Source organism: Indicator indicator, chromosome 7 (assembly GCF_027791375.1).
Source record: "Indicator indicator isolate 239-I01 chromosome 7, UM_Iind_1.1, whole genome shotgun sequence".
In the NCBI taxonomy this organism is placed as follows: Eukaryota; Metazoa; Chordata; class Aves; order Piciformes; family Indicatoridae; genus Indicator; species Indicator indicator.
The window spans coordinates 32,022,573-32,090,491 of record NC_072016.1 but is presented as its reverse complement, the minus strand read 5'-3'; the positions used below and the strand labels follow the sequence as shown (position 1 = coordinate 32,090,491).

General features: G+C 41.2%; 3 protein-coding genes across 5 annotated transcripts in view; 2 read left to right on the top strand and 1 right to left on the bottom strand.

Moving 5' to 3' along the window:
- UROS (uroporphyrinogen III synthase) overlaps positions 1-5,077 on the top strand; it is an 8,245-nt gene extending 3,168 nt beyond the window's left edge. Inside the window, exons 4-9 of one of the 3 annotated variants that reach the window (XM_054382296.1) lie at positions 419-493; positions 1,332-1,406; positions 2,620-2,700; positions 3,169-3,254; positions 4,112-4,210; positions 4,911-5,077. In XM_054382296.1, coding sequence (XP_054238271.1) covers positions 419-493; positions 1,332-1,406; positions 2,620-2,700; positions 3,169-3,254; positions 4,112-4,210; positions 4,911-5,057 — 563 coding nt within the window. In that variant the 3' untranslated portion in view covers positions 5,058-5,077. Of the gene's footprint in view, positions 1-418; positions 494-1,331; positions 1,407-2,616; positions 2,701-3,168; positions 3,255-4,111; positions 4,211-4,910 lie in introns of all 3 variants that reach the window. The other 2 variants (XM_054382295.1, XM_054382297.1) reach the window with 2 other exon arrangements.
- Positions 5,078-7,228: 2,151 nt separating this feature from the next.
- Positions 7,229-33,982, bottom strand: EDRF1 (erythroid differentiation regulatory factor 1). Its single transcript, XM_054382781.1, has 25 exons — positions 33,917-33,982; positions 32,580-32,788; positions 30,820-30,886; positions 30,063-30,188; positions 29,468-29,592; positions 28,865-29,024; positions 27,364-27,465; positions 26,947-27,068; positions 25,175-25,286; positions 23,923-24,070; positions 23,740-23,848; positions 23,311-23,422; positions 22,489-22,749; positions 20,832-20,903; positions 19,815-19,965; positions 17,283-17,471; positions 15,741-15,941; positions 14,920-15,138; positions 13,755-13,978; positions 13,176-13,334; positions 12,739-12,888; positions 11,901-12,054; positions 11,532-11,647; positions 10,317-10,480; positions 7,229-8,000 (listed from the first exon to the last, which is right to left on the bottom strand). Exons 1-25 carry the CDS (start codon positions 33,980-33,982, stop codon positions 7,829-7,831), a joined length of 3,690 nt encoding a protein of 1,229 aa, XP_054238756.1. The 3' UTR covers positions 7,229-7,828.
- A 198-nt stretch (positions 33,983-34,180) lies between these two features.
- Positions 34,181-45,186, top strand: TEX36 (testis expressed 36). Its single transcript, XM_054382718.1, has 4 exons — positions 34,181-34,372; positions 39,292-39,423; positions 43,927-44,007; positions 44,938-45,186. Exons 1-4 carry the CDS (start codon positions 34,181-34,183, stop codon positions 45,184-45,186), a joined length of 654 nt encoding a protein of 217 aa, XP_054238693.1.
- The last annotated feature ends 22,733 nt before the right edge of the window (positions 45,187-67,919 follow it).

The window sequence follows — 67,919 nt, the reverse complement described above, 5'->3', positions numbered from 1 at the left end:
AAGATTATAATTTTTTTGGCCTAAGCCTTCACTTTTAAACTACCAGTTTGTATGCCTGACTCTCCCTTTGTACCATGTGCTGTTTTTCCTGTGATTTTAGGTACAGAGTATAAATGAACATTGCAAGTTGCCTGTGATCTGGCATAGGGCAAGTGTGCATTAAAAATGCTACTTAACAGAAGCAACTAAAAGCTGTTTACTCAAATTAGGCTTTTAAAACTATGTCAGAGACTACTATTTACACAACAACAAAAAATACATTAAAAATTCATTGTGTACATCCAGATTTGCTAAAATATGTAGTGGAGTATTAGTTACTCTTATTTTGCTGTATTTGTAGATTAAACAGCAGTCCAAATACTTGTTTAACATTCATATTTTTTTGCCATGTGCTTAAATTTAATCTTGTGTTTTTCAGCCTGGTCAAAATGTCTTAAACAAATGTGGAATACCAAACCAGCATATGTGGTAGGAAAAGCTACAGCTTCCCTAGGTAAGATATAGGGATTAAAGAAAGAAATTTTAGATTAATCTGTTTTGGAAGTACAATTTTGGGAATATTAGGTGCTTTTCAAGGATGCTTAGAAAAAAAAGGTACATTTTATAAATGGGTGGTTTGGAAAATAAGTAATTGTATACACATCAGAATTACATGTGCTTACCTCAGCTATGGATCTAGCTTCTGGTTTTCCATTACTTTATTGTCATGAGAATTACACAGGAAATACTTACAAGAAGACTAGCATTTGAGAATTTTAAGTCTTGATGTTTCCCTGCTTCTAGTGCAAAATCCTTTGAAGAGCTGGCTACCTCTATAAAACCATATTAAGGCAGGCTGGTAGTAACACCTGCTGCTGTGACACCTAGCAAGCGTCTTCAATCAGTTAAGTCCCAGATTAGTTAACTTCTCAGGAGCTCATTCCTGCGTACTTGCTTAAGATGAGAGGATTTCAAACCTTCACTGCAGAGAACAGCAGTACCTAACTGGGAAGCTGCTGCAACCAAACCATGCCAGGAACTGCAGCCCCTTCAGCACAGTCAGTGCTTTCTGTTTCCCTGCTTCAGGTATGAGAGTTTAAAAACTCCACAGCAGCTCAGCTATCCCCAGAATTCTCCTCTTGTACTTTGTTTCATCTATGCGTTTCTAGAGCCAAAATCAAATATTTCATAGCATGTTACTACTTCAAATGCTCTGATTTTGTGCTTTTCAAAGAAGTATTTGTGTGCCTGGAGAAAGTTGTGTCTTTCTTTTCAACACATCTTTCTGTGATAGCACATCTGAGTTGTTCTCATTGACTTCAGTGTTTTTACTTTGCTGCTTTTGATTCTAGTGGAAGAAATTGGTCTTATTCCACAAGGAGAAAAGTCTGGAAATGCTGAAAAATTAGCAGAATATATTTGCTCAAGTGAGTAAATCTACTTGAAATTAAGCTAATGTGCCTTCCATTGTTGCAGGGTTGCCTGTAAGTAGAATCAAGTGTACACTGAAGCAGAGAAGTCCACGCTGCCTATATCTCTTACACATAGAACTCGGGAATTCAGCTAATTGATTTTAAAATACTCTATGACCCAGTAGACAAATTACTTTTCTTTTTACTGAAAGATCAGACATGCAGAGGTGCATGCTGCCTTCAAATGCCTGTCTGAGTATTGGCTGGGAGGAGAGGTAGGAATAACCCCCTGTACCATTATGGCTTAGAGACTGGAACCATTCTGGGTCAGGTTGTCTGGGGCTCTGAGCAGTGTCCTCTAGTGGAAGATGTCCTGCTGACTGCCTGGGGGTTGGACTAGGTGATTTTTAAAGGTCCCTTCCAACCCAAACCTTGCTGTGATTCTGTGGTTCTATGATTCTGTTACCTAGTGGCGTTTTTAAAGCAGGATTTGTTTACCCCTCTGATACTGCATTAGAACCACACAAAACCTATGGAATCTGCATCCCAGGCATATGCTGTGTTACAAACTCTTAAGTTAGACACAGCCGTGTATCAGAAAGGTCCTTTCAAGATCACTTTCCATGTGTTGTCTGTGTAACAGTAATTAAAGTTGGAGGTCACTTCCATTTTAAAGGACAAGAGCAGGTGAGGATATCCACTTCCACCCTAGCAGTGTAAGCAGAATCCTTTTTCCTCAGAGAAGGAAGAAAATAGAGTTTGAGATAGGGTGCAACTTTTCAGTACAGTGTTTCTGTCCTCTTCTTTGCCTGACCATTCTTTTCTATAGAGAGAGCTGTCACGTATTGAGGACTAAGATTTTAAATACAACACTGAGGAAAATTGTGTTTCTTGGGAAGGGGAGGAGATAACTTGCACAGTACTTGTTTTGCTTTGTGGAATGACAAGGGGAATAAAAATGCAGAATATCTCTGGTGAGATCTTTTTAGCCAATGTATTCATATTACAGTTACAGAATATTTTTTAATTTACATGCTAAGTAGCCTCTGTCCTCTGAATTGTGGATGCAGTTGCACTACAAATGTTTTCAGTTATCTTAGGGAAGTGTCTGGTGAAGCATTTACTGCAGTATTCAATGTCTGGTCCTTTTGAAACATATTAAATGTATAGTGTTTACTCTTTATTAAAGACATAAATTAATTAAAACTCGTTTCTGTGTTTACAGGAGAGAAACCTAATTCCTCAGCCCTTCTTTTTCCTTGTGGAGCCCTGAAAAGAGAAGTACTTCCTACAGTACTTCGGGAAAAAGGTTGAACTTCCCTTGGAGCCTTGTTTTAATTAGTCAGTTGTGAGGAAAATTGTATTTAAAGCTGGTGAACCAATTCAAATAAGTAAAAAATTGAATTTGCTGTTATGTTTGCTAGAAGTTAGAGGGTGGGAGTGGAAACTGTGAGATTGGATTGGTGCCCACAGCTCTCGGACTGAGCTGCAGCGTGATGTGAGCAAGGTTATTTGCCTTGTTCTTCACCTGAGATGGAAAATAACTTCTTCACAGAAACCTTGCACGATTTGTTGGGTTTCCACTGTGCTTCAAGGTCCTCTGATTACAGATGTTTTTAGTATATCTGATAAATCTACTTACAAATCCTTCACAGATTTTTTTTTCCTGTATCTTTTTAACCTAAATAATACAAAAGTGCTGTATGTTGAGTGTTTTATGGAAATAATAGATATTAATGAAACCCTGGTTAATAATGAATATATGTCCTGGTTCCAGGTATAGCTCTGGAAAACCTCACTGTTTATCAAACAACCCAACACTCTGACCTGCAGGAATCTTTGAACAGTTATTTCTCACAACAGGTACTGCATGCTGATGTCAGTTGAGAATTTTTGAGGTCCATGGTAACATCCATCAGAGTACCCATCTCTGGAAACTTTCAAAACCCACCTGGATGGGTTCTTGAGTAACCTTCTCTAGGTGATCCTGCCTTGGCAGAGAGGTTGGACTTGATGATCTCCAGAAGCCCCTTCCAACCCCTACCATTCTGTGTTTCTGTGATATACTCCATTTTTTTCCAGATGCTTATAAATGATAGTTTGTGGTGACAGATGAATATCCTGCATAGGCTTCCTAATTTGTTTCCCTGCTGACTACCAAGAAAATCTTTTAGCAAAAGTTTCAGAGAGTGAGTCCCTCAGCTACTAGTTAAAGCAATTGCAACTGAGCTGAAAAGACACAGAGCCTCCATGTGAAGGAAAAAAAACTTTTGTGTTTTGTCTTTCAGATCTGTTCAAAACTATTGAGTAATAATTGCATGTATAATTACATACTCATTTGTTTATCATAGAATCATTTAGGTTGGAAGAGACCTTTAAGATCATCAAATCCAACTGTTAGCCCAGCACTGCCAGGTCACCACTAAACTGTGTCCCTCAGTACTACATCTACACTTTCAGGTCTTTCAAATCCCTCCAGGGATGGAGGCTCCACCACTGCTGAGCAGCCTGTTCCAGGTCTTCTCCTGGGGGAGAAATTGTTCCTCTTGTCCAACTTAAACCTCCCCTAGTGCAGCTTGAGGCCATTTCCTCTTGTTTTGTCACTTGTTACTAGGGAGAAGAGACAGAGCCCCACCTCATTACAACATTGGAAGGGGTTTATTTGACGGTGCACTGATACTGCTGCCAGAGTCATCTAACCTGTGGTTACTTTTACTCAGGGAATTCCAGCAAGCATCGTGTTCTTCAGCCCATCTGGTGTCAAATTTTGCCTCCAGCACATTCAGAAGCTTTTGGGGGATTTTAGCAACAGTATCAAGGTATCTTCTCTTTAAAAGTGGTGAAATGCAATAGAGTGTAAGCTTCGGGTGGGCGAATGAGAGATGGGAAAGCTGTTACACCCACTGCAAATCTCCATTTTCTCTTTCATTTTTATTTCTCTGAACTTCAAGGGGGTTATAGCAAATGAAAATGTTGTTATGGAGCTGGGACGCTGCTTTTCAAAGAAGAAAAAGTAATTGTTTTCACCTAAAATCTTTAACTTATCCAGTCTCCACTGATTTTAGAATCACAGAATGTTTTAGTTTGGAACGGATCTTTAAAGCTTGTGTAGTCCAAACGCCCTGCAGTGAGCAGGGACATCTGCAACTAGAGCAGGTTGCTCAAAGCCCCAAGCAACCTGACCTGGAATGGTTCCAGGGATGGGCTTTATTTTCTCTGATGTGCAGGTGCCAGTCATTCTTGCCTGAATCAGCAATTCCAGGCTGAGGCAGATTAAAATTGCTCTTGCAATGATGAGATAAATAATAATCTTTCCCAAATAACTTCTAAGTAGCTCCATTGATGGATGGGTTTTAATGCTGAGCACCTTCAACTTGAAATGATTAGGAGCATCCAGTGAGCTCAGCCATGCATGTTGACAGACTGACAATGTCAAAGAAGGATATGTAGCTAAGTAATTATTAAGAGATGATACTGCACCCGATTATACTTCTGTAACTGTAAATGATGTCATTTCAGTTCGCTGCGATTGGTCCAACCACAGCAGAAGCCATGGAAGCAGCAGGAATCCCAGCTAGCTGCACTGCAGAGAGTCCGACTCCACAAGACTTGGCTGCTGGGATCCAAAAGGCACTTCACTTACAGAACTGCTCAATATCTAAGTGAGAGCACAGCACACCATTGAAGCTGAATATGGTGCTATGGAAGATTTTCCACTTTGCGGTCTTGGTGTCCTGCAAGAAGATATTTTTCAGGACTGCACAAGACTGTCCTTAGAATTGTTGTTTAGAAAAGATCTTTAAGATGATTGATTCCAACCCTTTGTTGGTTATCTTTGTTGTAAGAAGCTTGTATGTAAAGATCTAAGAAATCCAAGACATGACCAGAGTATTTTAAAGCATATAGCAACTCCCCTTTTTCTGTAAGTACTTTATGTGGGCTTCCCTTAAAACTCTTTGTGAGAAGCTGATCAGTATATTGAAGTCAATATATCACCTCAGGTATCTCCTACCACACCAGGTAAGGATTTCATTTTTCTGCACAGTTTTACACACACATCTTTTTCTTTTACAAAAGAAAAGCATCTGTAAATGAAGTATTTTCTGCTGTAAAGCTTCATTTGTTTGTTGTTCTGCTTTTCAAATATTTATATTACACCAATGATTGTAGATTCTCAGCGGAATAGGACAGTCCTTGCAGTGAAGGTGCGCTGCGTGAAGCTAACAGCAGCTCATCTGTTGACACTAAATATGATAGAATTAGAGATTAATTTTGGTTGGAAGAGACCTTTAAGATCATTAAGTCCAACCATTAACCCAGTACAGCCAGGTCACCACTAAACCATAGCCCTCACCACATCTACACAGCTTTTCTGTCCCTCTAGAGATGGGGACTCTAAACCTTCCCTGGGGAGCCTGTTTCAGACCTTGAAAACCCTCTTAGTGAAGAAGTTTGTTGTAATATCCAACCTAACTTCCCTGTGGTACAACTTGAGACCATTTCCTCTTGTGCTTTCACTTGCTTCTAGGGATAAGAGCCAAACCCTCACCTTGCTGCAATTGCCTCACAGTATAGAGTCTCCAAAAAAAAAAAAAAAAGGCAGCTATTGGTTTCTATTCCTGCAATGAAGGTTTATTAACAGAAATAAACTGGCTTATCATTGTTAATAATGGTGTTAGAGTTGTCTGGCTTGGACGTGGTTTCTGCTTTGTTTATCTGTGAAAAGAGGCAAAGTAATCCTGTTTCAACACTAATGCTGGGAAATTCATGAAAGATTTAAATCATACTCAATTGTAATACTCATGAAAGTCATTTGTGTTGTCAGTGCAGCACTGGGCTGCAGCAAGGAATAGAGAAATCCTCATTTGCTCTAAGGTTGTTAGCTTCACTCTGAGCAAATGACCTGGATTCCCAATTAAGTGATGTGCTTTCTAGCTAGGGGAAAGGTTAAGCTGAACCCAATTATGGTAATAGAACCTGAAGTCATTTCAGACTGGGTATGCAGCTTCATCAGTCAGACTGGGCAGGGACAGACAACCCTTTCGCTTTAGAAAGCAGTTCAATGCCTGGACATGAAATAGTATCTTCCAACAATTAGTACACTTCCAAGATGAGTTCAACAGTGGGAGGAATGCTTCAAGGGTGAAGAACATCATCCTGCAGGGCATTAGAATGGGTGTGGGAACTGGATAGAGCTGCAGGAGCCCTGGGGCTCAGCAGTAGTGAAGCCATACCTCAAAGAGGTTCAGTTTTGGGCCCCTCACTACACTTAAGAGATGAAGCATGTCCAGAGAAGGGCAACAAAGCTGGTGAAGGGTCTGGAGAACAGGTCTGGTGAGGAGCAACTGAGAGAACTTGGTTTTTTTAGGCTGAAGGAGGCTAAGAGGAGACCTCATTGCTCTCTACAGCTTCCTGAAAGGAGACTGGAGGGAGGTGGGTGTCTTCTCTGCTCCTGAGTAAGAAACAAAAGGGCAAGAGAAGATAGTCACAAGTTGAACCAGAGTAGGTTTAGGTTGGACATTAGGAAGAATTTCTTCCTCAAGAGGGTTGTCAAGCCCTGGAACAGGCTGCCTGGGGAAGTGGTAGGATTGAAAAACCATGAAGAGGTGGTGCTGAGGAATAGAGTTAGATAATGTCTGGACTTGATCTTAAAGGCCTCTTCCAATGAAAACAATTCTATGATTTTGCAGATATTTTTCTAGCCCCCACTGCTTCCAAAATAGTTTGAACCCTGTCGATCTGCTGAGGATCCTGACAGCCCTAACCACTGAAAGAAGCAGAGTGATTTGTGAGCCTTTATGTAATAAATAGAACTTTTATTTAAAAATACACTCTCATTTATTCACAGTTTCAAGTCTGAAAAAGATAATACTAGTTTCCATCAATTCAAACACAGCTAAACCCATTCACTCTCAGGTAACTGAAGCCCCAGGGATGGCCAGTCTCAGCAAGAGCCTCACAGCAGAGCTCAGAAGGCACAGAGTTGTGTGCAGGGTGGTGACTGTGCTAAGAGCAGGGTGTCTGTGCTCAACCTACCCAGCAGCCACTTCCTGTTACCTGTTCAAGTGGTCCAACAGGGCCCTGCTTACAACATGTATTTCAGAAAATATCAAACCACAGCAATGGGGAGATAGCATTTTTATGCAAAACATCTCTATCACTGCAAACCCCATTTCCTGTAGGAGAAAAAGCATTAATTTCTCCAATAAATAAGTGTTACATTCACATCCAGAACCCCAAGCTGGCACCAAAGAAATACTGGTAACCAACCCCCTGTGGAGTTCTCATAGGATAAAACACAATTCCTGCTCTTTCCCCAGAAGGCAACAACATGAGTGATGTTAATCACCTTCAACAAACACACATTCCAGATGAGGAAGAAGCCCACTGATCCCATGAGCACAAGGCACTTCTTCAGCTGTTCTGCAGCTTCTCAGTCACTGAACCCCTCCGTTACTGGCCTCAGCATTTGGAGTCAGCTGCTCCAGCAAGCTCAAGATCACCTCTGTCCGTTCCAGCAGAGTCATACCCTTGTTAGCAGTCGCACGCAACAGCAGAGAGTAGACTTGCTTGTTTGTTTTAAGCACAACTTCTTCTTCAGTAACGCCCCTAAAAGGAAAACAAATCATAAAACTTAACCTTACAACAATATATCCCTCCTCTCAAGCAAGGTTCTCCTGCCCCTCTACTCTGCCCTGGTAAGGTCACATCTGGAGTACTGGTCTCCAGTTCTGGGCCCCTCAGTTCAAGGACAGGGAACTGCTTGAAAGAATCTAGCACAGAGCCACAAAGATGCTGAAAAGCATGGAACATCTCCCTTATGACGAAAGGCTGAGGGGGCTGGGTCTTGTTAGCTTGGAAAGAGGAGACTGAGGAGTGACCTCACTAATGCTTATACATACATGAAGGGCAAGTGTCAGAAAGACAGAACCAGGCTCTTCTCAGTGATGTCCTAGGATAGGACAAGTGGCAACAGGTGCCAACTGGAGCACAGGAGGTCCCACATGGACATAAAAACTTTTTTCACTGTAAGGGTGAACACACACTGGAATGGGCTGCCCAGAGTGTCCTCCAAGGACATTCAAAACTCAACTGGATGCAGTCCTGTGTGATCTACTCTAGGTGATCCTGCTCTGGCAGGGAGGCTGGCCCTGATCTTTGAAGGTCCCTTCTGATCCCTAGCATTCTGCAATTCTGCGAAACATTAAGTTTGCCCCATCTGTTTTTCTGCCAAAGTGTATCTGAGACCCTGACCTGGCAAGTGAGCTCCAATTTCTTCCCTTTTCAGCCCATTACTAAAGCAAAAGGTAGATATCTTACACAACTGAGGAAACATCCACCAGGTACCAGAAAGGTTAAAGTGAAAAGCAGGCTTAGTCCACTACTGCTTAAAAATGTTCAACACATTACAGCATCAGTCCCATGTCACAGTATTCAAACTGTAGTAACTTCACCTATGGGGAAACTTCAGCACAAAATCTTCAGAGACTTTGATGAGAAAGTAAATGCGGGGGGGAACCCAAAACCCCAAAGTAAACCCAGGAAGGTTTCTGTTTACATCACTTATTATGAGACAACAGAACTAAACCAATTTACTGTTTGGGATAGCTACATACTAAACCATACCTTAATCCTCTGCCTCTCACATATTCAGATTGCCACCTTGTGGAAGCTCTTTAAAGTAAGAGCACCAGCACTGCACCTGAACAACTGCTAAGGGAGTACACAGGCTGCCTTCTCGTCTCCTGTTTACCAGTCTCCTACTATCGACAGAGCAGTTACTGTGCAAAATTAATTCATTTCATAATTTACTTTTATCAAAACAATCCTTGCAGCAGCAGTCCTATCTTTCAAACTTCCAGCAACAAAAGAATTCTCTAGAACTGATGCTACATTTTCATAACTGAACTTTGTATAGAATCACAGATTGGTTTGGGTGTGAAATTAAAGCCATGAAGAGCACAGGATTTATATCCTCTATAAGATAAGCCACATATCAAAATGCACAATTGTGTCAGTGTGAGCTGAAATTCCCCCCCCCCCCACCGACAATAACCAGGCTAGCCCAGTCTGGAAGCAAATGAAGGCTGTATTTACAAGCAGATGAAATGCAATGAATATGTACAAATATACAAAATTCACAACACTTACAAATATATACAATCAACAGAAAAGCACAACCAAGCTCCCTTTGCTTCCCCCCCAAGGGGACCCTCCCAAAGGGGCCTCCCTCTCCCAGGAGCTTCCCCCCCAGACCCCCCTGGACAGAGAAGCAGAGTTAGTTAAGCAGAAAGTTGTTAACTTAGCTGCCAAGGTCAGTAGTGTTATCTTCAGCCAGAAGAGAAGAAGAAAACAGCAGCCAGACAGCCCAGCAACTGCCCCCACTGCCGAACGCAGAATGTGCCGAATGCCTACTTTGTTTTGGGTAATAGTTCTTAAACATTTCTATCTATCCAATGGAAGTGTTTAGAACAATCGTTATTTTGCTTTCTTACACCCAATAGTGACTTATTTACATTCTTTCTCTGTTCTGAACTTTGCAAGGAAAAATTAAAAAGACAGTTTCAAACCATCACAACAATAAAGCATCAAAGATTCACAACCACTCTATATGGTTCAGATGGTTACAAACTTATCTTCCTACTTGAATCCAGCCATTCCAGCCTGACTTAGTCCTCACTCACTCCTGGACTGTTATCAGGAAAGATGAGTGAAAAATAGCTGCCTAGAGACAGTGAAGAGGTTTCTTGTGAATTTCTCAGTTACATAAAAATTTAGATAACTGAGGTGTATCGCAGCTCTTCCTCCACAGAGAGGAGTCACCTCTGTGACAAAAAGAAGTATCACAATTCCTTTCATGTTCAAGGGCACATAGCTTGTAGATTCATAAATGAGACTCCTCACACATACGAAGGTTCATCTTACCCAATTTTTTTTTTGCTTGAAGTTAACAATTTAATTGATTGGAGAAGAAGGAATGACATTCTTGATTCAAAAATACTGAGCAGCTTCAATACTTCTTCTTTGTTCAGGCCAGGAGAGGAATCATGAGGTGACATGTTCTCAGCACTGCTTTCACCCTTGCTTATCTACAAGGAGATTAAAAACAAAATCCGTATCACTTGACTCCACCACTAAAATGCATTTCAGTCACAAAATCCCAGTATGGTGGGGGTTGGAAGGGACCTCTGGAGGTCATCTAGTCCAACTCCAAGCTAAAACAGGGTCACCTACAGTAGGTTGCCCAGGATGACAATGTCCAGGTGGGTTTGGAATCTCTCCAGGAGCTTCCACAACCTCTCTAGGCAGCCTGCTCCAGGGCTCCAGCACCCTCACAGGAAAGCAGTTTCTCCTGATGAAGGTTTCTCTTGACAATTAAGTCAGACACCACTCTTACAGGTCAACTGACCCTTTACTAGAGTGGTACCAACATCAACTGCTGTAACACCCTGTTTATGATGTTTCAATAATTTGCTCATACTCACACTGCACACAAACTACACCAAATGCCTATGGACTGTAGAACGGTTTGGAAATATCCTTTAAAGATCACCTTGTTCCAAGCCCCTGCCACAGGCAGGGACACCTCCCACTAGACCAGGTTGTTCAAGGTCCCATCCATCCTGCCTTCGAAACACTGCCAGGCTGATCCAGTGTCTCACCATCCTTGTGGCAAAGAACTTCTTTATAACGTTTAACCTAAACCTGGCTTTTTCCAGTTTGAAGCCATCACCCCTCCTCTTCCTGTCACTCCATGCCTTTGTAAAACATCCCCTCTCCAGCTCTCCTGCAGCCACCCTTCAAAACACTAGTAGGGTAAGATCTCCCCAGAGCCTTTTCTTCTCCAGGCTGAACAACCCCAAATCTCTCACCCTTTCTTCATAGCAGAGGGGTTCCAGCCCCCTGATCATCTTCGTGGACAACTCTGGACCTACTATAACAGTTCCATGTCCTTCAAGTTGTAGAGCTAGTTTTTTTTAATCCACTTCCACTTGCTAGACGAGAACTGCAGCAGGTTCAAACCCTCAAACACGCTACTTATGCAACTAGCTCTGAGATAACCAAGCAGTATCCTCAATGACCAGTTACGTGAATGCCAGAGACAGAAGAGAGCAGATAATCACCACTGGACTGGCTTACCTGTTCACTTTCTGCCATCAGTTCCTTTCTGATGAGCTGGATCGCACCCTTGGTTTTTGCCATTATATCTAGGGCCCCAAACAGAGTCTTTAATTTCCCAGCATTGCTGTTCTGACCTGAAAACAAAAGTAAAACTTAAGGACACAAATATTACAGATTGTACTTTGTCTTCCTGAAAGATTTCAAGAAAAAAAAGCATGTATGGTCCTAGTCAGCTGAAAACTAGCAAGAATAAAATGTCTCTTCTCTTGAGGAAGATCCTGCTCTGCAAAGCAGGTTGCTCATGCTCTTGTATACAAGGTTATCTAAAATGAAATTAAGTGTGCAAATGTAGTTTGGAAAGCTGTTTCAGTACAGAGCTGGACTTACTTGCCATCTGGAACTCTGCAAATGCCACTCTCTCCAGCTGCACACGAAGAAACTCACAGGGTGCATCCTTCAGAAGCTGGAAGAGTCGCACCGCTTTGCTGTAATGAAGATCAGCAAGGATTCGGTGTTGTTTCCTCAAGTGTTCATCACCAACCTGCATTCAAAGTAGGCACATAGTAAATCCCAGACACTCTGCATGCTCATGAGGTAACCCTTAGGGCAAAACTCCTTATGATGACACACGAGATGCCAACAATTGCCCTCCAGTTCATTTCAAAATGGCTCAACTACATATTCCTAGAATACACCACCAGCCTGACCCCTCTGAAGTGCCTTATTTCATAGCTCTTGCTAACAAACTCACATCAAGTAAAGTTAGCTCAACTATTGAAGAACAGTAATCTGGGGAAAAAAAAGGTTAATCAGAAAGCAACATGGAAGACTACACTAGGGAATTAAAAACAAAAAACAACCAACCAAACAAAAAAACCACCCAAAAGCTAATGATCTAGCAGAAAGATGCCTGCTTAAGGATCAGAAGACTGGCTGAGAAGTGAAACCAAACCAAATGAAATACTGATCACCAATGGCTTCTGTTATTAAAGCAGGGACTTACTCAGAATAGAATGATAAAGCTCTCCATAAATACATAAAATACCCTCCATGAAGAGCAGACTGCTCTTAAAAGTAATACTGTGCTTCACAATAATTTGCAAATGCTTGTGGATAGCTGGAGAGAGACTTTTTACAAAGGCAGGTAGTAACAGGATGAGGGTCAATGACTTCACATGTCAAGAATAGAAGCCATAGAGAAAAACAAAACCATTGGTACTATTACCTGGTTTCTCAGGCAACTGTGGTACATTGAAGCAAGCCTGTGGTGAATGGTTGCAGCTCGATACTGGCAGAGAGGCTGCCGTGCAGACACTGTATCAACATCACAGTATTTCAAGGACTTCATCATGGCTTCACTAACTTCCTTCTCTATCTACAAGACAAAAATGATACAGCATGATCACCTAAAAACCAGCACACCACTAGATGCAAGTGTATGGATTAAATCTCTGCTTATGGTGCTATTTTTTCATTAAGCAAAACCTTAAAAAATCCAGGTGACAGAACATTTTATGGTTTGCAAGAACTACTTCACATGAGTTCAACCTAATGGAGGTTTACAATGAAGATTTCTTCCAGTATCTACTGTGATCACTGTTTAGATTTTCAGGAAGAGAATAACTCATTTTACCAGGCGTTGTCACAAATATTACTCTTTACCTGTTCCTGAGCCTTTCGGGACAGAGGAGCATAATCCTGCTGTAGAGTTGCCATAGTGAAATATGTAGTAGAGAGCTCCCAGTTCACAGAATCCCAAACAGCTGGATGCACATCTCTCTTCCCTAGGGATCTTAGTGCCTTCAGATAATAGTCAATAGCCTATGAGTTATAAAACAACACATGTACACAGTTACTGCTAAGTTTATAGCAACCAGAATTTAATTTCCCATTGCTCATTCTCAAGGAATCATTCCAAAATAACCTGTCTGAGCCTTCTTCAGTGTTTTCCTTACACTCATTTTAGTCTTAACTGTAATCCTGACCATGCATTTCTGTCTCCTTCATGTGTGCTATCACAGTCAGAATCTGAACACCACAGCACTCAATTTATCAGAGCAAAAGAAACAAACCTCAGCAGCAATACTGAAGCCTATCCAGTGACTGTTAGAATAACATGAAAGCAGGAGAGGCATCCCAAGTTATTACAGCAAGACTTACAGATCTTTACAAAGATATTTACAAATGTTCCACCACAGAAGGCATATTAGGGCCTAAATTCTCAAAACAGCATGATGTTACCTTATTATAATAAAGTGCCTCTTCTGGGGAAAACTCTCTTTTGAAGTCACCTTCAGCTGCACAGTGTGCCTGAGCACAAATGCGCATCAGTCTGCCTGTGTTGCACAGCAGAAGGGCAGCATTGGTTGCATCCTCAATCAACTCAAAGTTCTGGATTCCTTCTTCAAAGCAAGAGAAGCTTTTCTTCCACAGCTGCTGCTCAGCCATCGATACGTTTTTACTCACTAGGGCAAAGACAGAAGGTTTATCATATCATTCAAACTCCGGAAAGATCACTGAATGAGCATTTCCATTATGTTCTTACATAATGGTGAGAAGAAGAAAGAAAAATGGCCTCAAGTTGGGCCACAGAATGTTTAGGTGGGATATTAGAAGAAACTTCATTCAAAGGGTTCTCAAACACTGGAATAGGCTCCCCAAGAAGGTGGTTGAATCCCCATCAAGGTATTTGAATCCCCATCCCTGGAGGTTTTCCAAAGATGCAGAGATGTGGTGCTGAGGAACATAGTGTTTAGCACCAGACTTTGCAGAGTTAGAATGGTAGGACGCAATGATCTTAAAGGTCTTTTCCAACCCGTAACAACTCTAAGAGACATCAAACATGAATCTTAACACAAAGTGCACTATTAGACATACTATACTTTCAGAAGAGTTATGGCAATATGACACACAAAACCCAAGGGAAGCTAACAGGACAAACCAGATCTTAATTTTCACAGTAATACCCCAGGCATTGCAGTAACTTGGAAAAACTCACAGTATGAAACAAATAAAATGTGATTTTCACAGACAAATGAAATTCAGTATTTGAGCTTTAACTTCAGCTAAATAACAATTTTGCAAAACCATGGAGATGAGGAAGTAGTATTAAAAATTCCAGCCCCAAAAATCTTTCCAACATCAGTTGGACAAAGCTTACAGAAAACAGCTGCTATTTGGGAGCCTGGAGCTGCTTACACCCAGCATTTGATTTCTTCCCCTTTATATAAATCTTACCTGTAGACATGACATTTCTGGGTTTGCTTCAAAAACAAAACTCCAAACACCTTACATTACAAGGAAGCTTAGGCAACCTCCATTTCCTCAAAACAAAAAGCCACCAAAAATAAACCAGCATCCAAGGATTTACTTAAAAAAAGTGAGAGGTGGATGAAAGAATGCTTACCCACTCTCTCAGTCTGCACAGCGGCAGCCTGGTTCATGTAGAACACTCCAATCTCATTCCTGATGTTGCCCATCCTCTTCAGTACCTGTACATGTTGTTCTGGATTTTGTTTTTTTAAATTACTGAAAAGCAGAATTTCATAAGCTGCTTCGTAACATTTACAGCTGACAGAAAGCTGGCACTCCAGGTCTGTAGACAAGTCTGTTGCCCAGGCAAACACTAGAAAACAAAATGCAAATTCAGCATAGAATCATTATAGAATCTTTTTGATTAGAAAAAGACCTCCAATATCATTGAGTCCAACCACGCCCATTATACCATGTCCCAAAGTGCCATGTCTACATGGATGAGGCCTTGAGAAGTCTGGTTTAGTGAAAGGTGCCCCTGCTAACGCCAGGGGATTGGAACTAGATGATCTTCAAGGTCCCTTCTAACCCAAACCATTCTACGAATTTATGTCAAACAGCATTTCCAAACAAACTTCAAACTGTGATAGTCCAGAGGACAATGCCCCAAAATACCAAATATAAAACCCATGTCAGCATGATCCCACAATTTCTACAGATCAGTAAAATTTACCCATTAAACAATTGCTGCCTTCAGTTCCTTTACTGCCTGAAGCCAGGCATGCCATACACTATCTTGACAACCTCCTTACACATGACAGGCACAATAAACTTTCTCTGAAAAAAACAGAACTGAAGTGTAATAAACCCTTCTCCAGAAGTGTTTCTCATGCATGGTTTTGAGGAAGCACAAAGAAATTACTCATGTCTGTTATGTAACTGAACCAGAGCTGCTATCTTGTATCAGTATCATACCTTGACACCTGGATTCTCTGTGCAGACTGTGCAGTATTTCCTGATCTTCCTTCGTCTGGTAATTGTATTCTTCCAGATACGCCGCTCTGTTGTTTGCATTCTGAGCAAGCATTAACTGAATATCTCCGCAAAGTGTTAAGCACTGACAGAGAAACATCAACACCTCAGGGAGCATGCTGGCAGAGAGACAGCAGTAGGTATCTATTAGAGATAAAACCCGTCGGTGAGAGAGAGGGGAAAAAAAAGAATTAAACAACAAAAGGTTTGACATAGTCTGACAATAGAATTGGTTTTTATGTTACCTGTCACATGTACTCTCTGTATGCAGACAACACATGTTCTCCTAACAATCACCATCCTATTTTGAAGTCATAGTTGCTCTATACAGCTGACAGCTTCAATAGTGACTGCTTGGCTTGGGCAACTTAGTTAATCTGGTAATTGTTAAATGCTAATCTCAAATTTGACTAAAGGAAAACTGACTGTCTACAGAGTAACTCCAATGAGATACATTTCCAAAAGGTGTAGTTTAAACTCAATTCTCAAGCCTTTAAACCACTGAAAGCTAAAGAATACTTTGAGTTATTGATAAGCATATTGATACTGTGTTAGGATCAAGTTTTCTGGCTTTATAACCCTCCTTCTGCCCCAAGCCCTACAAATACAGAAGGGAAACAGCAGCACTACAGTCCTAGGCTAATGACATTTACTATTAATTATTACAACTGCAATGAGAATATTCAACAGTCTGATTTTACTTCCTTTTCCTTGGTAATACTTCAAAATGCATTTAAATGCTGATCAATATCTAAAAGACAGGGGGAAGGAGGATGGGGCCAGACTTTTCAGTAGTGCCCAGTGACAGGACAAGGGGCAATGTGCACAAACTGGAACACAGGAGGTTCCATATAAATGGCCTCTTTGCTGTGAGGGTGCCAAAGCCCAGGAGCAGGCTGTCCAGAGAGGTTGCGGAGTCTCCTTCTCCACAGGGATTCCAAACCTGCCTGGACATTGTGATCCTGGGTGACCTGCTGTGGGTGACTCTGCTTTAACAAGGTGGGTGTACTGGATGATCTTCAGAGGTCCCTTCCATCCCCAGCAAGTTCATTTTGGAGGAGTACCTAATTCAGCTGAAGAACAAGTTCGGTACTTCTGAGAGTCAGGGACATTTAAATGAAATGGGAACCACCAGCATTTCCAGGAAAAAAAAAATTTGCTTGCTGTGATAGCACTTTGACTGCAGAATACTATCTTGGTCTTGGCACAAGGATCAACCCTGCCAACCTGAAGTGCTCTGAAGCTCTACATCTGCACTCTAAGTTTCCCTGAGTGTCAAAACGGCAGCACCTTTCTAGCAATGAGACAGGAATTATTCTTAGTACAGACTTCCCTCCTGAATAATGAGCTAGATGCTTAGTTTAACTAAACACAGTTGTCAGTCTTGTCACTGCATGCCATCAGAATAAATCATGCACAAGAGACATACTGGGACAGGTCCAGAGAGGCAATGGCACAGATGGCAAACATATTCCAGCAACTTACCATGACACTGCAAAGCCAGCTTGATGTATCGTAATGCTCTCCCATACTTCTGTAGAACCATAGCAGCATCAGACAGGACATAATAAGCCCTTGAGGATTTCAGAATCAGCTGGAGTTTCATTTTGTATTGCCATGATCCAGGAATCATTCCTGACTGACTGGAATGCTTACCCTTCTGAAAGGAGCCCACTGTAACAGGAACAGAACCTCATCAGTAAATCCATTTTTCATCTGCAAGACGGACTCAAGACTTCAAACTTTCCCACGTATTCCACCTGATCGTGGAATGTTTGAATTCAGTGAGCACAGTGACAATGCAGCCACCTATCATATTTTAAACAGCTTTACAAACACAGGTGCAGTGGCCAAGACTACTCTGTTAGGTAAAAATAGAAAAGAACAAGAAAGTCATAAGCCATAACTTGTCATGTTTGCCAACAAATCCTTGGGATACATGCTCTGTTTCTGTAGGAAGAGTCTCAAAGGGAGAAATCCTCCATTTGTGGGTTTGGCTTCCAGCACAGAAGGAACAGGATAACCCAATCTCCTTCACACTCATATCTAGATATTCTCTGTATAGGTTTATGAAAGTTTCTTCTTCAATGCTGCAGTGGTTAAGGAACCACAGAATGCATCAGGTTGAAAGGTACCCTCAGAGACTATCTTGTCCAACTCCTCTGCAATGAGCAGGCACACCTCCAACTAAATCAGGTTGCTCAGGGCCTCAAGTTTGAACTTCAATGTCTCCAGTGATGGGGCCTCAACCACATCTCCGGGCAACCTGCTCCAGTATCCCACCACTCATTGTAAAGAACTTCCTCCTTATGTCTAACCTAAATCTACCCTGCTCCAACTTAAAACCACTGCTCCAAACCCAGGAAGAACAGGACAGTGACTTTAGATACAGTAAAGGACAGAATTTTGTCCTGACACCATTTGCAGACAGAAATAATTCTCTGGCTTGCAGGCAGACCTACAAGGCCTGACTTGCAAACCCCATCTTTAGTAAGTTCTAGAACTATGTGTTTACAGTAGGACAAAACCAGATCTAATACAGTAACACCTCATGCAGTTAAAGATACAGAAAGCACATCTACTGTATTTGTTATTCAGAAGTAGTTCTCTTCAAGAATTATTAGCACTTACCCTTTCTGTATGCACATAGACATACACACATAGAGAAACTACAGAATTTGCATCACAGAAAACAAACCAACCCACATAGTGAAGAAGTACAAGTTTCTCCTTTATGTTTGAACTACTTCTCTCAAGGCTGAAATCAATCCTTTTGACCTACACAAGCATCACCAGTGCTGCTTCAGGACAGAACTGCAGTACAGCTCCAGATGTCAACCGAAATACTTTTTCTCCTGATTTGTGCAATATTTATCTCCCACATCGCCTAGGAAATGTTTGTTTCTAAACAGAAAAAGTTAACATGCAGACACTCTCCTTGGCAGCTGGCAAGCAGCTGCAACTTGTCATCAGTTCCAAATTATGAAGGCAGAAGACAAGAGCCAGGCTGCAGGAACACTGAAATAAGTGCTCTGATCTTTCTGAGCTGACCTAAGTAAAAAAACTCTTAGCAGGTCTTGGTAAAAATTAATCTCATAGAGGATATTAACAGAACTGTATAGAATTTATGCAAGCTTAACACCACGTAACTTTCTGATGGAGGTGTTAAATTCTATGGTTATGTATCTGGTAAAAAAAAATAAGAAAACATGCACATGTCTCCAAGGTCCTTGACCTTCAAGAGACAATCATAAAATTGGAAGAGAAACATGAGAACGCTTAAATGAATAAACTGAACTTGATTCTTATTTAGAGATTTTCAAAGAGGAATGGAAATAAAATGAAAGGGTAAGAGTTGCAAAAACATGCAAGACAAATTTCTTTCTCGGTTATGCTCATGGAGCTTCTTGCCCTGCAGAGAACTCTACTGCTTTCAAAAGAAGAGCCTTTCTTACACCTTTTAAGTGCACTCCAAAGAAAAATAAAACAGACTACAGTCTGAAACTCCTGAGGTTTGAGTATTTAAGCAAGCAAAACAGCTTTAATTTGCTGCTTCTTTCCACAACTGTAGAGGTACTAGAAAGAAAACAAAATCCTAGTTAATGTTTTACATGCAATTCATCAGGAAGCATAATGTAGAGAAAAATATGCCAGAAGTTAAAGTTCTCCCACAAAACTTGCAAGTGAAAAAAAAAAATTAAGATAATGCTATACAAACCAACCCCCAAAACAATAAACCCTTACAGAATTCATCTGCAAGCCACATCTAAATAGGGTCCAGTAAGAATTATATATTCACCAAAAAAAAAAAGATGATTTCACATGCAAAATACTTCAAATGGGCTATTCTCTTCCTATTTAAAAAGGAACAGACTGTTTTCTTGAGTTTTTTATCTATAACTTTTGCTTATGCAACAGTGTAATTAGCGACTTACAAGCACACTAGACCAACAATCAAAGTGGCAGCAGCTTGTGTTGGCACTGGAAAGGTCTTATTTGCACAACAATATAACTCACTTTTGTCTAAAAATAACGCCATCTGTTTCTCTGGACACTCGGGACCACCACTGGTGGATTCATCTTCATATTTCAACGGGATTGGGGTGCTAGGGTCAGCTGCAGGAAGGTCACTTTCTTTTTTAATACTGCTGTCAACAGACTTTAAGCCCTGCAAGAAGAAATCAATTAAATTCACCTTGAAACCAGTACTTAGCAAATACAGAATACATCAAGAATTAGGTATGAGGTGAAACTCATTAGAAAGTTGATGGCTGCACTGTGTGAAACTAATAGCAGCTCAGCTGTTGCCACTAAATATCATAGAATCCTTTTGGTTGGAAGAGACCTTTAAGATCATCAAGTCTGACCATTAATCCAAAACTGCCAAGTCTACCACTAAACCATGTCCCTCAGCACCACATCTATATAGCTTTTAAATCCCTTCATGGGATGGGGACTCCACCACTGCCCTGTGCAGCCTGTTCCAGGGCTTGATGTCTCTTTCAGGGAAGACATTTTTCCTAATGTCCAACCTAAACTTCCCCTGGTGCAACTTCAAGACATTTGCCCTTGTCCTGTCACTTGTTTTTAAGTAGATGGGATAGACCTCCACTTCACTTCAACCTTCTTTCAGGGAGCTGTAGATAGCCAAAAGGTCTCCCCCTCAGCATCCTTTCCTCCAGGCTAAACCACCCTAGTTTCCTCAGCTGTTCCTCCTAACACCTGTCATCTAGATCTTTCAGCATCTTCATTGATCTTCTTCAGACATACTCCAGCATCTTAATGTCCTTCTGTGAGTGAGGGGCCCAAAACTGAACCCAGTATTTGAGGTGTGGCCTCACCAGAGCTGAGTACAGGAGGACAGTCCCTGCCCTATCCTGATACAGGCCAGGATGCTGCTGCCCACGCTGCTGGCTCATGTTCAGCTAGCAGCTGACCAGCACCCCCCAAGTCTTTTCTTGCCAGGCAGCTTTCTAGCCACTCTGCCCAAGCCTTTACCTTTGCATGAGGTTGTTGTGAGCCCAACTTATTTACCTCTAAGACATAGTTGAGCACCAGCCGGCAGCGCTCCTCAGTGCCATGGCAAACAGGAAATGCACAGCTAGGCTTCATGGAGGGGGCCCCAGGGAAGGAATAGGAAGAGAATAAATAGTCAAAGTATGAAATGTCAACATCATTGAAGATGCAAATGAGAGATAGCATCAAGAAAACCTGTTAATGGCACATCTGAACTCTACACTAGAGTATCACGGCATTTCATTCCTTTGTTTTATTCAGTAATCTGTACATCTGGTCATCTACACTCAGCCTCTTTGTAATCCCAAAGAAATGCAGAGGGGTGAAAGACGACTCTGTTCCAGAATGGTAATCACAAAAGCACTGAGAGACAGTCTGCAGTGCAGGCCTGGGAAGATAAGTACATTCAATACTATACAGAAATAATTTCCTCAGCCTATATAACACAGTTGAACTTTCACGACCTTCAAACAACTCAATGCCTTGGGCTTTTTTTAAGGGGGAGTTATTTTTTGTCTTCTGTAATAGAAGGGGAAGAAAAAAGGGGAAATTAAGTGCTTCAGCAATGATATAAAGTTGTAGTATTTTCAGCTGATGGACCTTGAAGTGCTAGAAATTAAGATAGCAATTAGCATTCCCATTTTATTTTACTTTTTCAGGAAATCTTCTTCTCTGCTACTCAGATATTAGAGAAAGGTTTAGCTTTTGAACAAGTCATTTTGTAATCACACCCCTGTGTAGGGAAGACAAGCAAAATATCAGGAAAGTAAAAAGCTATGAACAGTTTCTTCAATTATCTTCCCAGCTTCTTACACTCCTCTTTTCTTTCTGTAATAATGCACTGAAATGGTGATGAAGTAGCAGGGTTACACTACTTCCAATTCACTTATGAAGTCCATGTATGGTAATGAAGTTTCAGAAATACTGAGGTTAAGCACACAGCTGTGCCATGGACACAAGATACACCCATGTGCAGAGTAAAGCTTCATCTATTTAATAAATAAAGAACTCTAAACAAAAGTTCAAGGAAATCAAACTGCTGTATTCTGATCAGTTACCCTGGAAAGGCAAATCAAAGAGGAAAAAAAATCAAAGACTAATTCTGTGGACATGCAGTATTTGGTGCTCCCAATAACAAGCACACACACACAAACAAAAAATCCAAAACAAAAAGAAGCAAAACAAACAAAAAAACCCCAACACAACAACCTAAACCAAAGAAATACCAAAACAAAACAACAGCAAACAAAAAACCCAAACCAAAAATTAATATTGCTCCAGTTAGAAAAAAAAAAAAAACAAACAACCAACCCACTAAGATGACCTAGCCACCCACACAAACTTGTGGTCATTTACAGCTCTTACACAAGGCCACATGGCAATATTTACTCTGTTGTCATGAGAGGGCTAATTTTCCTGTAGCCAGCTGTGCAGAATCATGCCCCTAAAGGACATGTGCAAGATGCTACAGGAAAGATCTACACTAAACCTGTTATACTGTAAAATCCAAGAGACCTGCAAGTTCTATGAGCAGATCATAAGAAGTTTCTTCCCCTGCAGCCTCATACTTCAGTTAGAGCTAAAGACAAAACTAACTGCTAGCTGGATTTCAGTAACAAACCTTGCTATATGAACTGAATCTTTCAAGAAAGCCCTTCAAAAATCCTCAACTTACACGGATTCGATGAACAGACTTGTATTTTTCTGGCACTGACAACTCTCCAACAGATTTGATGATAGCCACGGCTTTATTGTCATCTGGTGGATCAGAACTGTTGCTGTAAGAACCATTTTCATCACTGTCTGGCATTTCCTCCTCCTCCTCACTGTAACTTTCATCAGAATTTCCATTTATGGGGAAGTCCGTACTGTCTTCTTTTTTAGGTTCATCCAACTGAAAAAGTTCTGATAACATGTAGTTTGCTGAAGCACTAATCTTTTTAAAGAAAAAAAAATAGCAATTATTTTCAAGTTAATTTTTAATTTTGGGAGGCAATGTCAGTATAAGCTGGGGACAAACATTTTAGCAGGGCCTGTTCTGACAGGACAAGGGGGGATGATTTTCAACTAAAAGAGGGAGATTGAGACTAGAAAGAAGAAAGACATTTTTAAATACTGAGGGTTGTGAAATGTTGATCTAGGTTTGCCCAGAGAGGTGGTAGAAGCCCCATCCCTGGAACCATTCCAGGTTAGGTTTGGGGCTCTAAGCAACCTGCTCTAGTTGAAGATGTCCCTGATCACTGCAGGGCAGTTGGATTAGATGACCTTTAAAACTCCCTTCCAACACAAACCATTCTATGATTCTCCTAAAACAGCAAGACAAAACCAAACCCCCAAATGGTCCAGGGCTTCTTTAAACATAAATCAATTTATTTATAAGTAAGTTTAAATTCTCTCTATTACAAAGGGAAGTACTACACTAAATATTGTGATATTTATTACCATGACAGTATTTTTATTCTATTTACAAAGCTACAAGAAAACACATAGTTCTTACTTGAGGATGTCTGCCATTGTCTAACAACTTAAGGCAATTAAGGAGCAATGTTCTGATAGTGCCATAGTGTTTCTTGTTCTGGTTTTTCTTCAGCATCATATTGCAAGCAACTCTAAAAGAAAGTTGAATAAAATAGTAAATCCCTGGATATTTTCTTTGTGCTGAAAAAAAAAAAAAAAAAGCAAGCTTTAAACAGTACTACAGCAAATGTGTATTTTCCAAACTTTGTGACAGGTCTAACACAAGACTTACTCAGCAATTGATAAGTGTAGTTTATATGGAGAAATGTCAAAGAGTCTGTTTTGATTCAGTAAGAATGAAGCTTACTAAGCTTGTATGAGAAGAGATTTTATTGCATTCATTTCCATTTCATCACACTTTTTGGTCTCTGTTCTTAATACAGCTGCACCAAGAAGGGCAAAAACTTACTTGTACAGAAGAATTGCCACAGGCATTGTAAAAGGGTTTTGGTATTTGTCTTCTGTCTCTTCACAAAGGGTGGTCAGGTCATAGAGCTTTACTATATCGCTCCCACTTGCTGTAAGGTAAGACCTGTCATTAATCAACATGCCAGTAACATAAACCTTTTCAAATGCATCAAAATCTACTTACCTTTAAATAACCAGTATGTATGTCCTTCTTTGGTGCAATTTGATTTCAGAAAAGATAAGATATTTTGAGCAATATCTTTTATTACTTTGGTAGAAAAATTAGAGTTTTCCAAATTGGGAATATCTTCAGTCTTGATCATTTCATATTTCTGCAAGGAATATATATTAGAATTCAAGATTAGGAGGGTTTTCCATCACCCAACCTCCCACCCTAAAAAAAAAAAATCTAGCGTGTCTCTCAACTGCTGCAAGAAACAAAGGCTGCTATTCTGACACACTGTCATGAAAAACTGAGATAATTTCTATGATTTACTTTACAAGCAAACGTGATTACACTACTCAGTACAAGCTTTGAAGAGGAATCACTTCTGTGACAAACAAGGCAAATGAAGAACAAAAGGCAAAAAAGCTGTGCATGGGCAACATCTAACACTGATGGCCACAACAATGATGTGAGGGCTGCAACCCCTCTGCTGTGAGGCCAGGCTGAGAGAATTGGGGTTGTTCAGCCTGGAGAAGAGAAGGCTTTAGGGAGACCTTGGGGATGTATAAGAAAACTGAGGACAGACTTCTTATCAAGGCTAGTTGTGACAGGACAAGGGGTGATGCTTTTAAACTCAAAGGGAGAGACTCAGACTACATAGAAGGAAGAAATGTTTTACACTGATGGCAAAGAAACCCTAGCCTCCAGTGGGAGATGCCCCCTCTCTGGAAGCATTCCAGGTCAGGTTGTTTGGGGCTCTGAGAAACCTGCTGTAGTTGCAGATCTCCCTGCTTACTACAGGAGGGTTGGACTAGTTGACCTTTAGAGGTCCCTTCCAACCCAAACCATTCTGTGATTTTATGATTACTTCAACAAAACCTAATCAGCCTGGTAAGCAACTATATAATACCAGGTACAATAGAAACTCAGCTTGTATGTGTGCAAAAACCAACCAAAGTTTAAAAAAACCCAAACGCCCACAAACGTGCATTTATCTTGGCCAGTGAAAGCTACAGATTTTAAGATGCACAAAATGAATGTATTTCTGATGCTGTATTTTTTTGTTTTGCCTTCGCCTTCACACTCACAATAAGAGGGGAAAAAACAAAATATTTTGCAAGCTGTGCTGATCCTTCTCATCTTGCAATAAAGGGTTTTTGTGACCTTAGTGTCAGAACAGTAAGATCAGAAAGAGATCTGTCACAACTAAAGCAATATTCAGAAACTGACGAAAGGATTAAGTAGGCTTAAAGCAATGAGCCAGACTTACCTGAACAATTCCATTGACATGAAAGCACATCACCAGCTCTGGTACATTGCATATTAAGTTGTCCAACCAATAGTCAATTCCTGTTAGTACATTTATTGGCTTGTTGTTATCCCTAGAAGCAAATATTTCTAGTGTTAAGTCATTATTTACTCTTCAGAAAATATTTGGGATGTTTACTCACAGGATTTAGGTGTAAGTCACCTGAGAGTGGAGGGGTAACAATTAATTGTGAATTGTTATAAAAGAGGCAAACAAGTTATATCAAACCAAACAAATGCAAAGATCTCCCCAGTGGAACACACTCACCTTCCCTCAGCAGTTTTGAATTTTGGCTCCACTTATACTGAAACTTCAACAAGCTTCAGATGCCACACTATTACGAAGTTAGTAAGTTCTAAAGGAACAGCAGTATTAGCTGCACTTAATTATAGCACAAGCCTTCTTGCAGACCTTCCAAAATTTCTTGCAAAGCAAGGTACTGTTAATTCCTTAAAAAGATGACAAGTACACCAAGGAGTTTCAAGGTTTTGTTCATTCTTTGCCTATGCACAATCAGGAATGGAGAGACTGACAATCAAGTGATCAATATAAAGTATTAGAGAACACTAAGATAATCAGAAATCAGAACTACTACAGTCACAAGTTTTAAGTACTCAAGCCCAAACTAGTATTTATTGAAATTCAAAATCCCAGTAGGAGAAACAGGACTTCCCTAATTGATAAAACTAGCAATAGAATGACATTAAGGACTAAATGTACAGAACTGTTTTAACATTCAACATTCCTGAAGTCAGGAAAAGTTAAAAAGTGACAGTACTTCCAAATGGAAGTTTAGTAACCAGTTTAGAGCCAGAAAAACCAGCAGAGCATCTGAAGTCCCAAGGGCAGTGGCACAACCATTGGGACTGCTTGCTTTCTGCACTTTGCAGGGCCATCATCATTCAAGTCTAAAGCATGAAATTTATCTTCCAGTGCATGTAAAGAGTCAGCCAAACAAGATGCAGAGAGCTGTATAAAAAGCGAAGGAACAAGTCAGTCAAGAACTCAAACTCAAAACTTGGGGCACTTTCAAGCACAAATACAGGCTGGGCAGGGAATGGATATGCAGCAGTCGTGGGCAGGACTTAAGGCTGCTGGGTGATGAGAAGCTGGACACAGTGGCAACATATACTTCCAGCCCAGAAGCCTACTGTGTCCTGGACTGCATCCTCAGCAATGAGGGAGGTGATAGTTGCCCTCTACTTCACCCTCCTAAGATCCCACCAGGAGCAGTGTCCAGCTTTGGAGTACCAAACACAAGGACATGGAACTGCTAGAGTGGGCCCAGAGGAAGCCACAAAGATGATTAGAGGTCTGGAGCACCTCTGCTGACTGAGAGAGTTGAGGTTGTGCAGCCTGGAGAAAAGAAGGCTCCGGGAAGACCTTATAGTAGCCTTACAATATTTGAAAGGGATTACAGGAGAGCTGGGGTGGAACCTTTTACAAAGGCACAGAGTGACAAGATGAGGGATAATGGCTTCAAACTGGAAGAAGCTTGATTTAGACAAGACATTAGAAGGAAGTTCTTCCCCATGAGAGCTGTGAGGAACTGGAAGAGGTTGCCCAGAGAAGCTGTGGAGGCTTCAATCCTGGAAGTGTTCAAAGCCAGGTTGGACAACACCTTGAGCAACCTGGTTTAGGAGGTGTCCCTGCCCTCTTCAAGGGAGCTGGAATTAGATTTTGTCTGAGGTCCCTTCCAACTGAAACCATTCTGTGATTCCATGAAAACTCACCTGAGACGCAAGCTCACAGCGGGGTATCTCCCACCTCCAAATATAGGCATATTTGATCCTACTAACATGTGGATGTCTTCAAAGGTCCACAAGATATTACGAACAAAGTCATTTTTAAGTCCCTTCATTAAGGGAAAAAAGAGAAAGTTTAGAAATCACTAGTACACAACTTGTTCTGTATGAAATTCTGTGGAATTACAAAGAAGGAAGAAGCAAAAGCAGCAAATAAAAGACAGCACATAATGAACTACGCTAAGCATTCACAATAACTTAAAAGACTGAGGTCACAGGTGTCACAGAAGCTGCTTCTACAGGAGACTTAGTTTTTCCTCTTTGTTCTAATTTAGACCAAATTTAAAAATGCTTGTTTGAATTGAAGGTTTCAATGTTTGAGCTCAAATTTCACATATAGCATACCTGACTGTTTTCCCCGTCACTGAACAAAGGAGTCAGGTTTTGTTCTTTGGGGGCTGAGGCCACATGCCCCACTAGATATGAGGGTTCAAGAGGCACACTGCCCTGTGAAAAGCACAAGCATAAAGGAATGATTCTGCTGCTGAGATACAGTTAGACCATTAAAAAAATAATTCAGAAAACTGAACAACAGCACGAAAGGGAAAAATCTTTACCTCTAACATCTTTAGATTAATATGCATTAAATTAGAAAAAAGTCTCTGGTCAGTGACTAGAATGTTTCTTATCTATAGATACTACCAAAATTTTGGACTTGAATTTTCAGAGGTCTTGGGGGAAAAAAAAAAAAAGGGAGAAAGGGTTTATCCAAATTCTTCATTAACCCAGGGTCAGCATCAGATAAGTATCCAGAAGTAAAACCCCCATCCTAATGTCTCATTGTCTGTTATTAAATGAATCCCCACCCCTGAAGGCATGTAAAAGAGGCAGAGATGTGGCACTGAGAGACATGGTTTAGCACCAGCCTTGGCAGAGTTAAAGAATAGCTGGACTTGATGATCTTAAGGTCTTTTCCAACTAAAATGCTTCTGTGATTCTATCTATAAATTAAAGACACTGACACTGTAAAAACGCATGACAAGTTCCTTCTGATAAGCAGGCTGTTGAATTAGGCAATAGTTCCTCAAGAAGGTGGAAGAGAGAAGTCCTCTTTCTTTCAAGCACTGAAACATTTCTCCACACCCCCAACACACACAGCTACAATTTCATGGATTATGTGTCAGAGCCTTCATAAGTTAGCTGACCAAAGCACATGGCATACTAGCTGGCAAGTGTAACTGTACGATATTATTATATTAATGTAGACTGCATACAACAAATCTTTCAACCTCTCAAATTCAATTTCCACATTCTGCTACTTGAAACCCAGAGGAATTAACGGTTTTCATAAATATGCTCAGCCACAGACTGGAATCCTGGACTGGGGCCTAATACTAATCATAGTTTGTTACATAACTGCTATAAACATCTCCCCCTTCCACTTGTACAAGATCACAGCAAGTATTTGCACATGCTGCTTAACTGCTTTGCAAATATTTCCACAGATCTTCATTTTCCTCTTCACCTCAAATTCAAAGCCACCTCAGATTTATTTTAATGACAAATTCAGAAAGAAAGCCCAAACTCTTTGGCTTCCATACACCTGAAAAATCAGATTTTCCTGGTTTTAGGGAAGTCATTGATGAGCACTCCTTGCCAAATGCTTTGTGTTTGAAAAATGCATAGCTAAGGAAGTACTGAGTATTACAGGGACAGAAAAAAAACATCTCTGAAATTTGGAGTTCTGAAACACTGGTATAAGCTAAACCACACACCCTGCCAAGTCCTTCTAATGCCCAAGCTAATTTCTTTCAGCAAATACTGCAGCAGCATCTTTGAAAGCCTTTCAACGTGTATCACTCTCTACAAGAGCTAAGACACCATTTCAAACATTGTACACACTAACCTGGTTAGAGGCACCTGGCTCTTCAGATAATGAAGAAGGCATTTCAAAAGGAGCTGGCCAGGAGGCCCTTCCTGCTTCATCACTCTCACCTGAAACGGGACCCTCCGGATGCGGTTTTGAAGTGGAAGGAACAGGCTGAGCAGCTCCATCACCATTAATGCTGACCAAGAAACATTATTAAGGTCAGTCAACAATATGCAAACATTCATTCTAGAATCCTTAGATTTGATGCACTGTTCTCAAAGAATGACTTGTCAATCTTTTAGAGTATTAGCAAAGTTGTTTGATGCTCAAATTCCTAAAAAATTACATCAGGTGTCACAACCTACCTTATGTATTTTAACGTTTTTCTTCCCTCAAAACCAGCTTTATTGAGACATGAGGTTAAGTAATGCTGTTTATTTTATTTTTTAATAATTTAATTCTATTTTACTTCAGTTTCTGTTAAAACATTTACATGTTATTTCCTGATCTCATCCCTCAATTCCTTCTGTGTAAGGATAAATCAGTATGTAAGACAGATCATTGTGGAATTTTAATATTTATTCAAGACAAAAGAGTAGGCAAAAGTAAGTGGAAAATTCAAGATTCATGCAAAGTTACCTGTAATATAAAAATTTAGAAAGTATAGCCTTCTGGTACCAATGTTCTTTACTCTTCTTTTTTCGTTGCCACTTCTGATCAATCAGCCTTTGATAAAACTCTTTCAGCCATGTCCAGTCCCCTGTCTAAGCAACATCATAAATATGAAATTAATAACAAGAAACACCTGCAAAGTAAATTAGGTTCCTTATTAACTTATCAACACTCATCCACAGCAACAAAAAATTCCTAGAAAATAACTTCAGTCTTGAACATGTATCTTCTAGATCAGTCGTTTTCTTACTAAAAAGTTGACTTCATTAGGAAGTCAGATACATGGTAAGAGGTTACACAGTAACAAATAGTTATTAATAATAAAATTAATAATAGTATAGTAATACTGAGTAATTGCAGGAAAGTAGGACATAGAATTTTAATCCTACAATGTCATAAATCTAGGACATCAGACACAGTTGGTGCGGAATTGAGCACCTTTTGTACTCACATATGATTCTCAGGAATTTTAATACCTATATTGCTTTCTTGCTGGCTATACCACCCTTGAAAGAATTAATTCTGACCACACCACATACTTAAGAAAACCCAAATGGTTAACCTGAGAGGATCTCATAAAGAGTTCTTGAATATCCAGCTCATCCAACAAGAGGGTCCGCCCGATGCGATGTACTGCCATGCTCACATGGCTCTTGCTATAAGGGATCTTCAGAAGCTTCTTAATGTTCTTGCAGGAGAAAAGAGAATAGAAATTATTTTTAATACAATTATACTTCATTGTAAGACAACTCTTAGGAATCTGTAAGCAAAGAACACACTACGAACACTGGGAGGCATAAGCTGGCAAATAAAAATCACAGAATGCCAGTGATTAAGGCTGTTCCACAAGAAGTTGCTTTTGTTAAGGTCAGAAAGCATGAGTGATAGTGATCAAGAGACCACATAGTCAGTATAAATCACAGTTAAATATGGTCTCTCTTTGGAGCATCACAATCAGGTATCATAAGAAGTGACAAAAAGCAGGTAAGTGGATAGTTGGGATTTTAAAAGCTTTATCTTCACCATGGGAATACCAACATTTTGTCAGAAATCCAGAGGAATCTGGAAAGACATCTAAGTCTGAATAAAAATCTGCCAAAAATCAGCAGTGAAACAGTAAATGAGTACATCTCCCCTGAACAGCCTCATCTGAATCCTACCAGCACAAAAAAACACCACCAAACAAACACCAAAGGCTGACAAACAGTGGAAAGAAGAAAAAGGGAGGGCTTTAAGGACACAAAGGTAACAGAAACTATGATAGGATCTTAAAATACACCATAAGAACTGGAATGAGGTAAGTTAAAAGTTATACATACCTCTGAATCAGACACGACATCTACATCATTTCCAACAGAGTCAATGAAGTCATATGCCATCCCAAAGCTATTTAAAGCATAGTACAAGTTAAGGCACATGCAATGTGGCATATGTGGGATTTTTAAGACTAATAAATTTTTGAAAGTTCTTACTTCATTAAGAAAAAACAAACCAAAACAATTGTCAAGTTAAACATTACCAGGTGTAATGATATCTCTAGTTAAAATAATTTCATTTTTACATTCTACAAGTTTTTCAAAGCTATCTTTGAAAGTGCTTAGATCCAATTTCAAGACATCCTAAAAGGCAGTACAAGTTTTGCTGAAATTGAGAAAAATCAGAACTATTTAACAGTGTTTAAGACAGCTAAGGAGAAACTAGAGAAACAGATTTTAATTTATTTAACACCAAAAACAGTTTTTCAAAGAGTTTCTCTTTCAGGAATTAAGCACATTAAATACTTTCACTTTAGCAGCTTCTTTTCATTTCACCTCTTATTTGTACCTCCCAAACCTGGCCCAAATGTAACAGCCACATCCTTTTATCATAGAATGGTTTGGGTTGGAAAGGACCTCTAAAGGTCATATAGTCCAATTCCCCCTGCAGTAAGCAGGGACATCGTCAGCTACATCAGGTTGTCCAGAGCCCTGTCGGGCCTATCTTCACTTTTATTAAGGCCTCTATAAATTACAAGCTCTTTACCTTAGGATATTTTAGTGCCCAGATCATTCTTTAAAACTAAACCAGATACTAGCATAACCCAAACAAATACATGATGTGCAAGTGTTCCAAGTTGTGCTTCCGCTATTAGCTTTTAAATGCTTTTAAATAGAGACATATTAAACTGGCAGCCTCTATCTGACAGATATCTAAACACGAAAAAACCAAAGCCCTGAGAAACATGTTACTCTGCTCCAAAAATGTACATCTCCTAAAACAGATCATGAGGATTTCAACACAGACTGTCCACAAGCTGTGAAATGTCACTACCTTGTTGCCTTAGTGTGAATTTGCCTGTTCAGCACAGGATTTAAGCCTCCTGTTCAAAACATTCTGAACTCAAGATGTTTATCAAACATCCACATTGAAAGTGAACACCGCTCTCTGGTTTTGTTTTGTCCCTTATTCCGCCTTCTGTGTTCACTCTTTGCATGACTTTAAATTTCTTTTGCCATTAGTTAGCCAGCCAGGTCCAGCTCCTCAGGATCCAGAAGGGTTATAAATAGGCTCTGCAGCTTTCAAGGGCATCACATTTGATTCATTTTCACCTCTTATCAAACGCAAAATGGCTAACTGAATCAATCTAGTTTGATTTTTGACCAACTGACAACAGCCAACCAGGACAGAAAATGAAGTTAGTCTGACTGTCTCAGGCAAGGTGTCAACACCCACTTGAGAAAAAGTCATAATCAACAGCATTACCAGCATGGCAAGGTCAGGCTGGACAGGACTTTGAGCAACCTATTCTAGCGGAAGGTGTCCCTGCCCATGACAGATGGAGTGAAACTAGATGATCTTTAATACCCCATCCAAACCAAACCATTCTGTGATCATTAAACCTCTACAAAGGAGGCAAGACTGGAGCATACAGACAAGAAGTAAGGATGAAAAAGTAGAGGAAGAGTGGCTATAAAAAGCAATAGCTAGTTGCTATGGCAAAGCCTGTATGTTATACTCTGAACTACATATGTTCCAAGATCACTGTTAGAATTATTCTTAAAGACCTACGGGAAAAAACATACAGCCTGCTCTTATTTACCTTGAAAACGGTTTACTTTTTTTGTTGTTGCCAAGAATGGTTGTACCTGCTGCTCCCAGCTTCGCGCTTTCACGCAACCAATTGGCAGGTGGAAGTTTCAAGTCTGTTTTCTCCTGCAGACGGGCAAATGCTGCTTGTGGAGGGGCAGAGGAGTACTTCACCACAGCACTGCTTTTCACTTCATTGCCTCCAAGAAACAGCACTGAGCCCTAGTTTTCAAAGAGAAATTAGTCTTTCATTTCCATTTATCAGATCTGCTCTGTGACAAGCTATTTTTAACTACGAAGGACCAAAGCCTGTCCTGCATCCAACTATAATTTTCTCCTGCACATGCTTGAGAAGGTTAGATTTAGACTAGTTATTACAAAGAAATTCTTCACAGTGAGGATGGTGAGACACTGCAACAGGTTGCTCAGGGAAGTTGTGGATGTCCCCTCCCTGGAGGTGTTCAAGGCCAGGCTGGATGAGGTCTTGAGAAACCTGGTCTAGTGGAAGGTGTCCCTGCCAATGCCAGGGCAGTTGGAACTAGATGATTTTCAAGATACCTTCCAACCCAAACCATTCTGTGAATTCATGTTCATTTAAGTTGTCCAAACTCCAACATTTTCACCGTGCCTATGCTCCACTTTATGAGTTATAAAGTGCTATTAAGGCCAGGTCCCCAGAGAACATGAAATTACTCAAAGGCCAAAACTAAACCAGAACTCTGGCAATAGTACAGAAGTCTGAAAAAGTGTCCACTAATAAACAGTAACTTTAAAGTTAAACGAGCTTCTGCCTCATTACTACCTACAGCTAAACACACGGCTGTCACAATTGTGCGGAGAGCTTTGAAGTGATGGATGTTAAGGGAAAAACAGATCCACAGGACACTCTTTATGCAAATATCATGCACCATACTGCACTTAACAACAGAACAACAGAAACCCTGATTATAATTAATGCTTAATCATAATTAGCACGTTCCCTGCTGTACTCCGCTCCTGACAACAGCACTGCCTTACTGGCCAAACTGGAAGGAGGCTGGATACACGCCTCGGAGAAGACTGAAAACATCACTGGGGGCTGTGTTTACAGGGGCTGCGGCCAAGCCAGCAGCGCCCGGGTCCGCCGCTGGCAGCAGCTGCCCTCCCGAGCCTCAGTCTGGCCTGACCAGCTCCACCGACCGCCCCACAACGGGCAGGCTAAGGCGGGACAGAGGCAACTCCGTAGGAGTGCAGGAGACTACGGGACAGCGACTGCTCCTCAGCCGCAGGACCCCCAGTCCCGCCGCGGCTGTAGGGCATTGCAAACAGAGTCACATCCTCCCTCCATTCCTCTCCCCTCCAAATCGTTACCTGCTTGGGGTCTTCCGCGTCTGTCCGCAGAGGGGCAGCGGCCCCCGTAGCGCAGAGCTCCTCCATGTCGCGGCAGCAGACCGCCCGGCGAAGCAGAGGCGCTGTCAACAGAAAGCAGGGACCGCGGCTGCGCCTCACCGGCAGGCACCACCTCTCGCGAGACTTTCTCAGAGCTCCCAGTGGGCGCTGGGGCGGGAAAAGGGCGCGCTGGCCAATAGGAGAGCGCGTGCGCGGGTGCTTGAGGACAGGGGGTAGAGAGGGCTTATGGCGGAGCGCTGGGGTCGCGTCCAGCCTGGTTGGGGTCCGGCTGCTCTGGCCTTTGTGGATGGATGGGTGGGTGGGTACCGTGAGAGTACACCATCGGCAGCTGACCCTGCTACCCCGGTCTGTGCTGAGGTGCTGCGGCATTCGGGGCTTGTGTGGCAGGAGCTGCCGTGCCTCTGGGAGCTGGTCACGGCACGTGCTGCCCTCCCTGGGCAGCCTGGTTCAGTGTTTGAGAACACTTTTTAAGTGAAGAAGCTTCTAATATCCAACTTAAAGCTGTGTTGGCACAACTTTGGGCCATTTTCTGTCATTCTAACACCTTACTGGGGGAACACTTTATACTGGGGAAAGAGACCGGCACCTACCTTGCTCCAACCTGCTTTGAGAGAGTTGTAGAGAGCAAGATCTCCCCTCAGCCTCCTTTCCTGGTGGCTAAAGAAGCCCACTCCTCACAAGACCTGTTTTTCTGACCCTTCACTATCTTTGTTGCCCTTCTGTGGACCTGCCTCAGCACCTCAGTGTCTTTTTTTTTTTTTTTTTTTTTTTTTTTGTAGTGATGACACCAAAACTGAACACTACTAAAGATGTGGCCTCAGCAGTGCTGAATATAGGGAGGCAGGGCAACTGGGCTTACTGGTGGGGTTTGCAGTTTTGCTGAATGACTGTAACTGTCACCGCTGAAGTCTTGGTGATGAGGTACCTTAGAGTATGGGGAGATCAAGAATTCATAGAATCATAGAACTGTTTTGGTTGGAAAAGACCTCTAAGATCATAAAGTCCAACCCCGAATCCAACACTACTATGGCCATTAAACCATGTCCCAAAGTGCCATGTCCACGCATTTTTCAACACCTCCAGGGACAGTGTGCACCACCTCCCTGAGCAGCCTATTCCAATGCATGACCACATTGTAGCGTGCTAGATTCAGCTATACACTGAAATTAATAAAGACATAGCTGTGATGACCTAAGCAAACAAATGGTGCTGAAAGGATTTTTAATATTTTCTTCTTACATTATATTCTTTATTCTCCATGCTACAAGAGACAGTACAGTTTGTGACTGATCAGGAAGTACAAATGCTGACAGCCTGTCGTCATCCTCCTTGACAATATATATAGCAACTTGGCCAGTGCCTGCCTTTCTTTAATGAGGTATTTTTTTACTGTTGAATTCACAGAGTTTAGGTGGTCCTAGTTGTCTTTGAAATTCTCTGAAAATTGATTGAAAATGTCTTGAAGGTTTAAAAATTATTAGATTTCAGAGACAGAGTGCAGTGGCATTAGCCTTATTTCCTTTGTGAACCAAGCTACGATAGTCTAGTTTTGCACGTTTTTACTAACACAGAACATATGTTTGTTATCAATAACAACAATATTATAAATATAATAATCCATTTTGATGCAAAGATACACCTATAGAATCTTTAAGAAATATAATTTAATATTTTAAAGCAGTTTTAGTCAAACTTTCATTAACTTGGACCTATGCTTACTGGTGTTGCAAACTGGCACAAATCTTCTTTAATTATTAATTCATTATGTTCCTTTAAAATCATTTTATGGTGTTAGTAAGGGAACTTCTAAGTCTGATCCTTAAACTTTTGCAGCTTTACCCATATCTCACTAGAAGATTGCAGGAAATACAAAACTATTGCAACCCTTAACTGTACTCACTCTAATGGAGTGACACTAAAAACCAAAGTGTTGTTTGAGTTTGCAATAATATGCCCCAATTTACTGAATCTGAAAATTAGTAGAATGGAATGAAAACAAATTCCAGTTTCCTCTGCCTGTCATATTCTTTATCCTTCTCTAGTTATTTCTATCCCTGGCTTACTCAGTCTTAAAAATAGCATGAGCTATCTCCCCAGCTTTCTGCTTTGCTGCTGGCACATCCAGGCAGTTCATTACAGCCAAGGCTGCGATGACAACAGAGTCATAAAAGTGTTTCAGACTATATTGCTCTTTTAGGTGGTTTAACCTCAACTGGCAGCTGAGCACCACGCAGGCTCATGCTCATTCCTTCCCTCTCCCAGTGGAAACCAAAAGAAAACTCATGGGTTGACATAAGAATCGTTTAGAAACTAAACTAAAATATATTCATAAAATAAAAATATATTCATAAAATATGTTAATCATAATTGTAATGACGAGGGATATAAGAAAAATAAATAGAAGAAAAGAGAAGTAATGAACAGTGTAATTGCTCACCACTCATTGACCAGTGTTCCACTGATCAACCACCCACCAACAAACCCACCCCAGTTTATACACTGGGAATGAGATTCTGTGGTGTGGAATATCCCTTTGGCTAGTTCAGGTTAGCTCTCCTAGCCATGTTCCCCTCAGCTTTTTGTGCTCCTGAACACTAGCAAAACATAAAGTTGGAAAATCCTTGATTCCTTAGCAACAACTAACAACATCAGTATATTTTCTGCACCCACCTCACACTGAATCCAAACCATGGCACTATTCTAGCTACTAAGAAGCAAAGCAAATTAGCTGTAGCCCAGCTTGTTTACAGTTACTGCTGTTTGTTTTTTTCCTTAACCAAAACTGTGTCATCTGGAATATCTTCTTTTTCATAAACAAAGTTTAAACCTGCTTCTATAAATCACCCTCGAAGCAATTTACCTACTTTTGTACTTAAAACAACTTGCAGAATGGTATTATTAATAGCAACAAGTTCCAAATAATTGCTCTTACCAAAAGTTCAACAGATACTTAGAGAGATAAAGCAGAGGAAAGACTTGAAAAACTCCACAATGGCAGCGAGGTTCCCAAATATCATGACCTATGTCTGATATAAGATGGAAAACTAGGTATTCCCACAAGAACTTTGTAGTTGCACCTTGTGTCTGAGACTGAATTATGTGCATTTAACTTATATAAATGCTGGGGTTTTTTTTCTTGTTCCATTTGCCAGCCAGGGTATCTAATTCCTACATGAGTTAGCCTTGAATGTCAGAATACTGGAAAACAGCCACTTGCCATATGAGCGTCATGTTGTTTACAGGCAGTCAAGGCTTTGGAGGAAAAGTCTTGCTTTGTGCTTGGTTTAGTGAGGAGTTCTGCCTTGTCTACATCTCAGCCACAGGCTCATTTCATGATAAGCAAGGGCTTTGTGACTCCATATTTGTTTATGTGAAATGAGCTTTACATTTTAGTTGGTTCTTTACTTCCCCATCCATGAAGTTTCATCCTTGCTGGCAGAGCATGCTACCTACAGTTAAATACTGTGGATGCTTGCAAGTCAGTGCTCGACTTCAAAACCAAAATAATCCATTTCTCTCCCATTTTAGGACAACATTAAATTATTCTATCAACTTTTATTTTCCCTTTCTGCAACTGATAGGGAAGAACAGCATTGCTTTTGCTCATCTGGGTCTCACTGAAACATCAAAATCACTTAGTGATGCAATCAGGGAGGGTCTAAATTCACAGCAGAGGGGTTCTACCCTCCACCCCACTCTGTGAGTGGGCCAGTTGGTCACCATGGTTACCACAGTGTCCAGGGAACCAGGCAGTGTGACCAGGGCAGTAGTGGTGTGGAACCATGCCCAAGGGCAGGTGTTCACACCACAGAGAGCAGCATGCTGGAGCCTGGGTGAGCCGTTGTGTCCCCCCTGGGGCTTTTTTAACCTTAACTTCTCACCATGCAGAGGGTGACTTTGTCCTTCAGCCAGAAACAAGGTTTCCTGTTCTTGATATTTGTGAGCAAAGGTGTTGGGATGTTTTTGCTGTTTTCCAACATTGCTGAAGGTCTTTTATTTTACATTTAGCCCTCAATGATTTTCTTTACCTTCTGGAAAGTGCTAGCTGATATTTACCTCAGTTCTCACCCTCAGGAGAAGTGCTGTGATCCCCATCAGAAGCCCTATACTGGGACCTCTGGGCATCGCAGGGCCCTATGACACATGCCTAACACAGGCTAGTCTTTAGTCCCTGAACTCATGGTCCTAATGTTTGGCTGAGTTGTTCCCCAGAAGTTTTGTGCTTTCAAACTTACGATCATACAACAGCAGGAGCAGTGTGGGAGGTGGAGGAAAAGACATTATAGCATAAGGGAGCATGGAAGTGCTGGTAGACAACAAGGTCACCATGAGCCAGCAATGGGCTCTTGTGACCAAGAAAGCAAACGGTCACCTGGGGTGCATTAAGAAGAGTGTGGCCAAAAGTCAAGGGAGGTTCTCCTCCTTCTCTACTCTACCCTAGTGAGGCCGTATTTGGAGTATTGTCTCCAGTTCTGGGCTCCCCAGTTCAAAAGAGACGGGGAACTAACTACTGGACAGAATCCATCAGAGGCTATGAATATGCTGAGGGGATTGGAGTATCTCTCTGAGAGACCTGGGACTGTTCAGCCTGAGAAGAGAAGACTGAGAGGGGATCTTCTCAATGCTCAGCAAGAGCTAAAAGGTGGAGGTCAAGAGAACCAGTCCAGACTCTTTTCAGTGGTGCCTGGTGACAAGACAAGGAGCATCAGGCACAAACTGGAACACAGGAAGTTCTGTCTGAACATAAGGAAAAACTTCTTTGCTGTGAGGGTGATGGAGACCTGGAGCAGGCTTCCCAGAGAGGTTGTGGAGTCTCCTTCTCTGCAGACATTCTAAACCTGTCTCTGGATATTACGATCCCGGGCAACCTGCTGTGGGTAACACTACTTTAGCAGTGGGGTTGGACTAGATGATCTGCAGAGGTCCCATCCAACCCCCACTATTGCTGTAATACTGATAAGTGTTTTATTAGATGGATTATCTCTATATAAACAAAATTTTAATGTTCCTGGAGAAATAATATTATTTTCTGGCTACTGATCTATGTTGTAAAGTCTTTATCATAGTGGTTGTGTTGTGTGGGGGAGGCTCCTGGTTTTTCCAGAGGCCACTAGGTGCTGCTGCAATCCAAATAATAAGAAATAAATGGGAAAATACCATGTTAGCCACATTTCTGATTGCAATGATTTGAGGTTTTATTCTTAATTTGTTTCAGGGTTTCTTTGGGTTTGGTGCTTTGGGATTTTTTTTATTAGGCTTTTCTTGGGGGGGTTGTTTGTGTTGTGTTTTGTTTTGTTTGTTTGTTTTAATGAGTCACAATTTTCATTACTTTCTAGTTTGCTCATGCAGGAGCATTCCAGGGTCAACTTGAGTCAACAACAAACTCTACACTGAAACAGGTTTACAACTTAGGAGCATCTCAGTATATTGAGGAGAGATTGCTGCCAGCATACAGAGCTCGGGAGCAGGTGAGTGACTGTGGCAGAACAGTCAGTATACAGACCTCCTTTCTGCAAGATGCCACTTGCTAAGTTATGAGTTAAGAACAGCACTTATGGCAGTTAGGAAAGCAGTCACAGCAGCCTGGCAGACTTTGTGCCTCAGGGGATAAAATGATTGCAGGCTGTACAAGGAAGGAACATATTTCCCTGTTACTCAGTTATCATTTTAGATGCTCAGAGTCCTGCTGTAGTTATTGCTGATCTCCAGCATCAGTTACTTCATCAGCTCTTTGAGACACGTTCATGTGCCAGAATATATTATCATCAATCTGAATCCAAAACTTGCGTGGAAAGCCCTACAAGAACATTTAATTGAAATGTTGTGATCTCTTTTGAATTAAATGTACAGAAATTCTGTACTTTTATATTTTTTAAATCATTAACAATTTAGAAACTTCCCATGTGAAACATTAAAATATTTCTCTTCCAACCCAAACCGTTCTATGATTCTATGATATTTAAGGCTTGCTTTAAACATGGGATTTGGGACAACTTTGGAAGCAAACAAAATGCAACGTTTTAAAATAACAAGTATTTAAAATGCTACAATTTCCTAAGCACTTTTTTGTCCTTATTTTATCACCACTGAGCATTGCTTTATCCACCCACTTGGTGCACAGAACATTTTCTATTTTCATTTTCTCTACACAGAGCGATACTGTTGAGTTCACAGAGTTTGATATAAAGAAGAGCAGAAATGGGCAGGGAAGGGATATTTGAGAGGGAAGCTTGGGACTAGGGAAAAAGAAAAGATTTTACTGTAACATGGTATACCTTTACAAAGGCCTGTAGTGGCAGGATGAGGCATATTGGCTTCAAACTGGAAGAAGCTGGATTTAGATTAGACATTAGAAAGAAATTCTTCCCCATGAGGGTGATGAGGGAGTGGAATAGGCTACCAGAGAAGTTGTTGAGGTTCCCAAGTCTTGGAGTATTCAAAGCCAGGTTGGTTGGGAACCTTGAGCAACCTGGTCTAGTGAGAGGTGTCCCTTCCCATGGCAGGGGGTTGGAATTAGATGATCTTTAAGGACCTTTCCAACCCAAGTTATTCTGTGATTCTGGTGATATTCCATATACTTTTCTGCAAAGCACCTGGCCTCAGCCACCATCTGAAAGGGAGAAACAAGTTAGACTGACCTTTTATCAATGCTAATAGGACTCTTCAGCTGCTGCTTTGTGTCCTGTACTTAGCAGCCCTTCACTGTTAGAATTCCTATCTATTGTAAATCAAGAACTGAAATGGGATCAGCAGGGAAAGTGTGAAGGCGCATTAAAATGTAGTGTCACAGGAATAATCTGAGGAAGTTTGTTTATATGACCTTTTTTAAAGTGCTGACAGAGTGTTGGGAGCTTGCAGCATGTCAAGCTGGATGTCTCCAATCTCTTTGTGTTGGTGAACTCACTGGCTCTGAGGTTAATTAATTTTCACAGAAATCCAGTGCTGTTTAAGCTGATACTATCTCTGATTTCTTACTTCATGATAGTCCTATAATTATTCTGTAATAGATTTTTCTTTTAACCATTAATTTATACAGGAAATCCTTCCAAGAGATGATATTCAATATTTACCATCTTGGTTTTCAATTTTCCTGTAGCATGTGGGCACTAGTAATAAACTCTGTTCTGAAAATGTTAATATTGACGTGGAATTGCAGTAGGATGTTTCAGTGAGTCCTACATTTACTGACTCTGGAGGTGCTTATTTTTAAACACATGTGAGAATGTATCCATTTAATTTCCTTATCCATAAAATGACAGCCTGGTTGAATCTGTATGAGAAAACAAGTGAACATGTGGCACAAACCTAAAAAAGGTAGAGAATCTGTTTAGTTTACCCAGTACCCTAAAATATGATCATGCAGCTGACTCCGTGCAGGCAGATTTTGTGTTCAGTGTTTTTTTTTCTGATTCAAGCCTCTGATTACATTTATCTTTAGAACAGGTTCAGATTCACATACTCCTGAAACATGTTTTAAATTGTGTTGCATTAAAATTTGCTTTCTTCTGTGGAAGTGAATATCATAGCTGGAAGATGAAAAGTGTATTCCACAAGGTTAAAAGTAAAAATTACTAGAGTATTTACAGATAAGAAACCATAAAGTTCCCAACATGAAACAGAAAAAAAAACATACTCAGGGAAGAACAGAGCCAATCTAGTAGTCCAGAAGAGTTTTCAGAGTTTCAGTTTTTCCATATTTTAATAACATTGCAATCATACATGACAAAGAAACCTTAAAAAAATTAAATATGTTAAAATCCTTCTAAAATGTTTTTTTCTTCAGTTGTCTTTTTTTCTTCTAAATCTCCAATTTCATTTTAGAGGTTGGATGAACATTATGGTAAAGAATGAGATTATAAATTAGTTATGCAATTAATGCCTCCTCCACTTCCCCTGCAACAAGCAGTGTACATGACATTCAGCACATAAATAATAGATTAATTCAGTTTTGAGGTCCCTTTTGTCGTTCATTTTAATTAGGTTTAGGCTTACTTGTGAATCAAACAAGCCAGTGCTGACATCTATCTGGTGTTTTGCTGCTTTGAAAATTCACACTTTTCTGTTAATCATGTAGGTATTCAGCTGGCCAAGGGAATGCAGATCTCCTGATGATTTTGCTTAAAAAAAATAATAAAGTAAAATGCAGAGGGTTCACATTATCCCTATAAAATAATGTTCATTTGAACATTTAACTTATGAATGTGAATTACTTGTGGTGAATATAACATAGTGTTGGGTGAAAAGCTGGACTTGAGCCAGCAATGTGCACTCACAGCCCAAGCGTGTCCTGGGCTTCATCCCCAGCAGCATAGGCAGCAGGTGGAGGGAGGGGATTCTGCCCCTCTGCTCTACTCTGCTGAGACTCCACATGCAGTGCTGGGGCCAACTCAGGAGTCCTCAGCACAGGAGAGACATGGACCTGTTGGAGCAGGGCCAGAGGAAGCTACAACAACGATGGAAGGGCTGGAAGCCCTCTGTTGTGAGGACAATCTGAGAGAGTTGGGGTTGTTCATCCTGAAGAAGAGAAGGCTCCAGGGAGATGTTCTAGTGGCCTTTCAGGACTTAAAGGGGCCTATAAGATATCTGGGGACAGACTTTTTAGCAGGGCCTGTTATGACAGGACAAGGGGTGATGGTTTTAAACTAAAAGAGGGAGAGAATCACAGAATCATAGAATGTTAGAGGTTGGAAGGGAGCTCGAAAGATCATCTAGTTCAACCCTTCTGACAAAGCAGGATCACCTAGGGCAGGAACACATCCAGGTGGAGTTTTAAAGTCTGCAGAGAAGGAGACTCCACAACCTCTCTTGGGCAGCCTGTTCCAGGGCTCTGTCACCTTCACCCACAAAGAAGTGTCTCCTTGTGTTGAGGTGGAACTTTCTGTGTTCTACCTTGTATCCATTGTTCCTTGTCCTATTACTGGGCACTACTGAAAAGAGACTGGCACCTTCACCTTGACACCCACCCCTCAGATACTTACAGGCATTAATAAGATCCCCTCTCAGCCTTCTCAAGACTAAAGAGCCCCTGGTCTCTCCGTCTTTCTTAATAGGAGAGATGTTCCAGTCCCACCATCATTCCTGCAGCTCCCCATTGGACTTTCTCCAGTAGATCCCTGTCTCTCTTGAGTTTGTGAACACAAAACTGGACACAGTATTCCATATGTGGTCTCACCAGGGCAGAGTAGAGGAGGAGGAGGACCTCCCTAGACCTGCCAAACACACTTTTCCTAATGCACTCCAGGATGCCATTGGCCCTCTGGCCACAAGGGCACATTGCTGTCCCATGGATAATTTATGGCCCACTAGGACTCTAAGGTCTTTCTCCATGGAGCCACTCTCCAGCAGGATGATCACTAGTCCATACTGGTGCCTGGTGTTATTCCTCCCCAGATTCTGGACTCTGCACTTGTCCTTACTGAACTTCATGATTTTTTTGCCTTTGCCCAGCTCTCCAGCCTGTCCAGATCTTGTTGGAAGGCAGCAAAGCTTGATGGGATGTCAGCCATCCCTCCCAGTTTACACTCAATCCCCTCATCCAGGTCATCAATGAAGATACTGAACAAAAATGGAACCACTACTGATCCCTGGGGAACACCAGGCTTCAAACCTTTCCGAACTCTGCTGTTGAGCCGGTTACCAATCATGGTCCAATCATCTAATGCAATGTTTTATACTGAGTGTAGTGAGACCCTGGCCCAGGTTACTCTGAGATTTGGGATATGCTCCATCCCTGGAAGCATTTTAGGTCAGGTTGGTTGGAGCTCTGAATAACCTGCTTTAGTTGTAATTGTCCCTGCTGACTTCAGGGGAGTTGGACTAGATGACCTTTAAGGGTCTCTTCCAACCCAAACCATTCTATGATTTCCCTGTTAGAACACAAGCAGCTGTAATTTCAGCATCTGTCCAAATACAACAACAAACAAATTATGTGAAAATTCATATTTTTTAAACTATAGTTTCTTTTTTTTTAGAGAGCAGTGAAGAACAATTTCCCCTTTTCTTCTCATGACAACAGACACTGTCTGCACAACTTTGGAGAGTATTTTGATTTTGTAAGTACCCAGCACTGGCAAAAATTAAGCAAGTCCATGTCTCTCGGTCTGCCAGAGATTAAATGCAGCATCTTTTCACTCCCCTGCAAAAAAAATTCAAGATGCTGAAGATTGTGAAGAAAGAAAAATGTAAACAGGAAAGAAAAACACTCTTTCAATCAATTTAGGGATGGCAGTCTGCTGTATGCCTGGGTTTTTTTCATGTGTGCAACCGTTTGGTTTTCTGCTTTTCTTAGGTGGTTGACATCTTTCTAAGAAGCAAAATAAATTGTGCAATTCACAAGATAACGAGTAGACGAAGAAGGAGCAAATTGAGATAGTGAAAATTCATCTGACTTTGGGCTCTTTTAGCCCTGATTTTTTGCTATTCATTATTCCCCAAGTGTCCTCCATTTCTGTGCACTTTGTGCAGCATCTCACAGTTTCAGAGATACTGATCAACCATAATTCCAAATAAATTTTCTGCAAGCTATGGAGTGTGAAAATCAAGCCTCATCTCTGTGTTTGGACACACAAGGGATAGCTTTGAAGATTCAGATTTCATGGTCTGTCTCAGTTTATTGCAGGCTGAACATAAAATTATTAACCTATTTCTTTGGGTTACTCTGAAGCTTAATTTAGCAGAGTATAGTTAAATAGCTTTGAGTATAGAGTATACTATAGAAACACAAAGTGTAAATGGTTTATTAGTACTAAGAGGTGGAAAGTCAACAGATTTCCCATTATATCTGCACCCAGAAATGTTCATACGGGCAAGTCTGTCAATATTATTTTTAACTTGCTAAAGATCAACCCTGAGTTCTTGAAATCAGTCTGGTAACAGCTTGGTTAACTTCCCTGTGGGGTAGTGACTGTTGCAAGATTCATCTGTGAAGCTGTGATTCCAAGTCATATGTTTACAGGGATTTTTCCTTCCACTTTTTGATCTAGGGCATGGGCCGGAGGAAGGCAGAACCAGAAAGACAGCAACAGAACTCACAGAACTTCCAGCTATGGGCTCATGAAGCAGTTCCTAGCGACAAGGATGACTTAACCATTTATCAGACATCATTTGTGAAAAATCAAAAAGCTGAGGGCCCATTTTATCGGCGGTATCCAAAACACCACTCAGAAAAATGGTGCAGTGGCAAACATGCTCCTGAGAGTGAAAAAAAGGTGCAGCCAAACAAGTCACCTTGATTATAAAAATACCTTTGTAATGCCACCTCCTCAGGGCATTTTCTCCAGAGCTGAACTGCTTGTTGCTCAAATGGATAATGAAATAAACATTTGTGTGAAGTGAATGTGGTAGCACAGTTGAGAGTTCGTTGAAATGAGCTATCATGTTACTCTAAAGACACATTACTATAAAAAAAATTAATGAAGAGGAGCATTATAAGGGAAAACATGATTGTACATCTCTTTAGAAATACCTCAGCTAGCAGAACAGAGGTACTGATTGTACTTGTGTTATTTGATACTGGTTGACCCTTGTCCTGATACAAAAGCTCCTTCAGCTTCAGAATCTGTGGCATGGCTGTACTTCAAGCAGCTGACAGCGTCTGTGTTGACAGAAGCATATGACAGAACTGGATGCTTCAGGATTATCCACAACAGGGAGCCAAAACTGAGCTCAGGTAAGAGAAATCTGATGACAGGTTTCATGGCTAGGAAGGAAGTCACTGCCCACTCATTAGTGAAAATAGATGAAAAAGAAGCTGCACATCAGATTGCTGTGCAAAATTAGTAGTGTTTGGTTATAACACAGCAGTTGTGCCAGGAAAGAAATAAGGGAAGTTGTAAGCAATGTTTGCCTGCCTGTGTGTGCACTTACACAATGTGACTGTACCTGTGTGCATCATTTGTGTCAGTGAAGGGAAAAGAACTCAAGCTGAGAGGGGAAGGCTGCATGAAAGTTTGAATTTGAGGTGGACTGGATCTGAAAATAAGTCATGATTTTACAGTTACATGTCCCTAAGGAAGTGAATTCTGACCCAATCCTCTAAGCACTCTGCTCCCATAATCCTGACTCACTTTAGGATATGGAAGGCGTTAGAGTCAGACCTCCCAATAATGTGTTTCCCTCTTCTGCATCATTTCTATTAATATCAGTAAAATAATAAACTGTCTGGTTTGAAATATACTAGAAATAAGAACGTTGCTATGCAAAATAATGTTGACTTTAAAAATTTAAGCAGATGTTTATGGGATAATTTCCTTTGTTTACAAGATAAACCTAAACCCTTAGAATTCCCTGCCTTGAAACTGAACTATGTTAAGAAAGTATTTGTGCCTCTCAGTGAACAGCTCTGTCTTTTTGTATTAGCAACTTCCTGCCCTTTTTGTGTGCCATCAGAATAGATTTGGGGTTTTTTTGCTATTTCCCAAACATGGAGCAATTCTACTAGCACATGTTGAAATGATAAAGTTATTTTTTTCTTTTATGAAGTTCCCCCTATAAAGGTTCTTGGGGTGATGCACAACATGTGGAAATGCAAAACATTAATGGACAATGTTAAAACAGATAAAAAGCCAAGGAACATGGAGCTATTAAAAAAGAATTATTTTTTCTCAAAGTAAAGACAGCCTGACAACTCCAGAGTCACAATTTCCAGAGCATTAGCCAAAAATTTAATCTCCAAAGTAATTCCGAACTGAAGTGTGTGCCAATCACATGGTAGATGAAGTACCCCATGCTGTCTGGCATACCAAGAGGGCAATTTTGGGCCTCCATCAGAAGGAAGAAACACATTCTTGCTACATTGGTAATGTTTATCTGTGGTTTAGCATTACAACTGTATCTGGTGAAATAAATTGCTCTAGTTTGTTATGCTTTAAAACATCAACAGAAACATTCCAGATTTCTGTTTTTTCCCCCCCATTTCTTTTGTTCCTTCACATTTTGATCCAAACATGATTAGGTTTTTTTATGTGTAAATGTTAATTAATATATAGAATCCCAGAATCCCAGCATGGTAGGGTATAGAAGGGACCTGTGGAGATCATCTAGTTCAACCCCCCGATAAAGCAGGGTCACCCACAGCAGCCTGCCCAGGATCACAATGTCCAGGCAAATTTGGATTCTCCCCAGATAAGGAGACTCCACAACCTCTCTGGGCAGCCTGCTCCAGGGCTCCCACACCCTCACAGGAAAGAAGCTTCTCCTCCTGTTCAGATGGAACCTCCTGGATTCCAGTTTGTGCCTGTTGTCCCTTGTCCTGTTACTGGGCTCTTTAGCTCTTGCTGAGCATTGAGAAGACCCACTCTCAGACTGCTCTTCTCCAGGCTAAGCAACCCCAGGTCTCCCAACCTCTCTTTTTGTACATTTTTATTAGAACAATTAATCCAGGAGGCTGAGCTGGAGAAGTTCCTTTGGTTTGCTGAGTTTGCTATTCATCAGCTAAATCATGCAACAGGCTGAGGCTGAAGAGTAACAACTTAGTCGCTTAACTCTGTGCCCAGGTTGAAGCCAGCTTGCTTCCCAGGTTGTGCTGGCTCAGCTGCATTGCAGTACATTGTTAGACTTGTCTGTCTCTATGCCTATGACTGCTTGTTTAAAGCGTGCTTGGTTCTTTGCTCTTTTCAGCTCTGGTTGCTGATGACCAGATCTGACCAAATCATCTCACTCAGAGCTGCTGTCTCCTGGTCCACATGGCCTTCTGGTAAGCTACAGGTCAGATTTTAGACCTGGTTTATTTCTAGAATGTTGCGACCTTTGAAATGCTTTTAATAGTCATTTGCACCCTGATAGACAACCTGTGGATGTTGTATGCCAGCAGTTTGGTGTTGGTACAACACGGAGCAAGGTTCAAAATTTGCCTTTTGATTACTTGGTGTCTAAAGAAGCTTAAAGAGATGCTTGAACCTTGACTGCCTGGCCTGCAGAGAGGGTTGGATGCAAGCGGGAGTGCTATGCTGCTCATAGAGGTTGATTTCCAAGTCATCTGCTGCTAATCTAATCACTCCATGTTCATAATCAAATCACTCCATGTAGTTGAAATGTTGTTTCTTAGCCTGTACTCTCGAGGTTAGTCTGAGTGGAGTCACTTGATAGAAATGTCACACTGAAGATGAGCCCTTTTCCTTCCTTGGGCTGCACAGTTATGTAGTAGCTGTACTGCCATAGATCTCTCTAAACCCAGAACTGGTGCTGATTTATTGATGGTGGTAAAGTGTAGATAATATTAAGCTTCTATAAATGCTCTTATACTGGTTTCACTTTTCACTAGTTGAGCAAAATATTTGATGGTGCTGATGCTGAATCAAAAATACAGGATTGTATCTGGTACAAATGTTTGTGTGGATATAGTGGTTGACATAAAATTTCTGAAATTAAGTTGAAACATTGTATTAGGCATCTCCAACTTTAAATCTCAGTCTGCAAACCTTTTTTTTTTTTTTTAATTATTCCTTGTTCCTCTCTCCTGCTGCTACATGATCTAATGAGTAGTAGATGGCAAGCACAGAGATCTGTTCCTCTCTAGAGTGAGAAGGGACTACCCAGGGATGCCTCATCCCTTGCTTTGTGCCTGCCTCCCCAGCGAAGTAATGAAATAATGAGCTGTTAAAACATTATCTCTGGAATATCTAATTAAAGGGAAGTCTATTCAACAGGGAAGTAATCCTAACTGACCTTAATGTGGATGTATGGCAATAGTGGGTGTGAGCGAACAGTTAAAGCATCCAATTTATGACTCAGGCAGGTGACTCTGTGGCATTGGTGAAAAGCATGTTATCAAGCTTGCTCTTCTCAGATCACTTCAGTATATTCACCTGGAAAGGAAGTATCTCAAATTACCATTTCTTAAATGTGGTGTATAGAAAGAAATACAATTTGAAATAGGTAAGTTTCAGCCAAACAGGACCAAGTAAGTGCTGCTCAGAGAGGACTTCTGGACATGTCTAGTCCAGCTTCTTGCTCAGGCCTGACCCTTGGCAGCACAGGATCAGCTGAGCTGTGGCGTTGTTGCTGTGTCTAGAGAGCCTCTAAAGAGGGAGCTTGCACAACTCTCCTGCTGACCTGTTCCAGCAGTACAGTGCAGTGCTAGAGGACAATATTTTGCTAATAACCATCCCGAACCTCCCAGCCTGCTCTGTGAATGCTGCCTCTTAGTGCATCATTGGGCACTACCAGAAAGTTTGGCTGGATCCCCTTTGTAAGTGTTCTTCAAGTACTCAGAGACTGCTTTTAGCCACATCTTCACCAGACCAAAGAAACAATTTTCCTCAGTGTCTTCTCACAAGTCTTGTGGCTCTGACCCATCTTATTTATTATTGGATCCTGTCCTATTTCTTTGCAGCCCAAAGTTTGTCACAGTATGCCAGGTTCAGCATATTCAGGGAATAAAATCTCTCAGCCTTCCCATGGGAAGTGATTCTCAAAGCCTTAATCTGTCAAGGGGATGAAATCATCTGTTTGAATGTAAAACAGGGTTGAAAAAACACCTAAACATCTGGGTGAGCTGGTACTTTCTTCTTCTTTCTGAGGTTGTGCAGCTGATTCTGTACATAGCAAAAGTGAAAACTGGAATTTACAGAGTATTGTGAACTGTGTAATTTACAGAGACCCCTACAGCAGTTCAGTGTCCTTCTTGTGTTGAGGGCCCCAGAGATGGATGTAGTATTTGTAAAAGTCATTTCTGTGTAAAACAGCATTATCACTGTGAAGATGGTGTATACCTTTCAATATCAATGCTATTAGAATGTATAGGCTTAAGTGGGAAAAAAGTCCAAGTATTTGTAAATGTGTGAGTTTCTGATATCTATCTGATCCATCACAAACAAATCAGGCTAACGTTGCATCTCTGTAAGTAGGGAGCACACTGAAGGTGGATCTAGTGCCAAATCCTCCATTTTTATCTTCTCCCTGTTTACTTCAAAGAGCTCCCATGAAGAAAACTCTCCTGGCTGCCTCAGAAGAGACAAATTTCATCTGTGCATGCTATTTATGTTCTTTTTTCCTGAGCAATAGCATGATGGTAACCCCTGCCAGCAAATGGAGGCATTTGGTTGCTGTGGAGGAGTAACTAGAATTTACACATAAGCATGACTGGACATTAGGAAAAATTTCTTTACTCAAAGAGTGGTCAGGCATTGGAACAGTCTGCCTAAGGAGGTGGTGGAATTACCATCCCTGGAGGTGTTCAAGAAACACGTGGACGTGGAACTTTGGGACATGTTTTAATGGTCGTGGTAGTCTTAGGTTGATGGCTTTTCCAATCAAAACAACTCCATGATTCTATGAGATGTATATTTGAACTCCTGTTACCAGGTTATCCTGTTATCATCCAGCTACCAGATGCTGGATACACCCAAGTCCCAAAAGTCATTCATGGGTGCTTAAAATGCTACTTAAATGCTGCTTCTGGACACGTGAAGAAGTACCTTCATCTTGACACCAAGTTTAAACCCATGTCAGGCAAGAGGTCCACAAATTAATTATTCTCATGTCACCACTATGCTTTCAATTGGGAGGATGCTCAAACATATCAAGTTCTTCACTGGATATATGAGGAACAGCTGTTATCATGTCTGTGTGTAAGAGCTTGATTATTACAATATCTGTACGAAATAGGTTCTATTCTTTCCTCTCTTCTTGCATTGTTTCAGAGACAGTGTTATGGCTTATTACACAGTGGTGCAAGTTTTTCCTTTTCCTGAAGCTGTCTCATGTGCCTGGAATATTTTCATGTTCATTAAATCAGCACGAGAAAGCTTACCTGTATTCATGATGGTCTAGCCCAGGAGTTAGGACACCCACAAGAGAAATGAGGCTGCCTTGGTCAGTCTCTTTATGTGTCTTTCAAATTTAAAGTAAACAATTCTGATGCCCCCAGCACAAAAAGGACATCAAACTGTTGGAGTGGGTCCAGAGGAGGCCATGAAGATCAGAGGGCTGCAGCACCTGTCCTGTGAGGATGGGGTGCCAGAAAGCTGGGGAGGGACTTCTTACAAGGATTTGTTGTGACAGGACAAGGGGGAATGTTTTTTATCTGGTAGAGGGGAGATCTAGAGTGGATACTGGAGAGAAATTCTTTACTGTGAGGGTGGTGAGACACTGGAACAGGTTACCCAGGGAGGTCATGCATGCTACACACCCTCCCCCCTACCCCCCCAGGGTGTTCAAGGCCAGGTTGAACAAGGCCCTGAGCAACCTGGTCTGGTGGAATGTGTCCCTGCCAATGCCAGGAAGCTTGGGACTAGATGATCTTTAAGGTCCCTTCCAACCCAAGCCATTCTACAATTTTACAATTCTACAATTAATGGAAGCAAGGACTGAAACTCAGGCCTGCCTGCTCACTGATGAGTGCCCAGGCCACTAGAGAACAGGGGAAAACCCTGTGTTTGCTTTCAGCAGCATTTAGCTGCTTCATGGAATATGTAGCATCTCTGGCAGAAGGAGCATACAGTGATCATTCCTTCAGATTACATGAGCCCAGTTCAGAAAATCAGGAGAATCTTAGGAGTAACTTTTTAAAATTTCCCTTACTGTGAGGTGTGTAGAAATAGTGGTATGCAGATCATAAAGCACATAACTAATCCTTACAGAAGTCCTATGAACTATTTAAGTAGTAGTACTCATTCTGCAGATTACTTTAATGGTGGCATGCTGTACTGAGGGTGATTGCTGTCAGCAACCAAGCCATGAATGGAAGATGAAGGAGTCCTGACTCCTCAACTTCTGCTGTAACGAGAACTTCTTTCCCTGGACACAGATTTGCTATGGAATATTTAGAGCTTCATTAGAGACTTAGTTGCCTACAAGTGTATCATTTTAAGAAATTAATCACAGAATCCCAGCATGGTGGGGGTTGGAAGGGACCTCTAGAGATCATCTAGTCCAACCCCCCTGCTAAGGCAGGGTCACCTAGGGCTGGTTGCCCAGGATCACAATGAGCAGGCAGGTTTGGAATCTCTCCAGAGGAGACTCCACAACCTCTCTGGGCAGTCTGCTTCACTACCCTGGAACCCTTGTAGCAAAGAAGTTTTTCTTTCTGTTTAGACTAATGGCTGTGTATATGTTTTTATGATCCCTTTCCATATCCTATGAAAGGAGAGATAAATGACTCAAAGCACGGAATTTCTGAAACAGAAGGTGACTTTTTAGATTTAAAATGAACATCCTCTATCCCTCCCTCATCCCTTCTACTCCCAAAAACAAAGGGCCTGGTTAGATTGTCCAGTACTGTGCTCAGATGTAAATTCTTGTGAGATCAGGCTCTATAATACTAAGCAGACATTCATGCCTCAAATGGCATTTTAGTCATATGTTAATGACCCCAAGGGACAGACCTTCTCATCTTATTGCTTAATTAATCAATGGCTCAGTGGCACGTTGGCAGGGCTCTTTTTCAAGCTGTGCCTCCCCTCAGATGGCAATCAGATGGTGTATGGCTCTATCTACTCATGGGAAAGTCAAACCCCAATAAATAAAGTTTAATTTCCTGATTCCCCTAGGATACAGAGATTCTTTTTAACAATGCTTCTTCAGTTGAGTTGAAATTAAAAAGCAGCATGATCAACATATTGCATAATATTTCATGGATGGAATTGAGTACCGGGTTTAAAGACTTCAAGAAAAAAAGGTGGGGGGGAGAGGACTGATGGGGGAAGACTTAACACAGAAGCAGAATGTTTCCCATAAAAATACCTAATTCTATTTTTGTTACTGGTGTTAAACTCTGTGTTGTCAGCTTTTAAGCACTACTGTGAAGATTTTCTGTGCATGTATGGTGGCAGTTTTCACTTGGTCAGGCATTGGAATAGGTTTCCCAGGGAGGTGATGGAGTTACTGTGCCTGGAGGTGTTCATGGAATGTATGGACATGGCACTTCAGGACATGGTTTAATGGCCATGGTGGTGTTAGGTCAACAATTGGACTCGATGGTCATAGAGGTGTTTTCCAGCAAAACAATTCTATGATTCTAAATGAAGCTCACAATCATTTGGAATAAAATGAACATTTAATCTTCTAAATATTTTGGAACTTGCAGTACAGCCAGATGCCATAGGAGGGCAGATGTGCTGAACAGCTTTATTTTGATGTGTGAGTGCTACATTAGTGTAAGATCCACTGTAGTGATCTGAATTATCAGATTTATACTGGCATCTGTGAGCTCTCAGTCATGTCAGAGAGCGACAACAACTTGATTTGAACACAAATAGAAATAAGTCTCATGGGGTTTATGGATTTAAATATCTTTTTCCAGTCATTCATTTTTTATGCTTACAAAGTTCAAAGATTTTTCAGTCCACAGTTATTTTGTTTTGCCTTTGAGAGCCCACAATCTGGCTACAGTTACGTATTTGATCACAGACAATAGCCAGCAAATTAACAAAATGAATTCTTTAGTTTACTAGTTAGATTTAAGTCAACTCTTTCTTTTTCTAGCATCACATTTTCAATACATGCTGATTATGCTACAGTTTCCGTTATGCTTCAAGTTAAATTCAAGCTTAAATATAAAGGGCTTTAGCCTCTGGGTTAAATAATTCCCTGTGAAATCTGAAATTCCATTCAGTCCCTATTTGCCTTTTCAAGTGGGTGGAGAAATGAATGAAACCTGCTAGTAGAAGTAATGTGTGTCTGTGCTTTTTTCATGGCATAGATGATCCCTTCTTGTAGAGTAATTGAGAGGGACCCTGATACAGGGATGAGTTTCTACATGCTGAGCTTGTGCTGAGGTCCTCACTGATAGACTGTTAGATTCAGAAACACCATCTCAGAAAATAGTTGTGATCTCCCCAGTCTGTCCCTTTGGCTCTGTTATTCCTGACCTCTGAGCATCACAAAAGGGAGATCCCTGCTGAGTTGTTAAGCAGAGGCTGTCCTGCAACCTGGGAATTCTGCTTTCCTGTCAGGATTGTAGGACAAAGGCTTTTGATGGGCAATACTATTTCTTCTGTGAATGAAGAAAAATTTCCAGCATCCTGAGCTCAAAGAAGAAGTTGAACATTTCATCTATCTCATATAACGAAGTCCCTGAAGTGGAAGAGGGCTTGTTAAAGCAGTGAAGACATTAAGAGGCACAATTTCTAAGACAAATCCAGTCCTTCAGGTACAGGAATGACCGTGTAGCAGCCTGACCTTCTCTTGCTGTTCAGCTGACCTGACTTCTTCCCCCTGAGACTGGCTAAGTCTCTCTCCAAATACACAGTAGCACCTGCAGAAGGGATTCAGCCACATTTTCTGCAGCATGAAGCAGCTCTAAACTGCTGTGGAAGCAAATATCCTTAGGTCATGGGGAAGATGATGTGGAAGAGTGGTATTCTGTTGTCCCCAGCACAAACAGCCCACAGAAGTCAATCTTCGCTGTACTCTAAAAAGAAGTTGTCAGAGGATCTGTTAGCTGCTGGGTCAGCCCATTTGTTCAATATCCTTATCAAGTTGTCCCAAAACTTAAGGAGAAAGATCCTCATCACCTCCATCCTCTCCCTTATTCTCCGGTTACTCTTTCATTTAAACTATCCAGATTCTGATCTTGCTGCCGAAGTAGGTATCGGAAGCCAGTATAATAGCTGTCATACAGGCAAAGATCCTACCGAGATCTGTAATACTAATTCATGTGTCAGAACGCAGGCCAGCTGATCATTTTATTTATCTTGATGTGCAGGTGTCTTCTTGGATAAATTCAGAATAGTCTGAGCCCCCTGCCCCATGTAGGATCTAAATGCTGACATCTCATACAGGAATAGACTCTGTCCCAGTCTGTGTCCACATTTCTTTGCTCTCTAATAACAAGAATCTGCAACTTTCTGTGTGTCATGAAAACCTCTCTCTCATCTTCCTGACTGTAGGCTAAGAGGGTTGTAGCATGTCTCCTGTGAGTTCAGGCTGACAGAATTGGGGTTGTTCAGCCTAGAGAAGACTCTAGGGAGACCTTATTGTGGCCTTTCAGTACTTAAAGGAAGTCTCTAAGAAAGATTAGGACAATCTTTTTAGCAGATCTTGATGTGATGGGACAAGGGGTGATGGTTTTAAACTCAAAGAAAGATATTCAGACTAGAGAGAAGGAAGGAATTTTATACACTGAGGATGGTGAAACACTGGCTCAGGTTGCCCAGGAAGGTGGTAGATGCCCCATCCCTGGAAACACTCCAGGTCAGGCTGTTTGGGGCTCTGAGCAGCCTGCTCTAGTTGCAGATGTCCTTGCTGACTGCAGCAGAGTTGGACTAAATGGCCTTTAAAAGCCCCTTCCAACCCAAAGCATTCTGTGACCCTGTGATTCTAAGCCTACATTGCTGTGTAACAAAGATGCAAAAACTTTTGTAGCCAGCTGTTTTGCTCTTTTTTCCCTACTTCTGTCTGCTCCCGTTTAACTCCCCCCAATAGGATTTGGGCAATACATGTCTGAAAATACTGCATGTGCTCTGACACAAACTAATACCTTCAGCACTAATAATAAATTAGATGCAGTGGGAATTTCAGCTTGTTCTTTTGTCCAAGGTGATATAATGGAAGTCATTCATAATGAAGGCAAAAAGTAATTGTTATGCAGGATTTTGGTATTAAACATGCCTCCCCAAATTATCCAGAGTATAAAGACAATGTTTTCCAAGCTTTGTTACAACCATGGTTGAGCCAAATGCATGTGAATGTCCTCTGTTTTGCATAAATAGGATTTCTGAACATATAAAACATCTGTATTGTATTAAGCTCCCTCCAGCCTTGCTACCTCACAAGACATATCATAGTTTTACCATTAATCAAAACAAAGCCAAAATCAATAAACATGCATAATCAGCAGCCTCTGATTCCGCTATGCAAATCTACCTCACATGGAGGAAATGCTTTGCAATCTAAAAGAGTCTTACTCTTTTTTTGTCTCTCTTAGAAGTCCCTGAGCTTTTTTAATATTTTATGCATTGCAGTGAAAAGAGTTCCTGTATCAGAGATAACAAGTTAAAAGATAAATGTTGGATGAATCCCTTAATAGTTTTTGTTTACTTTGTTGACTTTAAAGGCAGTTTATATATCTGAAAGGCTGGCAATTACTTGACCTTCTCAGGCCCAATCCTGCAAGAGCAGTTGTTCTGCCATGCGCTTTACAGCTGGTACCAGAGCATGGCAGTCTCTGGGCTGTGTGCCAGGGCCGTTTGTTAATTAGTGAAAATCAGTTGTTCCTGATGTGCAGGGAGATCAAAGGGTTACCTTACAGGGGCACAGAAATGATGTTCAGCCAGCACAAGTCTGTGTCCTTGCTGGGGCTGAGATACTGATGGGTACCTGCAGTTCCACGGAGCAAGGGCTCTGTTTGGGAGACCTGAGCCCTGCACCAAACTTAGTCACAACTCAGCTCTTCTCACATGACAGCAGACCATGCACATTATTGCTGATGCATACTTGGTGCTGTCCTGTTTCAAATTCCTTACCAAACACACCTACATTATGATACAAGGAACATTACCATCTGAAGCCACATTCAGGTTTCAGAGTCTTACACTGCTACTGTTAAGAGCAGTGCATAGCTTGAATAAATCCTACAAATTCTTTTAATCTGAATCATGTATCTATAACAAGTGAGCTGTGATGGGGTAAATCTTAGCACCAACCCCTTTTTACTTCATTCTGAAGCTGTGCATGTCCATAGCAAGTACAAAACACAGACCCAAGCCATAGGGACATTGACAACAAAAGGATTAAAATAAGACAAAACTTTACCAAGGCCAAAGTTAGAGGAAAAGAAGGATGAAGAAGATCAGTGGGAGAAAAGCCAGGCTGCAATTAAGTTGAAAAAGTTCCTTGTTTGCTAGTCAAATAATAAGCCGTGTCAGAGCTTTAGAATTGGCTATTCCAGCGTAATTGCATCTCTTGTGTATCTGTGGGACTCTGCTAACCACAGGCATGATCCTCTCGTGAGAGTCATCCCCTCTGAGCTGATTTATTAGAAATGTGAGGAGTTTAAAGGTGTGATGTTTATTTTATATCCTAATGAAATAAAGGCGTCAGCAATCACAGATTGGGAAGCACAGTTTCAAACTGTGAGAGACTTTGAGGCTTATTAATTTGCTGTGGACAGGTTTCTGTTTGCCAAGTCATGCTTCAGTACATGTGCTCAATGCTTGTTTTCACCACCATGGCATGTAAAAGCATCGAGTAACATTTTATATGCCTTTGGGGGAAATACCTGCACACCTGGAGAAGAATGGTAGATGCCCTTCAGTACCTGAAGGGAGCCTACAAGAAGGTTAGGTACATTTTGCAATGGGCAAGAGGGAATGGATTTAAACTTGAGGAGGCTGGATTTAGACTGGATATTAGAAAGAAATTCTTTACAGTAAGGGTGGTGAAACACTGGAAGAGGTTGCCCAGGGAGGTTGTGGATGCCTCCTCCCTGGAGGTGTTCATAGAGTGATAGGGGTTGGAAGGGCCCTCTGGAGATCATCTAGTCCACCCCCTCTGCCAAGGCAGCATCACCTAGGGCCGGCCACACAGGAACATGTCCACGAGTGGGTTTTAAAATCTCTGGAGAAGGAGACTCCATTACTTTTCTGGGCAGCCTTTTTCAGGGCTCCATAACCCTTGCAATAAAGAAGTTTTTCCTGATGTTGAGGTGAAGAAGAAGGTGAAGGTGTTGAGGTGAAGAAGGTGAAGAAGAACTGACATTTTAAGCCAGAACATCACATGGTGTTCTTCACTTAAATTGCTGTCTTGCTTCTGCACAATGCTTGGTATGTGTTTTCCCACCTCTCTATTCCTTAACCACGCTGCTCGTCAGAGGGTGGTGGTCTCTGGGAGCAGTGAGCTCTACCAGTAGAACTCTGTGTTTCTCTTGTTGCTATGTTGCATGCATGAGATATAATGTTGAGTCTTCTACACATGCTCATTCGTTATTTTAACTGTAATTTCTCATTTCAGTAAGTCTGAGAGTAAGCAGGAATTGCTGTGACCTGATGTGCCTTGCACGCAAACTCTACATCACATCTTGTTGCACTAGGTTGTTTTCAAAAAGGAAAAAGTAAAATCCATCAACCAAACCAGGACAATCTATCTCTGGGTCTATCTGGTTTTGGCAAGAATGGGGAAATACAGCTGGGGCCATTTCTTTATTGCTTGCGGAAGGTGTTCAAATAAATGAAGAACCTGACAGAATGAGAGTAGCAATTAATATTTTTAAAGCTCTTGGGTTTCCCTGGCACAGACTTTCTGCACGAGGGTGGAGTATTAACATGAATCACAAGCGTGGAGCTTCAGTCTCCAGGACTGACAGCCTGGCACCTCCTATCATTGCTACATTTCAAAAGGAGGGAATAAACCAGAAATTACTTGATAATCTTGCAGGAATATTGCAGAGGGAAACAAGCTCTGGAGTAAAGGAAAGCATCATCTTCTTATGCATGATCTTCTCATCTAGGACTGTAAGTTTTAATATCAGTGTGTACTGCTCCTCAGAGGGGTGATACTCACTGGATTTGTTAATTTCTAGCTACAGGAACTGCCATTTACATTTAGACTCACACAGTGTTTTGTGTTTTGAAAATATTTTTTTCCCATGAGACTTCTGAAATGCATTGAAGAGAATAAATGGACCTTGCTCCACCCTGGAGAGGTATAATTAACTACTTGGCAAAGATGGGATTGGAAGCAAAGTAAACCCCCCCCAACCTCCCTCCACCCCCTTTTATCTCCTTACCCTTCTCTAAACACTTTCATGACCTTGTTTGGAAAAGTTTTGCCCAAGTAATATCAAACAGAGGACTTTTTTCCCATGTCCTCCCCCGTTTTGTTGCGCAGTGTGGTCTGTTTTAAATAAGCTGCACAGTGCAGTCATTTAAGGAAATGAAGATATTTCATAGCACGCTTAGCATTTGCATTTGAATATAGGCCACCCTGCTGTTTGATTAAACTGGAGTTTAAGAAAACTCTAAGACTGGAGGTTCATGTGCAGTGCAGCACTTCACACTCAGATTGCAAAGGTTGTTGAAGGAAAAAAAAAAGATAATATCCTTGGAAGTACATGACTAATGAGAATATATATAGCACTTCTGAGACAGCTCAAATATATAATTATTGTGAGGATTTCATAGACACATAAATATAATGATCTTCAGCTAAGTAAATTGCTACCTACCAATGAAATAAATATGGTCCCTTCAGAATTTGAAATAATTCAGTGCTGTAGGTGGTGGGAAATGATTCACCTTAGCTGTTATCTCTGGAATAGTAATATAGAAATATATCTGCCAGTACTGTTACATTTACATTGTTCTTCATATCCTGTGGAGTTTGTCAGAAGATCTGTGGTCCCTGCTGATTTCCACCCCCTTATTTTGATAAGGCTCCACACAGCATGGCTCAACAATGGCTTGGAGCAGCTAATATTGTTTACCACAGTAGGCATCTCAGCCATAATATTTTTCCAAGAAACACTGATGTGTTTAAAGGTCAGGTTGATACTGATTTGACTGCTAAACATGAACTCATTTTTCTAGGAGCAGAAGGGTGTACATGCCTTGGGATAAAGGTTAAATTGTTGTTTATGCACTCAATAGGTGGAAAACACAAGGCTTTAATACACAAATCATAATAGCCTGTTCTGGTCAGCCAGGGAGACGTGGTGCTTTGCATTAAATGGAAGCTCTGAATCCACAGCCCTGTTTTTGACTATCACTAGAGAAGAAACCTCACTGAAAATGTCAGTGCTTGCCTGAAAGATCTTTGCAACCAGTTGAAACTTTTTTCTGGGAACAGTAGTCCAAGACTCTTCCAGGACATTCAGCAGCATGAGTAAAATTGGATTTTTTTCAGAGAGACTGGCCCCTCCTGCTATGGGAAGGGGTAATGGAGGGAGGGAGAGATGAACAGCCCTACAAATTTGGATTTGCTGTCTTGCTATCTTTGGTGAAGTGGGAGTGATGTGGTGGTATCTCCTTTTCCCAAAAGGAAAGTCCTCCTCTCCTCTTGTAGTTCCCACCTCTTCTGTTGATGTGCTTCATCCCATGGCGACAGAATCATGGGCAGTAAGGCTGGATTAGTCATGGGCATTCTAGCAGGCAGCTGCACTAAACAGTTGGATTCAAAGGAAGATGAGACCTGTTCTGTGATAGCTTTAGCTGGCCCCCCCCAGGAAGGCAAAACTTAGCCAGGACATGCTCAGTTCCAAATTTCTTAGAGGTAGCACACCAGAGCTTTGTTCTCTCTGCATTTCCCTCTGAGCTCAATCTGTGATGTTATTCAGGTCAGGTAAAGAGGGTAGCACATCCCAAAGTTTAAAAGGAACCTCTACAGCATAAATACACAAAGAGACTAAAGATATGTATGCACATCCACATAGGTGCCCATCTCATCATTCTTCCCTGGATTCTATTTTCCAGATGCTTATTTAAGCATCGTTTCCTTGAGCCTCTAAGAAATCTTGCTGCTCTCAGGAGAGATCTTAAACAAAGCCCGTGCTTAGTTTTGTGGGAAGTGATTTTTACTTCTACCAAAGGGAGTTCATAGAATCACAGAATCATAGAATTGTTAGGCTTGGAAGGGACCTCAAGGATCATCTAGTTCTAACCCCCCTGCCATGGGCAGAGACACTTCACACTAGATCAGGTTGCTCAGAGTCACATCCAGCCTGGCCTTAAAAACCTCCAGGGATGGGGCTTCTATCACCTCCCTGGGCAGCCTGTTCACCACCCTCATGATGAAGAATTTCTTCCTAACATCCAATCTGAATCTACTCATTTCTATTTTTGCTCCATTGCCCCTAGTCCTATCACTACCTGACACCGTAAGAAGTCCCTCACCAGCTTTCCTGTACTGATCCCTTCAGATCTTGGAAGACCACAATAAGGTCTCCTCAGAACCTTCTCTTTTCCAGACTGAATAGCCCAAACAGTCTGTCTGCATAGGAGAGGTGCTCCAGCCCTCTGATCATCCTCCTGGCGCTTCTCTGGACACGTTTGAGCACATCCATATCCTTCTTGTAATAGGGACTCCGGAACTGGATGCAGTGCTCAAGGTGGGGTCTCACCAGAGCAGAGCAGAGCAGAGCAGAGCAGAGCAGAGCAGAGCAGAGCAGAGCAGGAGAATCACCTCCTTCGACCTGCTGGCTATGCTTCTCTTGATGCAGCCCAGGATGTGATTGGCTTTCTGGGCTGCAAGTGCATACTGGTGGCTCATGTTGAGCTGCTCATCCACCAGCACCCCCAAGTGCTTTTCTTCAGGTCTGCTCTCAAGCCAGTCCTTGCCCAGCCTATATTGGTGCTTGGGATTGCCCCAACCAAGATGCAGGACCTTGCACTTGGTCTTGTTGAACCTCATGAGGTTGGAATGGTCCCACCTCTCCAGCCTGTCAAGGTCCCTCTGGATGGCATCCCTTCCCTTCAACGTGTCTGCTGCACCACACATCTTGGTGTCATTGGCAAACTTGCTGAGGGTGCACCCAATGCCACTGTCCATGTTGCCAACAAAGATGTTCTTTGCCAGCAGGCTCTTTTGTGCACTGTGTCCAGGCCAGTCACCCCCTCCTTTGCCATTCCTCTCCTTGTCTTCCAGCTTCTCAAGGTCTGAGTCACGTCTTTTAGCCATTCTGTTTATACCTTTCCTTTCAACTTTCTTCTTTCTGTAGTTAGAAAATCTTTAATGCCATGTTAGAAGGAGGCAACCGTAGCCATGTGGGAGGCTAACATACTTTCCAAAGAAATAACCATTGCTCTTTGATCAAATTACATGTTTCCTTAACCACATGTTTGGGAACTTTGGGATAGGGCTTTTGGGGCTGTTTAGGCATCTAGAGGAGACTGTGTTACAGGTGGTCCTCTGGTGCTGTTTTCTGTACATTATTCAGCTTCTGTCTTCATGGGAGCAATGGGATACCTCTGCAGTAGACTAATACCGTCTCCTTTAAGATCACAAGTTTACTTATCAACCCTGATAAGCACACAATTTCAGCTTTTAACTTTGCCTTGTAAAAGAATCAGTTCTTTTCACTGTTTAACTTTCATTGATTTTTTTGGATTGCAAACTGCTTGAAAATCTCGAAGTCCATCCAGGATTGTTCCTATTTAATTATCTTATAGATGTGCTCTAGATTTGTTAAAGTGTTTTATTTCTACAGATTTTGTTTCTTCATAGACTCCAGTCCTGGCACAGCAGTTCAGATCACTTCTTTGATCCCATTTTCAGTGGGATGCTCTGACAACTTGACCATCTTGGCATCCGCTTTGAGAACAGATGGAGAAAACAGTCCGTAATACGACTGTTGGCCTAAAAGCAAAGACTCTAGCAGTGCCACGAGTGGCTTGCTGGCTGACATCAACAGCACAGGATGCTGTATTTGATTAGCTTTGCTTTCACAAGACCAACCCACAGTATTGTTTTGAAGAATGTGTTCAGTTGTTGTAGCACACTGAAAAATCCCCCATGGCTACAGAAATAGAATGTTCGAGTGAAATGACCACCATGTCAGGAATACAAAGCCTTGCAAAATGTTCTGTCTACAGATCACTCTCAATCCTGAAGCATTATCCATTCAGAAAAACTTCTGGATTTCTTTTTTTCTTTCGTATTATGAAAACAGATAAATCTAGAATCCCTGCGGGAGGATTTCTGAGTGAGCGAACAGAGCCTGACTGCATTTTGGTTTGGTATTTTAGCTCAACAGTACAAATACTTGTGTCAAAGATCTTGGCTTGAATCCTGGAATTATTTCAGATGTGATGGTGTGATAATAAGGAAAAAAATCCTTCTTATACTTTCATGCCTGTTTCATTTCTGCCAGGTTACCATTGCTGTCTTACTAAAGAGGGAAAACTGAAAAGTTAGTGCAGTGTTCCAGATGTTCTTAGGAGAAGGTGATTTCCGTGGATGTTTTATAAGGAAACACCTTTGCTGTTTTTAAAAGGCAAACATGACACAGAAAATAAAAAAGGTCCAAATGAGGAAAACCAGCACAGGACTGGAAACGAGAACTTTCATTTTCTCTTTGCAGTATCTTTTCTTTCTTCTGCCCCTGCTCCTCAGGCCAAGGACTCCCATGGCCCTTTTCCCATCCTCAATATTAATCATTCCCCTGCACTGATAACTTCTAATTGCTTTCTTAGAAAGCCATATCTCTGACTTCCGGACAAGTAGTACTTTATCCTGGAAAAACTGAGCAGAAGTGACAGCCACTTGATAGATTAATTCCAGATATATATTTCACAGAGGTAAGTCAGTATTTCTTAAACATTCTAAAATTTTTTTTTAAATACCAGAAAAATAGATATTGTTTCTACTATCTACTCTTGTTGGTCTACTTTTAAGGAATGTCAGTGAGTGTTTACGTTTGGTTGTTATTGTAGGAATAGAATTTCATACATGAAGGGCACTGTGGTGCAGGAATGTGTCCAGAGAAGGGCAACAAAGCTGGTGAAGGGTCTGGAGAACAGATCTTGTGAGGAGCAGCTGAGGGAACTGGGGTTGTTCAGTCTGGAGAAAAGGAGGTTCGTTGCTCTCTCCAACTCCCTGAAAGGAGGTTGGAGCCAGGTGGTCTTTTTTTCCTCATAGCAAGTGAGAGGACAAGAGGAAACAGCCTCAGGTTGTGCCAGGGGAGGTTTAAGTTGGACATTAAGAAAAATGTCTTTACTGAAAAGGTTGTCAATCCCTGGAAGAGGCTGCCCGGGGAAGTGGTGGAGTCCCCATCCGTGGAGGTATTTAAAAGCCATATAGATGTGGTGCTGAGGGACATGGTTTAGTGGTGACTTGACAGTACTGGGTTAATCATTGGATTCAATTATCTTAAAGGTCTTTTCCAACCTGAACAACTCTATGATTGTATAATCCTACAGATTTTTATAGCAATCAGAAAGCTGAAAAATATGGAATAAATGTCTTTCTGTGTTATGGTTGTTTCAAACCAGAAAGAAGAAGAAGAAAAAGCTTCATATGTTAAGAGATAGTAGATTTCTTTTCCTTTTCAATAACAACACATTCACCACAAAGCATGAGTTTAAATATTACTTACACAAAATGGAGGATACAATTTCATTTTTTGTTTATTGGTTAATGCTCATTACCACTGTGTCTGAACATTTTTGAGTCACCCTGTAAGTGACATAACTGACACCTGTCATAGTTTTCATGTCTCTTGACATCTGTCATAGTTTTCCTATCTCTTCTTATGGAGCTTTGTTTATACACTTCATACTTTGAATTGATACAGTCTTGATTAGATACTTTCCCTCTCCTCCACCACTGCCAAAATGTACTCACCAGGCAAATGAACCACATACAGCGTACTGAAAGCAGACTGTGAAGTATATGATGAATTTTTGGATGCTGAATTGCTGATCAGAAAAGGAGATTGATAGCTTTGCACCTGTTTTTCACCAGAGCTTTCATTGTTGCTAAATAAACTCTCTCTTTAATGGAAACATGGAATGCTTAATGGGTAAGAAAGACATAAAACCACAATACAAAGCCTAGTTTCATAGGTTGAGCCATAGTATTGCATTGCCATACTGAAACTGCCTTGAAAGGAGCTGAAAAACCCTAGTGCTTTGTCAATAACAATACACAGCACAATAAAAACCTGTAACACTGAGATGTTGCCTGGGCAAGTTTAAGGTGTCTTTAATAGTAAAAGGAAAACAAACATCTCAGATTTAAAAAGAAGAAAAATAGAAAAAAATGTGGTTCTTATTAATAATATGAGGCAAGGGTTGTAGACACCTTCAGATTAAAAAAAGGCAATTAATATTTATTTCATATCAAAGTAGATTGCTAATTAGGGCTGTACTCTTCTTATTCCCCACGGAAATAATCAGATGAGTGAATCTCATCTGGAAAGTTCACGTGTAGCAATGAGAAGCTCATCATGAAGATAAAACCAGAAAAGAACCTGGGTGACCTGATGAGATGTTCAGGCTATCTCAGAGACTTTGCTCTCTAATGGGGTTTAAAAGACCTGGTATTAGGGAATTTATTTTGCCTGTTTTCTGGTGACAGTTTCTAAAAGGCCATGATTATATATAGCTCAGTCACTTGTCAGTGTCCTTTCATTAACATACCCAAAGAATCTTAATTGCTCAATCAGAATAGCTGATTTTCCTTCTGCTGGTAAAGTTTAAGAGGTTATTGAAGCCAAAAAGGAAAATGGAAATCCTGTCCAAACAGGTGTAACAGAAAGAACAAATTATTACAGGAAAAAGTCAAGCAAGACTAAGATGGAAATTGAAGAGCAAACAATTGAAGATAGAAAGATAAAGAAGAAATTATTTCAAATACACCAAAAGCAAGAGTAAGGGTCAGACGAAGTACTGGATATTGTTATGTCAAAAGTGACAGAGCTGAAATAAGCCAAAAACCTGAAAAACAGCAGATAAGCTAAACTAGATGGACGTCAACATTTAGATGTTTGAACTATTCAGTAAAACATGGAGGGTTTCCTACCTTATGGGGACAATGCCTCTTTCATCGAATCATAGAATTGTTTAGGTTGGAAAAGACTTTAAAGATCATCAAGTCCAACCTTCAACCTAAGACCACCGTGACCATTAAACCATGTCCTGAAGTGCCATGTCCACATGTTTTTTTGAACGCCTCCACCAACTTTTGGACAACCTGTTCCAATACCTGACCACTCTTCCAGTCAATAATTTTTTCCTAATATCCAACCTAAACATGCCTTGGCACAATTTCACACCATTTCTTCTCTTTCTATCATCTGATACTAGGGAGAAGAGATGACATCCCCCTGACTTCAACCTCTTTTCAGGGAGTTGTAGAGAGCAATGAGGTGTCCCCTCACCCTCCTTTTCTCCAGGCTAAACAATCTCAGTTCCTTCAACTGCTCCTCATACAACTTGTTCTCTAGTCCCTTCACCAGCTTTATGAATGTTATGGTCATTCAGTAAAAATTCTGTGTACCTTTAACTAAACACTCAAGTGATTAATTAAGCCTGTCTTTGGTATAGAGATAACACTTGAAATGTAGAGATAACACTTGAAATAATGTGCAGGAATGATGTGAAATTTTCTGCTAATGAAGATTTGCCCCCTATTTTGTGGAGTTTTGACCAATTTTTGTCTGTGTGCAGTAGCAGTTTGTTTTCCATTGGAAAAAAACAGCTCTTGCTAGTCTTCCCAATAGCATCATTAAGGTCCTCTCTGTTGAGAAGTAAATGTTTGGGATTTGGATGAAACGTTCATATTTCTGTCTTCCAAAAAAATTAAAGAAATTCTTGGGGAAAATTCCTGTTTCCAACCAGATATAATCATAACTGCACTGTGTGGCATAAAGCTTTTGTGAAAATTGTGCCTTTCTTGTCTAGTAGAATTTCTTTGTTATGGTTAAGTAGTTGTCAAGGGGTAGGGCTGGGCTGGCCACTAGATGAGTGACAGATGCTCTCTGTGAATGTCTCTGCCTTCCCAAAGGAAAGAAAAAGGGTATAAGGGAAAGAGACTGATGGGTGGGGAAAGAAACTAAACCAGCTGGATTGGAAAGAAGACCGGTAACACAAAATAGATACAAATAGATAAAAAACAACATCAAACCTAAGCCCTGATGGCACTGACATCACTGTTCTCACCACTGATGCTATGGGTGGGCACTGAGAAAGTCCCAAATTGGACTCAGCAGCATATTGGAGCTGGATTCAGGAGCTGGATTCTGGAACTGGGTTCAGCAACACACGCATCAGGATCAAAGGCACAATGAACAGAGTCCACTCTTGACACTCACCATTGAAGAAGAGGCTTGGCCCTGGTGATCCTTCAGTTTTGTTCGGAAGATGATGTCCATGGGATGGAATCCCTTGTTGGTCAGTTTAGGGTCACTTGTCCTGTCCACTCCTCCCCTCAGGTGCCACCTCTGACTTGCTGCACCCCAATGTGGCACACAAGATTTAGCAGTGCCCTCGGTCTGAACCCCAGCCCTTGGCAGTAACTTCTGACCATCAGCGTGCTCAGTGCCAGAAGCAGCCCCTGGCTGTGCAAATATGTCCTGAACTTCAGAAAAAGCTTCACTGAATAGAGACTGAGCTGAGAAGTCGAAACACTGAACAAAATTAGTTCTGATCTAGCTCCAACCATTACAATAGTTAAGATAGCAAATTTGGACTTTTGGATGTCTATGATAAACTGGTAAAAGAACTGATTTGTCAAGAACTGATTTTTTTTCAGTTGTGTGACTACTTTTCATGTGGAAAATAAACAGTGAAACCCATCAGATCAACAGTCAACTTCTAATGTGATAAACTGAACTATTATCATGTCTTGCATTGATTCTTTGTGCAGTGTTACCTGGTTTGCTTCACTTGATCAACCTGTGTTAGAAAAAGTGTAGGAGAAATGGAAGAGCTAACATACATTGCTACAGCGGTAGGGAAAAGCTTGCCCAAAGAATTTCAATAATGAGTAATAAATTCAACATCCAGAGGGACCTGGACAAACTGGAGAAGTGGGTCTGGGTGAAACTCAAGAGATGGAACAAGGCCAAGTGCAAGGTCCTGCACCTGGGTCAAGGCAATCCTTGGTATCACTATAGGCTGAGGGATGGAAGGACTGAGAACAGCCCTGCAGAGAAGGAATTGGGGATGTTGGTAAGTGAAAAGCTGGACATTCCCCAGCAGTGTGCACTCAGAGCCCAGACTCAACCATGTCCTGGACTGCATCCCCAGGAGCATGGGCAGCAGGCAGAGGGAGGGGATTCTGCCTGTCTGCTCTGCTGAGACCCCACCTGCAGTGCTGGGGCCAACTCTGGAGTCCTCAGCACAGGAGAGACATGGACCTGTTGGAGTGGGGTCAGAGGAGGCCACAGCAATGATGGGAGGGCTGGAAGCCCTCTGCTGTGAGGACAGGCTGAGAGAGTTGGGGTTGTTTAGCCTGGAGAAGGAAAGGCTCCACAGAAACCTTCCTGTGGCCTTTCAGTACTAAAAGGGGCTGATAAGAAAGCTGGGGACAGACTTTTTAGTAGGGCCTGTTGTTACAGGACAATGGATGATGTTTTTAAACTAAAAGAGGG

Bases quoted from the DNA above. Each gene is read 5' to 3' on its own strand.
- EDRF1 (XM_054382781.1), bottom strand. From the start codon at position 33,982: ATGGAGGAGCTCTGCGCTACGGGGGCCGCTGCCCCTCTGCGGACAGAC. The intron at 23,849-23,922 runs GTAAGTAGATTT...CTTACCTTACAG, and splicing joins TACATACTGGTTATTTAAAG to CAAGTGGGAGCGATATAGTA. The intron at 13,979-14,919 runs GTAAGCATTCTT...TCTTTGCCCTAG, and splicing joins TGTGCAGACTGAGAGAGTGG to TGAGTAAAAACGTATCGATG.
- TEX36 (XM_054382718.1), top strand. From the start codon at position 34,181: ATGGCGGAGCGCTGGGGTCGCGTCCAGCCTGGTTGGGGTCCGGCTGCT. The intron at 34,373-39,291 runs GCACGTGCTGCC...ATTACTTTCTAG, and splicing joins GCCTCTGGGAGCTGGTCACG to TTTGCTCATGCAGGAGCATT. The intron at 39,424-43,926 runs GTGAGTGACTGT...CTTTTTTTTTAG, and splicing joins CATACAGAGCTCGGGAGCAG to AGAGCAGTGAAGAACAATTT.